At 45.9% G+C, this 72,089-nt stretch overlaps 3 protein-coding genes across 12 annotated transcripts in view; all 3 read right to left on the bottom strand.

Annotated features, from left to right (window-relative positions):
- LOC147012642 (peroxidasin homolog) overlaps positions 1-20,624 on the bottom strand; it is a 128,134-nt gene extending 107,510 nt beyond the window's left edge. For 2 of the 4 annotated variants that reach the window (XM_085853675.1, XM_085853677.1), the window contains exon 1: positions 20,387-20,621. In XM_085853675.1, coding sequence (XP_085709801.1) covers positions 20,387-20,553 — 167 coding nt within the window. In that variant the 5' untranslated portion in view covers positions 20,554-20,621. Of the gene's footprint in view, positions 1-20,386 lie in introns of all 4 variants that reach the window. The other 2 variants (XR_015051023.1, XM_085853676.1) reach the window with 2 other exon arrangements.
- Positions 20,625-28,878: 8,254 nt separating this feature from the next.
- On the bottom strand, positions 28,879-54,150 carry POFUT1 (protein O-fucosyltransferase 1). The gene is made up of 7 exons (XM_085853674.1): positions 53,950-54,150; positions 47,509-47,630; positions 45,403-45,585; positions 45,064-45,176; positions 32,198-32,390; positions 31,840-32,082; positions 28,879-31,683 (listed from the first exon to the last, which is right to left on the bottom strand). The coding sequence occupies exons 1-7, from the start codon at positions 54,065-54,067 to the stop codon at positions 31,495-31,497; spliced, it is 1,161 nt and encodes a 386-aa protein (XP_085709800.1). The 5' UTR covers positions 54,068-54,150; the 3' UTR covers positions 28,879-31,494.
- A 7,146-nt stretch (positions 54,151-61,296) lies between these two features.
- LOC147012640 (CYFIP-related Rac1 interactor B-like) overlaps positions 61,297-72,089 on the bottom strand; it is a 28,642-nt gene continuing 17,849 nt past the window's right edge. For 6 of the 7 annotated variants that reach the window (XM_085853670.1, XM_085853668.1, XM_085853671.1 and 3 more), the window contains exons 7-12: positions 69,839-69,916; positions 69,190-69,303; positions 68,744-68,823; positions 66,969-67,095; positions 64,285-64,355; positions 61,297-63,048 (exon numbers count right to left, since the gene is read on the bottom strand). In XM_085853670.1, the coding sequence (XP_085709796.1) occupies positions 62,979-63,048; positions 64,285-64,355; positions 66,969-67,095; positions 68,744-68,823; positions 69,190-69,303; positions 69,839-69,916 (540 nt within the window). In that variant the 3' untranslated portion in view covers positions 61,297-62,978. The remainder of the gene's footprint in view (positions 63,049-64,284; positions 64,356-66,968; positions 67,096-68,743; positions 68,824-69,189; positions 69,304-69,838; positions 69,917-72,089) is intronic. The other variant, XM_085853666.1, reaches the window with a different exon arrangement.

Below are 72,089 nucleotides of genomic sequence, written 5' to 3'. Positions count from 1 at the left end.
TTCATGATTAATCACCCAAAAATAACCAACAGCTTCAATAACACGAAAGACAAAGCCACCAAAACGTGCCGAACATAGAATCCATGTTTAAAGCCAGGTTACAGATTCAAGAAAAACGGTTGAATTGCAAGCAGGAGTGTCGCGAAGTGCTTAAACTCTCAGATGTCCTGGAATGACAACTACAATGACATTAAAAAAATATATTGATTGGGTGAATCTGTTTACCATTCCCATCTGAACCCCTGGCTCATAATGCTGGAAACGCAGGTTCTAACCCCATATATCCCGTACGCATTTGTCCTTCATCTCCCAAGCACACCGATGTCTCCTCGTGTCGTTATCCTCCTTCATTTGATGGATGTCGAAGCTCCTCCATGAGCCTTAGATAACTGTAAAAACATTAACGTTCCAAACTGATTATGCCATCCAAACTTAAAGCTTCAAGGATTGCAGAGCAATCGAGAAAACGTTTTGTAGAAAATTATTTGCAACACCAAACAGATGCCATATTGCCTTATGAGCCAACTTCCATGACAATCGGATAAACAAGCAGAAAACGAACATCCTTAAATAGTGTGATAAAGTTAACGTAATGAGAAAAACCATACTTACTTAATTACATTTCAAGATTTATTAAAAAAAAACAAGTTGTATTTTTTTTTTCTTTCTCCTCGCACACAAAATGGCAAAGAATTCCTGTGCAGAGCGATGGTTCAAGCAACTCGTTTCAAAATCGGATCGATTTTGAACGATAAAGACAATGTGAATTGGTGAACAAAGATGGAAGGAAAAACCATATTATTTGGCATCTGAATCATGCAATCACGGTGTGTAACATTGATAGAGCACAGTTGAAAATGCCAGAGCTCTATGTCCGCATCATCTACTACGACGCCATTAAATCCCACCTTCTTGTGGGGTCTGTGCAAGTTCACTCTCCACACCCATCAACCCCAAGCATCCTCTCTAAGTCCCCACACCTCCCTTGTTTCCCTAACCTCAATTTTGGTCTGCCCTAGCTCCTCCTCCCAACTGATTCCATAACAAAGGCCGACTTGAGTACATTCCCCACTTTCCTCTTGATCTCCAACCAATGCAGATGTGTCTCCCATGCCTTTTCAATAATGTCCCTTTGCTTCTGATATCCTCATTCCTCCTCCTTTCCTTCAGAGAGATCCCCATCTATCCCTATCACCATCCACATATGCATCTCCTGCACCAATCAATTCTCTTCCTTTTCTCATGGCCATACATGAGAACTGGTCTTACCATTTTGCAAATCTTCACCTTTAGCCAAAATGGAATCTTTCAATCACAGACCACCCCAGAAACTCTTACCTTTGTAGATCTACTCACTCACCCTCACATATATCTATCTATCTATCCATATAACACCGAGTGAGTTTAATTTTGACCCCGTGCGCATGAAGCGAAAAGCAGGGGTTAAACAACTGGTTCATTTTGTCTGTCTGTCTGCTGTCTGCTGTCTGCTGTCGGTGTGGCAAACTGTATGAAATCTCATCCCAATCACACATTCACAGAGAGGAGTAAAGCAATATTATGTCTGTCTGCCCATTTGAAAATAATTCCAAACAGGAAACACTTCGTGTTTTTTAGGGATGTCACAAAGGACACAAACAACAGGCATGAATGACTAATGTAAAGTGTTAAACAAGGCAACCGGTGTAAAAGACACTGCATCAATGGCAGTACACTTCTGAAAAGTTTTTTTAATGCTATTTATAAAACCTTAATTTTGTTTCAATTGAATGATATACTAGAACAATGTCAGACCACACAATAAAAATATAAATAAAATAACTGGAAGGGCACTCGGAAGAGCGCATACCTCCACCAGGCTGCTTAGTTTGTGTTTGGTATCCCACCGGATAGGCCGGATCTGGATTGGGACCTCAACTAAAATTTAACCAGCTTACTTTTGTCACCTAACCAACTCACCCACCAAGTTTCATGCGAATCCGTTCATAACCTTTTGACATATCGTGCTATATGCCATTTTAGCCCTCTGATCACATACACAGCTTTTATCCGCAGCCTGATGGAGTACTGCTCTCCCCTCTGGGCTGGTGCTCCCGCCTTTCACCTTTCTCGGCCTCACGCTATGGAAACCAAGGCATTTAGGATCATTGGCATCTCCCGCGATGAGGCCGAGTCTTTCGGCCTCTCACTCTCTTACCACAGGCAGGTTGGTTGGCTTTCTGTCTTCTACCATCTCCTCTCCGGCCTCTCCCCCCATTCTGCCTGGGATCCGCCCCCCCCCGTTCTGTCTGAGATCCGTCCCCCACCCCCACCCCCATATTTCCGCAGGGTGCTTAAGGTTCACCAGCAACCCTCTTCTGGTAAAACTACCATAATCAAGAATCACTGCTCACCTTCACTCTTCCATTCCTCTCTTTTCTCACCATTGGAACAAACCAGCTGTTCACCACCATCTCTTATCTTCCCCCATCCAAAACCACGATCTTTTCTACCCCCACTAATCCACCCCAAACCCACCTCCTTCAAATTCCCTGGTTTCTTTCCTGAAAGTCCCTGTAGTGTCCATTTTGGATACTCCGTGTTCCCCGCCCCATCCCTCTCCCTTCCACAGATCTCCTCATGTCTCTGTTCCTCACTGTTTTTTCCTTCCCTCTCACACCCCTTGTTTCCTGCTCCCCTTGTTGTACATTCTGTGTGTTAGCCCTCATACGAGCCTCGACAGTGTGTACAAAAATAAAAAATAAATACAAGATAATCATTGGAATCCTGTTTAGATGACGAAACCTGAAACTGCCAGAGACTGCACAGCACTGATAAAGTGTGAATGCAAATCTAAACGTGGCTGTCATAGTTTTAAATGCGCAAAACTTGGTCTCACTTGTCCAGATATGTGCAGCTGCACTTGTGAAAAAAAAATATAAAACAAAAAAGCCACACAGTAATAGTTATATGACATTCATGTTTCTATCTTTTGAGGTCAATAAAACATGATGGCTATGTAATGCTTTTTGGACTTGTATCCATAATCCATTGTGGCCATCTAGTTCAACATGCAGCTTTCTTTATTACTTGTACTTAAATAAATTAATACACAGATATAAACTGCATGGAGATCATCGCTCCTGAAAAAGACAATTAAACCACATTTAGATTTCCTTTCTATCTGCCCACAATATATTGTTACGAATTTACGCCCGCCCGGCGTGCGAGTGACCACGTTAACTAATAACGGCCGCTCACTCACTGAACGGACAATTCAGTCGTGACTCTCTGGAACAATGCCAGAAACTAGTCACGGGTGGGTTTTCAATCCCACCATGGCCCAGTCCGTATTCTACCCAAGCAAAATAGGGTCAATCGCTGAATATCGACATACCTAAGTACCCGCGTGGGTAACCTACCGAGGGACCGTACCTCGGCGAAGGCCTGCTTGGACACGAACCGCTTAAGCGGTCCGTTCCGTTCTGGGATAACCGAGCAGGTATTATCGCCAGACCTCGCCGGACCCGATTCTATTTATCGGTTATTTAAAAACCAACTCGTATTGCGAGAGCGAGATAGCGGTTCAATGGAGGTAAAATGACGTGACGAACGGGTAACATTCACACAAGCACATTTATTATTTTCCACATGTATACAGTCATGTAGGTATGGAATCAATAAAAGCAAGAGCAAAAAGCGCTACGACCGTCTATGAGCCATTATGTTCAGTCACTTCCACAGTTTTTACTTACAAGACACGACGCCGCAACATGCATTCGAAAGGAAAAACCCCAGGAGAAAGACCACCCCCATAGACAAGGGAGTCAGACTGTGCCCGTGGGCCTTTATAACATGGAGCCGTGTAGACCGCAGAGGCTCCGCGAGGCCGCGCAGGTTACCTTCCTTGCTGGGCGACCAATGACGCTCCTTCCCCACGGCAGCTAGCGTAACCGCGGTCCGGCCCAGGCCTGGTGGTACGGGCCCTGGCCGGCAACGCCTGAGAGGAACGAACGGGCCTTTGCTCTCTTAGAGTTGATGCTCTGTAAGAACCCGTCCGTTCCTCAGCGATGCTCGGACCGTCCCGAAGCCTGATCACCTCGGACCATCTGACGCTGGCGGGCGAGCTCTCTCTGGCTCGTACACGTTCCGCAGCTCTGCGCGGCACAGCAGGCTTAGCCGCGCTCCCCGTTCGCGCTTCCTCCGTTCTCCTCAGCTTCTCCAGCTACGGCAGGCTTCGGACTTCCACACGGCTCCTCGACCTCTCCAGACCCGACTCGACTCGTTGAACTGGCGCTCTGCGCGGCCTTTTATAGGGCTGGTGAGACAAGATCTGATCTCCGCCCTCTGACCTCTGCTCGGACAGCGGACGTTGTAGAAATCACCGGCCCTCTGGATCCGATTCTCCGAGAGCGAGCCGTCGTGTTTGAAATCATCACCCTTCGACCCCCACAGGCCCTGCCCCTTTCACTCCTGTGATCCGTTCTCCGAAGCGAAGCTTTGACAGAGCGGACGTGCGTGGAATCACCGTCGCTTGTGCTCACAACGAAACCCCCCGCGTCGGTTTGCAGCGACACTGTTCGCTGGGGACTCGCCGCGGCTGGTGCAAAGATGGCGTCGTTTCGGAGACGAAGGTGAGGCGATGTTTGTGGTGTGGAGATGTTGACGGTTGCTGGAGGAGTGGTGAGGATGGCGTGGTTGTTGAGAGGCAGGTGTGGCTGTGGTTGTTGTGAAGCGGTTGATGAGAGTGATGTTGGTGGTGGAGGTCCAAAATAACGATAGCAAAGAAAAACGGCTATCTCAAAGATCATAGCCCTGTGACACGAATAATTTCCATTAAACAACGGTAGGGAAATATAACTGAACACAGACTTATCGATCCAACTGAACTAAGGACCTTTATGGTGTTCTGCGAATTTCCACAGCCGTAACACTATAATAACTAGTCCGGGAGCCAACCGATCAAAATTAAAAAAAAATTGCCCGTCTGCTATAAAATTTTTGTGTTGATTTTCATAAAGAGACACCCTTTGAGTATATGAAAACCAATGTTGGCAATGGTGAAACTCTTGCGCAACAACACAGTCAACACTTTTGCGAGCCCCCTCTGATAACAAAATGTTGGCAAAAGCGAAGATGTAGGATGGGGGTAGGGGTAATTCATATTGTCCTAAAATCATAACCACTAAACCTATATACACAAATGACCCCTCATATTAAAGAGGAGTTCATTTCCTATATCACAATTGGTGTAGATTTAACCTACCTTCAATTGACAAGGTTATATGTCAAACAACAAAAGATTTATGTAACTCAGAAATGCTTGACTATCAATGGGGTCAGGAACAAGAACATACTTTTACATGCCATGGTTTTAAGGAAGATAAAATTAGAAATGGATTAACACAATATTGTGACATGAAACATCCTCTTCAGAGGAAGAGTCACTCTCTGAAACAACTCCACCACATGAACCTCTCTGACCAAGGCATATGCATGTCACTCAGCAAGGCACAGCAGCCTTTTTGCATGAACATCGTTTCAGACATTTGGATAATTTGCACATGCAAGACACCGTTTTGTCTATGTTTGGCTTGGCTGGCTTAGACATGAGAATTGGGACCAGTTTTCCATTGATAAGGGTTCTGCCAAATGTTGTGGCTGGGGAAGTGCTCGGTCACTGAGATGTGCACGTCTATACAGAAGCAATTGATACAATGCTCTTAAAACAAGGAAGTAAAACGCATCTTCTGTTGCTGGCAGTGACCTAAGGTCTAATTTTGAAGAGACAAACATATGCTGCCTGAGGGTATCCAAACAGCTGAACCCTTTTTGGCCATACAGAGCAGTCCAGTATACTCTGGCCTCATCAATGACACATTCTGTTGCTGCCATTTCACTATCTCTTCCAAAATCAACAAGGTGGGGAAGGTTTCCTATCAGTCCCAGAGAAACCTGTGCCGCTCTTCTTTTCACAGGAACACAGGCATCATCCCAACTGACTGGAAGAGGGGCCTTGTTGTCCCTCTCTGGAAAGGGAAGGGTGATCGCCAAGACTGCAACAACTACCGAGGGGTGACGCTGCTCTCAGTGCCGGGCAAGGTCTTTGCTCGGATAATTCTTGATAGGGTTCGCCACCATCTGCTTGAGCACCAGCGTCCAGAGCAGTCAGGCTTTACACCAAAGAGGTCAACGATTGACCGTATCCTTGCACTTCGTGTCCTCACCGAACACAGACGAGAGTTTCGGCAGGGGCTGCTTGCAGCCTATGTTGATCTCTGTAAAGCGTTCGATTCAGTGAATCGGGATGTCCTCTGGAGGATTCTTGGTCTTCGTGGGGTGCCACCGAAACTGATCGATCTGATGTCTGAACTCTACTCTGGTACTGAGAGTGCTGTGAAGTGTGGTGGTACCATCTCTGACTTATTTCCAGTTGTTACTGGAGTTCGTCAGGGATGTGTACTTGCCCCCACACTTTTCAGCACTTGTATGGACTGGATTTTAGGGAGGATGTCGGAGAGATCAAGTTGCGGTGCATCGTTTGGCAATGTCAAGATCTCAGACCTTGATTTTGCAGATGATGCAGTCATCTTTGCGGAGACTTTAGACATCCTCTTGGGGGCCCTCGAGGTGCTGAATGAGGAGTCGGAGCCATTGGGATTACGGATTTCTTGGGTCAAAACTAAGATCCAGGCTTTCGGTGACATCTTGGATGCTGCTGTCCTGTCTGTGTCTGTTTGTGGTGAGGATGTTGAGGTCGTGGAGAGATTCACTTACCTTGGCAGTGATATTCATGCTTCCGCAGGTTGTGAGCCGGAGGTCAATAGACGTCTGGGTCGGGCCTGGGGAGTCATGGATTCACTGGATCATGGGGTGTGGCGCTGCCGGTACCTGTGCGGGAGGACGAAAGTCCGAGTCTTCAGGTCCTTGGTACTTCCAGTCTTGCTCTATGGGTGCGAGACTTGGACTTTGACCAAGGATCTGAGACGGAGACTTAATTCCTTTGGTACCAGGTCTCTTCGGAGAATCCTTGGCTATCGCTGGTCGGATTTTGTGTCCAACGAGCGGTTGCTGAGAGAGACTCGGATGAGATTTGTTACCTGCATAGTCCGTGAGCGTCAGCTGCGGCTGTATGGACATGTGGCTCGTTTTCCTGACGCTGATCCTGCTCACCAGATTCTCTCAGCGAGGGAGTCTCATGAGTGGAGGAGGCCAGTGGGCCGACCACGTGCCTCATGGTTGCAGCAGGTTGACCATCATCTCAAGGAGATGGGGATGGGCCTGGCATCTGCCTGGGGGATGGCCAGACGGAGGCCCCTGGAGTACCGGCGGAAAGTGGACGCAGCGACGCGCTGTTCTGGCACATGCTCCCATACCTGACCTGACCTCTTCTTTTCCCCTTCTGAATGGGTAGCTCACTGTGTCACATCCACACAACACATATGTGCACAGAAGTGTAGCTGCGACATCAAGAGGATTTTCTGGTACTTCTTGCTCAACACTTCTACCAGCTCATGAATAGGTAGGTATTGATTCTGCCGTTGTATCCAGAGTTCTTGCAATGTGTTCAAGCAGCAGAAGTGATATATACACAGCATAATTATGTCTGTATCTGTTGCATGCACAACAGCTCGATGGTGATCAAGATATTCCACACAATACGCAAGATGAGCAATAATCCTTGTGTCTGCCTCTTCATGTTCTTCACAAGGTAAGTCCAGAACTGAACTTGATGCTGATGTGATGGAAAGAGTGTGACCTTTGTTTTCCATCATACCACCAAGAATGATGGTCACTCCATCCGGAATAGCTTCAGGACTCTCACAAAGGGAAGTGCCAATGAAGTTCTGAAGATTTCCTTTATTTCTTGGATTCTTCATGAGTAAATTCCAGTCCGGAATTTCTAGACTCTTGGATGGTGAGAATTGTCTTGCCTGGTCTGTCTGGTTTCTCCTCTGCTGCTCATCACCCTTCAAAGTATGGCTATCATCAAAATCATACTGATCACCAATGATGTTGACACAGTTGCACATTTCAGGTTTCAACTGCAGGATACACCTGCTTGCGAAGATACAGCTGGGGAAGTTCACCAAATGTTTTCACACCCATTTTTTGGTATTTATTTACAAATGCCATTGTGTCTACCAGATAAACTGTGTATAGGTCACTCTGTGGTAATGATGGCAGCTGTAAAACAACATCCTGCTCAGCTTCAGCAATTAGCACTGCCACGAAATCAGACTTGTTGCCTTTGCGCATTACAACCCCCTGTGCTAAGCGTGGATCAACCTCAAACAGGGATGATGGATAGTCTGTCCACTCATGGGAAAATGCAATCTGTCTTGTGACTGGGTCGGCATCTCGATAGAAACACAGCACACGTGTAGTTGCAGTCTCATCTTGATAGATCCTGATTAAACTCTGTTTCCTTGATGGTTTTGATTTCTTCTGTGAGGAGAAAGTTACCAGCTTCAGTGGTTCAATCTTAATAGAGACCACCTCTTCTGCTTTCATAATGGCTTCCATGCCCTTAGCTTGAGCATGGACCAAGTCTTTTGAAGCATCCTTCTCACCAGTTGCTCTATTGAGCAGAACCACTTGGTTGTTACACTGGAATGGGTTTATCATCTGCTGGCATATCACTTTATTGATCTCCTCAACATGCATATGTTCTTCTGTTGCCTGCTTATGTGTTTCTCCATGATGAGTAGATTCCTGTTGGCCTAGATTAGCCATAGACTTTATGTTCTCTGATACAGCTGTGAGAAATGGTGCTGTTTTCACATATTTATCTCGAGCAGCTGGTGCCTGAGATATGCCTTTGAACAGAGATGTCTTCCCTTCATTGTTGTATGTCTGCTCCAGGGCCATGTCACTCCAAACACCATTGAATTTTCCTTTGGAAGAGTGAACTGTGAAGTACCCAACCTGGATCCAGCAAACCTTAACCGAACTGTGTTCAATAGAGTAAGAGGATTTTGTGGGTAGGGGAACTTTGGTTGACAAAAATGTTAATTTTCTCTTTAAAAATTGATAGAACTCACTCAAATTTGCTGTTTTAATTAGCCATGGATACCATGTTCATATCACATGAAGAGAAATTAGTATTCTAATGCAGCATCTGCCTATGATGAGAAAAGTTCTAAAGGCCATCTTCAAAAAACGTTATTTTTAAGGCATTTTTCACAAAATTATGTACTTTTACGAGGTTTACTTTCACAAAGGCAATTTTTTTTGTCATTTTACAATGCACTGATTGAATTCTTACATTTAGTTCACATTTATTTTTCATGAATGTGATTTTTTAATTTTTTTAGAAATTTTATTGACAATTGCTGTTTTATCAAATTTTTCAAATCTTCCTCAAACAAAAACGGCCGCCAAAATTTTTCGCAAGAGCTTATGAATTGCCAACATTGGTTTTCATGAACTGCAAACATATATCTAAACATCCTGGGGGTGTAAAATTTTATAGCAGAGGCTGTAAGGTCCAACCCTAAAACAGCCTCGTACACAGGTTGGCTCCCGGACTAAACACGGATACAAGAAAAAGTATTTAAACAGCGGCCAGATTGAGCCATATTTTGTGAAATATGGTCACCATATTTTTTTCTTGAATTTTTTTTTTCAAACAAATAACAATTTCAATGGATTCCTTGTCTCTGAAAAAATAATAAACAAGACATTTTATTCATGTTTCTATCTGATCTACTCCCAAAAATATGACGATTTACAGATTTTGATGAGTCCGTGGTGGCCATCTTGGATTTTACACCCTCAAAGGGACTGATTTATTGGAGCGTGGGATTTTTTCATCGATGTAAACATAGCTACTCAAAATAAAATTTGGTGCTTTCGTCACTCTTGTAACGATTTTTTCACGAAGCCACCCAAACTTTAAGGTGTTTTATGAACTCTTTCGTCCCACCAGCTTTAACTCCTGATCTACACCAATCCAAATATCCACATATTCTTTCCTCTGTTATTTAATCACCATTACCTCTGTCTTTCCCACATCTGTATTCAGTTCCCCACTTTCCAAAGCAACCATTGCATCCTGAAGTCCCTCCTTGTAATTTGAAGTCACCACCAAATCATCTGCAAACAACATTTCCCAGTCATCTTCTTCTTCCTCCCTCACAAAACACAATCATCTCCATCACAAACACACAAACAGCCTTTATAACTGCCTTCACAATGGTACCAGCTCTCCTGATGTTATGGTATCAACCGTGAGGCCAAGTGGCCAAAATCATGCAAATATTCAACGTCAGTTTTAAATGGTAAATTTATCGGGTTTTTTTTTTGTACACAAAGTCAAGGCTCATGGAGGAAGTAGAACATACGGGTCAGGACACAACAGAACAAAAGGAACAGTCGAGAGGAGGGAAACACCAACAGCAGGGGTAAGGGACAAAATAAAGGGAGACGGAGAAATAAGGGATGTGGGGAAGAATGAGGGGTAGGGGAGGACACATGGAGATGAACATGATGGATACAGCCACAAACTCTCAATCACAGAAGTGGAAGGAAAAACAGGATACCAGGGAATAGGTGGGCTTGAGGGGGGATAATGGAGGGAGAAAAACAAAATCATGCTTTAGAATTGGTGATGATCTGAGATGGTGGTGAGCAATAATTGTCTTGAAGACCTGGACGTAAGGATGATTGAGCAGAATGTGATCCTCTCGTAATGACCATTGTCTCCCAAGTACACCGGAGCTAAAAATATTGATCATCTCATACTGTAGCTCCCACGATCTGGCAATCACTCATATGTTAAACGTGTGTGTGTGTGTGTGTGTGTGTGTGTGTGTGTGTGTGTGTGTGTGTGTGTGTGTGTGTGTGTTCTTCCCCTTCTTTGCAATCACTGTCAGGATTTATTGCTTCCATTCCTTATATATCGTGCAAGAGTCTTGAAAAGTTCACAGTAAGTATTAAAGTGTTTCCATTCACCCATCTTGTGTTTCTCCACCGAGGGAGGATTACAATTGCCATTTTTCCAATGTGACGTTTCTGTAATCGGTGCCATCTGGCAGTGCCAATCTAATCTCCGTACATGGTCAGGATTTTGAAAGTTGGCCAGCATACGACTCAACTGTCCACTTTTGTTTTTTAAAAAGGTCAGCGGGATCTTCATTACCCACAAGACAATGGTGGCAAATGAGACAGCAGGCTTAATGATCTCTTCGACGCAAGATGCTCTGCCTGTGGAATAACAATTTCTTAGTCTAGTCCTCATCTATCAAGAAGCAAATCCAAAGTACACAACTCGATGGATGCGAGTGTACAGGCTCTACTGTATTTATCCATCCCTGCCCCTCAAATGTACCTTTTAGTTGTTCTACTTTTAAAATGTCAGATTTCAGAATTTTAGCACATTCCAAATGTCAAACATGCTTTTCATTTTATATGCAAATTATTTCAAAACTGGATAATGTCAACAAGTTCTTCTTCTTCTTCTTCTTCCTTAACAGCCACCATTATCTCACCTTTCTTGTGAGGTTGGCTGATGGGAAGCTTGGTCCGAGGCTTCACAAACCGGCTGGCCAAGCCTGACGTTCGATTAGTTCGGGCAGGCATTTAGAACTTGTTCAGGGTGCCAAAGATAGCTCACCTACTCTTCGTGAAGGACACCATGGGATCTTTAACATCCATCAACGAATGCCGACAGACAGGACTCCCAGTTTAATGTCCATCCAAGGATGGCACACACATTGATGAATCAACCCACCAGTGAAACACAAGACTGATAGTTTATAGCTGGGTCAGGAATCTAACCCAGGCTAGACAGATTTGAGGCGAGTGTGCGTTCCTCTAGGCCATCCTGCCAGCCATGATAATGTCAACATATGTACTGAAATGCGTTGATGAATGATATTGATTGTTGGGTATCTTAAGGACAGTGAAACAGATGACAGAGAGACTGTGCAAACCTTTTTTTTGTAGTGCAATAACAATTACAATTAAATGTTTGTTAAACGAGTGAACATGTTTCTTATATTTTAGAACCAAGAAAACACAGAATACACAGAATAACATGAATACACAGAATAACATGAATACACAGCAAAAGGTGCAAAAACAGATCCCTGCAACTACAGACCAATCAGCCTTCTCCCAATCATCAGCAAGGTTATGGAATCCATCATCGCTTCAGACATTAAATCCTTCCTCTTCTCCAATGGCTTGATTTCCGAGAATCAATTTGGTTTCAGACCAGGTCACTCTACCCTGGATATGCTGCTTCTGCTCTCCCAACAATGGATGGAGGTCCTCAATGCCAGACAGGAAATCCGAGCCGTATCCCTGGACATATCACGTGCTTTGGACACAGTCTGGCACCCTGCCCTGCTCACCAAACTCTCTACCCATGGTATCCAAGGCCACCTCCACTCATGGCTCACAGACTTCCTCTCCTGTCGCAGTCAACGTGCGGCCCTAAATGGAGTTCTTTCATCCCCTCTTCCTGTCCAGGGTGGAGTTCCTCAAGGTAGCATTCTGGGCCCTGTTCTTTTTCTGGTTTTCATCAATTATCTCTCCAACTCTCGGGAAAATCCTCCATATCTCTTTGCTGATGACTCCACCCTCTGCCGTACCATCGGTCATCCCTCAGACCTGCAAGCAGCAGATTCTTCGCTCACTGTAGATCTGGATAAAATCACAAACTGGTCAAACACGTGGAACGTGTCTTTCAATCCGGACAAATCTCACACTCTCACTATGTCTCTTCAAAAGGACCGTTTTGAAAACCCCCCCCCCATCCACTTTCTAAACAATCCTCTGGAAGAAGTCGTTTCTTTCAAGCTTCTGGGTTTCACTATCTGCCATGACCTTTCCTGGGAAAGTCACATTTAAAACCACGCCTCCAACGCCAGTCGCCGACTGGGAATCCTCCGTCATGCAAAGTCCTTCCTCTGCCCTCCTGAGCTCTTGACCACTTACAAAGCTTTTGTCCATAACCTGATGGAGTACTGCTCTCCCCTCTGGGCAGGTGCACCTGCCTCCCACCTTTCCCGGCTTCACGCTGTAGAAACCAGGGCATTTCGGATCATCGGCATCTCCCGCAATCAGGCTGCGTCTTTGGGCCTCTCACTCAATCACCGCAGGTTGGTCGGTGGTCTTTCTGTCTTCTACCGTCTCCTCTCCAGCTTTGCCCCGCCCCCCCTGCTCTATCTGCGATAAGACCCCACCACATTTCCACAGGGCGCTCAAGGTCCGCCAATAACCCCCTTCTGGTAAAACTACCAAAATCACGAATCACGGCTGACCTTCACTCTTTCATTCCTCTTTTTCCCCGCCTTTGGAATAAACTCCCTCACTCTATTCTTTCCCATTCTTCCCTCCAGGCTTTCAAAACAGCTGTTCACCACCACCTCTTATCATCCCCCATCCAAAACCTCGATCTTTTCTACCCCCGATAATCCACCCAAGCCCACTTCCTTCAAATGCCCTGCCTTCCTTCTTGAAAGTCCTTGTAATGTCCATCTTGTATTCCGATGTTCCCTGTCCCATCCCTCTCCCTTCCACAGATCTCCTAATGTGTCTGTTCCCCACTGTTTTGTCCCTCCCACTCCCGCCCCTCTTGTCTCATGCTCCCTTGCTGTGCGTTGTGTGTTAGCTCGCACACGAGCCTCGACAAGGTATACAAAAAAAAAAAACCGGTTGGTTATTCCTGTTACCATTGCTAATTGTGACATTGACATTGTGCAATGATACAAGTACCTTGCGACCGTCACATATGGGCTGACGCTATGGCCTAGCGGTACACACACTCACCTGGAAGCTGGCTATGACTTTTGCATGTCCCTGCTGTATTATTTGTAAATAAACTGCTTGGATTCAGTGTGCCACATACCTTTCCTCATGCTTTCTTTATAAATAAAACACCATGTTCATTGAAATTCAACCTGCTCGTCGCGTCCTTTCCTCCACTGGTCCAGCATAGTCCGCATGTTTGTTAGCCGGGAAGTTTTACCCACCGATTGGCTCAACACGTTAGCCCGTACGTACTTAGCGGCCTCCGCTCAGCTGCACCTGATTAAATGAGGTAAGGCAAGTGCATATGAGGGTACGAGCCTCCCTTGATGCTGCCAATCCACTGGAAAGATAACGCATGGTGTAGCGAGAACCCTGCCAGGATTGGCGGTAACAATCGGCGTTCGTGGTTGACGAGCAATCCGCTTGACCACAGGGTTATCCTCGGCTAGTGGCCTCAAGGCCCAGCGTTCGAGAGGCACTCGAGTGCTTCCCCTCGTGGCGAACATTATATATATATATATATATATATATATATATATATATATATATATATATATATATTGTTACGGTTGTGGAAATTCACAGAACACCATTCAGGTATCCCAGAGATCAGTTATGTCGATAAGTGTGTGTTCAGATTAGATTTCCCCACTGAGGTCTAAAGGGGATTATTCGTGTAACCGGGCTGTGATCTTTGAATCGGCCATTATTCTTTTGCTATCTTTATTTTGGAACAACCACAACCACCTTCCTCCACAACCACCTTCTCCACAACCACGCCATCCCCACCACAGCGCCAGCTACAACAACCACAACCAACTTCTCCAAAACCGCCGACATCTCCACAGACAACGGCCTCCCCAACGAATAACATCTCTGCCACCGAACACGATGGTTACTCGTAAACAGGAATGATGATTGGAAAACAGCAACTCAACTCAACTCCCGCCCCCGGTAAATGGAAATGACGGTTGGAACTCAACTCCCGCCCCGAAAGGACGGTTGGGGGCGTGTCCCCCAGAGAAAAGTCGCCCCCCCTCGCCGCGTGCCGGGAAGGGCGGGGCAAGACGGGCGGGGGATAAAAAAAAACTGCGCGTTCGCTTGAGAAGAGAGAGAGGAAAACAGGGACATCAGGTTCAGGTTGAGTTGGCAGCTTGGAAAGCTGCAGGCTGACAGAGAACGGAGGCTGACTGAGACCGGGAACGGGTGGAGTCCCGCGGAGTGCGGGCAGAGCCACCGAGGGTCGCTGAACCAGGGCCCAGCGAGTCACCACGAGGGTGACAGGTAACCAGTGCGGCCTCCCGGAGCTTTTGCGGTCTCCATGGCTCCATGAACTATAAAGACCCACGAGGTCCAGTTCTGCCCTTGCCTTTCCTGGGGTTTCTTTGAATGAATGTTGTGGTGCCATGTCCATAAGTAGGACTGTTAAGTGCATGTACAGTAATAAATAATAGAACAGTAGTAGTTCTTTTGTCGTGCTTGTATTACCTGCATAATTCAATATGTGCATGCCTGCATACGTGCTTTGTGAATAAATGTCCTTGTGTGAATGTTGACCTGTTCGTTGCGTCCTTTCCCTTAATTGAGCTGCCGTATTGCATTCGGGATATTAGCGGGCTTTTAAATAGCCGATAAAGTAATCGGATCCGGCGGGGCTTGGCGATATACACCACTCGGCAAATCGCAAACGGAGCGAGCTGCTTCGCAGATCGTTTCCAAGCAGGTCCCGGCGAGGTGTAAATCCCCGGCATTTCTGTCTGCGCGCATACTTAGGTAAATCGACAATTCGGCGATCAGACCCTGTCGCGCGCAGACAGAATAGTTGGCTGATTTTTGGTGTGATTAAAAATACACCCATAGCTGGATTTCGGCGTTGATCCGAAAGCTGCGACTTGGTTTGCCCGTCCGGTGGGCACGCGGCCACGATTAGCTGAAAGCAGTCATCTGCACGCCGAGCGGGTGGAAACCACAACAACATATATATATATATATATATATATATATATATATATATATATATATATATATATATATATATATATATATATATATATAAATATATAATATATATAGAAATATTGTTACGACTGTGGAAATTCGCAATACACCATAAAGGGTCCTGAGATCAGTTATGACACTGTTTATGTGTAGATAGGTCCCCACCGTTGTTTAAAGGGTTTTCTTCATGTTCACCGGGCTGCGACTTTTTGAGATAGCCGTTTTTCTTTTTCTATTGTTATTTTGAACAAACTTCCACGCAAGCAACAAGCCGCGTTGAAAACCGTCGAACGCAAAAGGAAACCAGAGGAGTTCCAATGGGTGCGTGGATTTTTCACGCCTTTTTCTCCGAGGAGTGTGACAGAGGCGGGGTGGGGCGGCTCGCCCCCGATTGGTGGACGCGCGGGGTGACGCGGTCGGGGTGAGGGAACGCCCCTTTTCGGGAATCTTCTCGAAGGAAGGTGGAGCCGAAAACGGGGAGGAGCGAAGGGCGGAGCCCCGCGCTATACAAGGCAGACCGCGCGTGAGTCTCTGTCTCTGTCTCTGTCTCTGTCTCTGTCTCTGTCTCTGTCTCTGTCTCTGTCTCTGTCTCTGTCTCTGTCTGTCGGGGTCGTGTTGGATTCTACTCACTCTCTTGGTGGACTTCATCCTCTCGCTTCATCTTCGAGCTCTCTCTTGGTCTTGGCGTTCGGCGACCTGTCGGTGAAGGCGCGGGCCGGTGGCGAGTCCGGGCGACTCCTCGGAGACGCAGACGGGAGGCGCAGCCCTGCCGGCTGTGTGGTGCGAGTCTGCGCGTCTGGTGAGGGACACCGGAGAGAACTCACCAACCATATCATCGCAAAGGCCCGAGAGCAGGGGCGGCTACGCTAGCTGCCGTGGGAACAAGGCGTCGCGACCTGCCCACAGTCACACCTCGAGGGGGCAGGTAACCAGCACGGTCCAGCACTTCTCTCCCACACTCTCCGTAACTTTGGACAATTGATTCCAAGTATTTAAACCAATCCACCTTCCCCACCTCAACTTCTTGCAACCGCACCATACCACCACCTTCCCTCTCATTTACGCACATGTACTCCGTCTTACTCCGACTGACTATCATTCCCCTTCTCTCCAGTGCATACCTCCACCTCTCGAGGCTCGCCTCAGCCTGCTCCCTACTGTCCCTACAGATCATGATGTCATCCGCGAACATCATAGTCCATGGAGACTCCAGTCTGATCTCGTCCGTCAACCTGTCCATCACCATTGCAAACAGGAAAGGGCTCAGAGTGGATCCTTGGTGCAATCCCACTTTTACCTTAAACCGTTCTGTCATTCCTACCACACACCTCACCGCTGTCACACTGTCCTCATACATATCCTGCATGATCCTCACATACTTCTCCACCACTCCCGACTTCCTCATACTTCCTTCCACCACAACTCCTCTCTTGGCACCCCATCATAAGCTTTCCCTAAATCCACAAACACACAATGCAACTCCTTCTGGCCTTCCCTATACTTCTCCATCAACATTCTCAAAGCAAACATCGCATCAGTGGTGCTCTTTCCTGGCATAAACCCATATTGCTGCTCACAAATCATCACCTCTCCTCTCAACCGAGCTTCCACTACTCTTTCCCACAACTTCATGGTGTGGCTTAACAACTTTATCCCTCTGTAATTTCCACAGCTCTGCACATCACCCTTGTTCTTGAAAATCGGAACCAGTACACTTAATCTCCACTCCTCCGGCATCCTCTCACTTTTCAAGACTTTATTAAACAATCTGGTTGCCAACCCCACTGCCATCTCTCCTAAGTACGTCCATGCCTCCACTGGTATACCATCTGGGCCAACCGCCTTTCCACTCTTCATCCTCTTCTTAGCAGTCCTCACTTCATCCTTACTGATCCACCCCACTTCCAGATTCACTATCTCCATCTCTTCCAACCTTCTCTCTCATTTTCTTTGTTCATCAGCTCCTCAAAGTACTCCATCCACCTTCTCAACACACTCTCCTCGCTCGTCAGCACATTCCCATTTGCGTCCTTTATCACCCTAACCTGCAGCACATCCTTCCCAGCTCGGTCCCTCTGTCTTGCCAATCGGTATAAATCCTTTTTCCCTTCTTTTTTATCCAACTTCTCATACAGCTCGTCATATGCCTTTTCCTTGGCCTTTGCCACCTCTCTTTTTGCCTTTCACTGCCACTCCTTGTACTCCTGCCGACTTTCTTCATCTCTGAGACTATCCCATTTCCTTTTCGCCAACCCCTTCTTCCATATACTTTCCTGTACTTCCTCATTCCACCACCAAGTCTCCTTATCTTCCTTCCTCTTTCTAGATGTCACACCAAGTACCTTCCTAGCTATCTCCCTCACCACTTCTGCTGTAGTTGCCCAATCATCCCACCCATCTTTACCACCATCCAACGCCTGTCTCACCTCCTCGCTAAATTTCACGCAACAGTCTTCCTCCTTCAGCTTCCACCATCTGGTCCTTGGTTCAGCCCTCACTCTCTTCCTCAACCTCACCTCTAAAGTCATCCTACAGACCACCAATCGATGCTGTCGAGCTACACTCTCCCCTGCCACCACCTTCGTCTCTAATCTCTTTCAGGTTGCATCTCCTGCTTAAGATGTAATCCATCTGTGTGCACTTTCCTCCATTCTTGTATGTCACCGTGTTCCTCCTTCTTGAAATACGTATTTACCACTGCCATTTCCATTCTTTTTGCAAACTCTACCACCATTTGCCCTTCCACATTTCTCTTGTTGAGACCATACCTACCCATCACCTCCTCATCCTCTTTTTTCCCTTTCCCAACATGCCCATTGAAATCTGCTCCAATCATCACTCTTTCATCCTTGGATACACTCTCCACCACTTCATCTAACTCACTCCAGAAATATTCTTTATACTCCATCTCACACCCCATATGTGGGGCATATGCACTGATGACATTCATCATCACCCCTTCAATTTCCAACTTCACACTCATCACTCGGTCAGACACTCTCCTTACCTCCAATACCCTCTTAACATAATCTTCCTTCAGGATTACCCCGACACCATTTCTCCTCACATCCACACCATGGTAGAACACTTTGAAACTACCTCCAATGCTCCGAGCCTTGCTCCCCATCCACTTGGTCTCTTGTACACACAGTATGTCCACCTTTCTTCTCTCCATCATATCAGCCAACTCTCGCCCTTTGCCAGTCATCGTCCCAACATTCAGTTGCAACTCTCACCTGCACACTTTAACCCTTCCCCCTCTCCCACTGCCTCCGGACTCGCCTTCCCTGTCTCCTTCTCCTCATTCGCCCAGCAGTAGCACAATTTCCACTGGTACCCTGCTGACCACCGGTACTGGTGGCGGTCGTTGGTAACCCGGACCTCGACCGATCCGGTATGGAAATTCGTTTTGTTGTCCGCATAATGATTTGGCATAGGTTTTTACGCCGGATGCCCTTCCTGATGCAACCCTGGTCGCCTCTTACGACACACAGGGAATATATTTTATATATATCACAACCATGGTGGGCCAAATGGCCTCCTCCTCCGTCAAAGTATATTTGCACATAACGTGTCAAAGTTGATGACCCAAGAGCAACTACTGGTGTCCAAGATTTCCCATTTGATGAATCCAGCATAATGATGTTCTCACCCTAGGATTAAATCCAGTTCAGCGAGTTGCTGTTTAACATATATATATATATATATATATATATATATATATATATATATATATATATAATAAAACATGCATAATAAATAAATTATAAAGTACACATGTATAATAAAACTCAACTGCGATCTCTGAAAAATGGAATTTCTGAAAGCTTCCCAAGAACACACTTCCAGTTCCCTCCCTTCTGAGCTTAATCCCATCCAGTGGCAAATCCAGGGGGGTTTCCTGGTTGCCCGGAACCCCCCCCCTCCCCCTCACAACAAAAAAAATATTTACCATTAGTGGCAAATCCAGGGGTTCCCTGGTCACCCAGAACTCCTTCTCGTATATCATATAGGCACTAACATCACTCAGGTAGGTCTCACTCGTCATGATATTTAAGATTGAAATTTGAAGTTTATTGAAGTCAAGCTATATTATTTTTAGTTATGCATTAAAAAATTTAATCAATTAACTTTTATATCTTTTTGCATAATGCATGCATATCAAAGAATATGTGAATGTGCATTTATTTGAAAGCTGCAATAAAGTTTTCATAACGTTCATATGACTTACATTTTCTGTTATTTGGAAACCCCCCCTACCCAATTCCTGGATTTGCCCCTGTCATGTCCACTCAATCTTCGCACACTCCCCTGTACTTTCCCTCCTCCCTCTCCAATAATTCTCCATTTTCTTCCTCGTCTCAATTTAGCTCCCCCACCCAATTGCCCCCCTTCCCGTTGGGTACGTAATAAATGTATGGCTAATGAGAAAATAACAGGTATAAATCAATTCAACACACCTGAATTATCAACTAAGTTTGAAGTATAAATTAGTCCATTATTTTATTTAAACCATTGAGGAACGTCTGGATATTAAACGTCCACCCCAGAGGAGGACACGCTCTCTGGCCGACGGGAATATGTATAACACAACGCAGAAGGAAGAAGAAGAAGAAGAAGAAGAAGTTTCGGGGCGGAGCGGACTCACAGCACCGTGGAATGCGCGGACACGCGCGGGACGCGCAGCAGCTGCAGATGCATGCAGCGCACGGTCGCACTGAAGCACAGGCAGTGCGCGGGGCATGCGGTGACTGCGTGCCAGCGCAGGGCGAGCAGCAGAACGAGCGCAGGTAGCGAAGAGCGGCCGAGCAGCATCACGCAGGATTTAGCCGTGCCCTAAAAGTGCGAACGGCCGGACTTTGATGAGTGGGCGGAGCGAATCGACCCTCTTCCGCAGCCATGCCCATTATTAGTCACACCCTCCCGCTCTCTCCGATTGGTGGATCCGTCCGTGCGCGGACAGCAAAGTCGAGGGGTGTCCGGGGGTGTGGGCTTCAAATTCGGTTTGCTCTTCTGTGATAACTTGGCGAGATGAAGAAAACGAGAATAATGTAATCTAACGACAAACAAGGAAATCCAACACACGTGGAGGCCATTCGGCCCGTCGTGCCTGTGCGAACACCACACTAATCCATCCACAAAAGATCAAAGGAGGAAAATACAAAAAAAATGTTTTTTATTAATGAAGTTAATTCTTTTGTTTGTTTGTTTTTGTATATATATATATATATTTTTTTTCTTTTCTTTTCTTTCCCTCAGGGGAGGGGGCATGGGCTTGGTTAAAAACACATCAACCACACACCACCCCTTAACAAGACCCCCACCAACAGCACTCCGTACACATGCACACAATCACCCATCAATGCTCAAACTACCTAAAAGTCTTATAAACATCCCCATTCCCCTCTATCTCCATAACTTCCAGGTACCTATCTAATTCCAATTTAAACTTATCTCCTGTTTCTGCTGCCACTACCTTTCCAGGGAGACCATTCCATGCATTAACTCTCTCTGAGTAAAAGTCCCCTACCTTCCTGCCGTCTTAACTCTCCTCATCTTTACTCTCAGGCTATAGCCTCTGGTCATATCACTGTCTAATCTTTGAATAATCTACACTTATTTTATCTATACCTTTCATTATCTTAAACATCTCTATCATATCTCCTAATAACCACCTCCTTTCTAGTGTATAAAGCCCTGTCTCCTTCAACCGCTCCTCATAGCTGAGTCGAGCTCAGCCTGGAATCAATCTAGTACCCTGTGCTGAACCCTCTCAATGGCATCTCTGTCCTTCCTGAGTTGTGGTGACCAAAACTGCACACAATATTCTTGATCTGGCTCTCACTAAATTCCTGTACAATGTTAACACCACCTCTTCTGATTTATAAATGATCCCCCCCCCCTAATAAAACCTATAACCCTATTTGCTTTACCTATAGGTACCTGGTATTGTGCTACCTGCTTACCTCTGGTATCTATTACCACCCCCAGATCCTTCTCCTGTGCGACATACTCCGAAATTACTCCTTACATCCTGTAATCTCTATTTACATTGTTCTTTCCCATCCCCAACACCTTGCACTTGTTTCGGTTAAATTACATCTGCCAATCTTTTGCCCAATCTATACAAGTATCAATACTTTCCTGTGTGTGATCACCACCCCCTTCTGCTATCCACCTTACCTCCAAGTTTTGTGTCATCTGCACATTTGGAAAGCTAACTCTTGACCCCATTATCCAAATCGTTGATGTAAATAATGTATAGTCATGGTCCGAGTACTGATCCGTAAGGTACCCCACTACTTACATCCTCCCAGCAAGAAATCATCCCACTCAGTCACTTTTTACTTCCGACCACTAAACCAGTTTGCAATCCAATTAGCTACCTGACCAGCCACTCCACAAGCCTTCACTTTGGCTAACAACCTGCAATGTGGTACCTTATCAAATACCTTCTTAAAGTCTAGATATACTATGTTTACTGCCTTTCCCTCATCCACCCAATTAGACACTTCTTCATAGAACTTTAAAAGATTTGTTAAACAGGAACTACCTTTGGTAAACCCATGCTGACTACCTTTAATTAGTTTGTATATATTTAAGTGGTTCCTCATCTGATCCCGAAATAATGTCTCCAAAACCTTCCCCACAACTGAAGTCAAACTCACAGGTCTATCGTTTCCCAATTCTTCTCTGGATCCTTTCTTAAATAATGGTGTTACATTTGCTACTCTCCAATCCTCCGGTACCTGTCCTGACTCCAGGTAACGATTGAAAATATCCGTTAACATCTCACTTAAGGGGCTGTCACACCTTGACGTTTTAGCCAGCATATGGCAAGGTCTCAAAATGTATGTAAAACCCTGGCGTACGCTGAACTATTGATGTTTTTTTAAGTTTTGGGCGTATAATAACGTGTTAGACGTATGCACAACGTTTTAATCACATATAGATAATTTATACCAACGAATGCTAAGCGTGTTGTCGGCGTTCACAACCTATGCCCAACGATAGTCTAACTTATGCATAGCGCGGCAGCGTATCGCCGACGATCACGTGGCGTAGGCTATTCATAGGCTGCGGCTCGACGATTCAAATCAGAACCGCACGAGACATTGAAGTGTGAAGCCGCTGTCACACCTTGACGTTTTAGCCAGCGTATGAAAAATTTGCCGAACCAAGCTGGCACACGTCGAATAAGTTATGGGTAAGTTTTGTATACGTTAAGAGCACGCTGGCATACATCGTAGTTTTCTGGCATACGTCATCATACACCGAGAAATTTTCAGCATGTTGAAAATTTCTCGACGTATGACACACGTTCCACATACGCTGGCATAAGTTGTAGGCACGCTATGCGATCGTTGACACAAGTTACTTGTAAGTTAGTCATAAGTTGAAACACGTCGAGGTAATGGTTAGCGTCAGTGTTCCAGACTCCGTTTTTTGGGGGTTTTTTTTCTTGGGTATGACGGTGATGTTGACACTTCGATTTCTAGTGCGGTTATGATTTAAATCATTGAGCGCAGCCTATTAATTATATTATATTATAATGGCACTAGAAATCGAAGTGTCAACATCACCGTCATACCGAAGAAAAAAAAAACCAGGGAGTCTGGAACACTGACGCTAACCATTACCTTGACGTGTTTCGACTTATGAGTAACTTACAAGTAACGTGAAACGATGTGTGTCAACGATCGCGTAACATGCCTACAACACGTTACTCATAGGTTAGAAATAAGTTTCCGGTACGCTAAACATTACCTCGACGTGTTTCGACTTATGACGCACTTACAAGTAACGTGTGTCGACGTGTGTCAACGATCACGTAACGTGCCTACAACTTATGGCCAGCGTTATGCGGAATATGCGAGTCATACGCTGGCATACGTCGAAAAATTTCAAGCATGGAAAATTTGTCTAACACCTCGGTGTACTACGACGTATGCCAGCATACAAAGACGTATGCCAGCGTACTACTAAAAAAAAGCCAGCGTACTACGCCAGCGTGCTCTTAATGTATACAAACTTACCCATAACGTATTTGACATGTACCAGCGTTTTAGCCAAATTTTGCATACGTCAGGCATACGCTGGCTAAATCGTCAAGGTGTGACAGGGCCTTTACCTGTTCAGCCACCTCCCTCAATACTCTCGGTTACATATTATCTGGCCCCGGAGCCTAATCGACTCTTTTATTACCTCGCTGTTCCTTTACGTCCTCCACTCCAACCTGGATCTTCTGTAAAAGCCCTTCCTCACCTCCTCGATAGATACTCTCAGCTATTGGCAATTCTCCTGACTGTCCTTGTGTAAAAGTTGAAGAAGAATACTTGTTTAACAAGCCTGCCATCTCACTTTCATCACTAACCACTCTCCCGGTGCAATTCCTCAATGGTCCCACACTGGTCCCAACCTGTTCTTTTCCCCTGACATACTTAAAGAAAGCCTTGCTGTTATGTTTAATATTCTTAGGCATGTCCTTCTCATACTCTCTTTTGGACTATGAGGTCATCATTCTCACTCATCTATGAAGTCATTATTCTTACTCATCTCTGAGGTCATTATGCTTACTCATCTATGAGGTTATTATGCTTACTCATCTATGAGGTCATTATTCTTACTCATCTATGAGGTCATTATTCTTACTCATCTATGAGGTCATTATTCTTACTCATCTATGAGGTCATTATTCTTACTCATCTTCTTCTTCTTTCGGCTGCTCCCGTTAGGGGTCGCCACAGCGGATCATCCGTATGATCCGCATAGTGATTTGGCACAGGTTTTACGCCGGATGCCCTTCCTGACGCAACCCTGGTCGCCTCTTACGACACAGGGATATGGCACACCTATTTTAACCGGGGCATTCACCAGGCCCAGTACACTGGCACTCACTTCGCCGACCTCGGAAGGATGACAGGCTGAGTCAACCCCCTGGTGTGTATTAATTCAAGCAGCCAACAGGGCTTGAACTCAGGACCTTTTGGATCGCAAGCCACTACCCTAACCACTACACCAACACCAGGCTTTTTTTCTCATCTATGAGGCTTACTCATCTATGAGGTCATTATTCTTACTCATCTATGAGGTCATTATGCTTACTCATCTATAAGGTCATTATTCTTACTCATCTATAAGGTCATTATTCTTACTCATCTATGAGGTCATTATTCTTGCCTATACACTGCCTCATGCACTTTATAGGTGTTTTTGTAAAAAAAAATACATTTCAATATGTTGCATTCCAGATAATCACAGGAAAGATTTAAATGCATTGGTGTTTAATCTCATCCTGGAGATAAATTAATAACGGATTAAACTGAAATAAGCCCATTTACCATTACAGTGTTTTTTTTTCTTTTTTTACCTTAATTACCTTTATTACAAAGTTTGTGCGAAATAAAAAAAAAATTTAAAACATGGTAATGGTAAACTAAACTGATTTGCCGTGAAATCTGCCAACATTATGGGTTTACTCCAATTTATCTCCAGATTTACCCCACCACCAAACGTGTACCGTACTTAAACCTGCCTAAAATGGCAGATAAGATGGCTCAGATTGTGGAGATGTGCACACTCGCCTCCAGGCTGTCTCGTCTGGGTTCGAATCTCGACACAGCTATAAACCGGTGTTTCACAGGGGGGGGGGGTGATTCGTCAGTGTGTGTGTGTGTGTGTGCTGTCCTTGTGTGTGTGTGTGTGTGTGTGTGTGTGTGTGTGCTGTCCTTGTGTGTGTGTGTGTGTGTGTGTGTGTGCTGTCCTTCGGATAGACGGTAAACTGTGCGTCCCATCTGCCTGAATTAGTTGGTGGATGTTGAAGATCCTAACGGTGTCCTTCGTCACGAGTAGGCGAGCTATCTCGGGCACCCTGAATAAATTACAAATTCCTGCCCTAACCGACAGGGGGCACTGCATCAGCGCACAGTCACAATCACGCAGCCTTGTGCTGTAAAACGAAGACCTGTCGGGTCGACAAGTATGGTTATTAATTGATGAATCAATTAATTAATTACACTGGTTTACAAATAAATTTAGGCACACATGAAAATAGGTGTTCTAACCTAATTTTGGGGTGCTAATTTCAGATACGAAATCCATTTTCACTCATCACCTCTAGTTTTTGAGATATACATGTATACATGTACGTACATGTATACATATAGCCCTAGACCCAAAAATATCTAAATATTTCAGTAATACACTGCAGAAATAGGTGTTTTAGACTAATTTAGGGATGCTGAACTCAAATTCACAATTTGGCAAGCGGATGACGCTATTTGCGTCATCAAAAAAACTCCGTTGGTCAAACATGTGCATTGTGCGGCTGGGAACGCCAGTAGCTTACTGGTGGTGAGAGAGGGTGGTTCGTGCTGCTCTACAATTATCCCGTAGGATGATACTTTTATATAAAGTAGCTGGGTTTTTAATTTTTATTTTATACTATAGAAGAATCATTTCATGGGAATGCTGGAGCATTTATTCCCATTGGCCACTCAGTTCATTTGAAGGAGTCATATGACAATATGGAGGTCCTTCTGGAAGCTGTCAAGTACCAGCAGCACCAGTGGAGCCTCTGTGGGGACCTCAAGGTCATTGGGCTCCTTATGGGTATGCAGGCGGGCTTCACGAAGTACTGCTGCTTTCTCTGTTTCTGGGACAGTCGGGCTGTGTCCAAGCACTACATGCAGAAGGACTGGGGGTATAGGAGCACTTCCTTGCCTGGGGAACAGTGTCCAAGAAAAATCCTCTGGTGGACATGAACAAGGTGCTTCTTCCCCCTCTTAATATCAAGCTTGGCCTCATGAAGAATTTCGTGAAGGTCATGAACAAGGATGGCGCTGCCTTCCAACACCTGTGCACTCTGTTCCCAGGTCTCAGTTCTGCTAAGCTCAAGGAGGGCATCTTCGTCGGACCTCAGATCAGGGAGGTGCTGAAGGATGAGGTATTCGAGGAGAAGCTCACCTTGAAGGAACTGAGAGCATGGGAAGCATTTAAGTCGGTCTGCCATGGCTTCCTTGGTAACACACGGGCACTTGATTACCAAATGCGTGTCGAGAAGTTGTTGCAGACCTATCAGGATATGGGGTGCCGAATGTCTCTCAAGATACACTTTCTCCACTCTCACCTCAACTTCTTTCCCCCGAACCTCGGAGCAGTAAGTGACGAACATGGGGAAAGGTTCCACCAAGATATTACTAAGATGGAGAGCAACTACCAAGGCAAGTGGAACCCCAGCATGACGGGGGGGACTTCTGCTGGATGCTCCTGCGCGACATTCCAAAGGCAAAGTACACCAGATCCTCCAAAAAAACTCACTTCTGACTGTCTGTAGTAGTATGATGTGTATATATGCTTATATCTATGTAATAGTAATATTTAGTTTTGTCAGTGTTCTGTCTCTATGTTTTGTTTCGTTCTGTAATATGCTATTTGAATATATGAAAGAAACACATTATATTATAAATATATGTATTATAATAAAAAATGGGATATGTGAAAGCAAAAAAACTAGAGGTGATAGAGCAAAAGTGTTTAGAAATTGGAATTCAGCATATCAAAATTAGTCAGCAACACCTCTTCACATGCTTGCCTCAGAATTTTTTTTTTGTTTCCCTCCCCCCCCCCTCCCGTTGAATGTTCCCCCTCAACATCTTGCCCCGACTAGTTGTCACGTCGTCAGGTTCAAATGTAAAATAAAATGTGGATCACGCGTGGTTAGGTTGCAACCGCTCACTCAAGCTTCGAACACACACACCTGCCTTTTACCAGGACCGCACACCACCTGCCGCCCAACTATTGGACGTGTATGCTCCGGAATGTTCGTTTAAAACCACTCTTTGGAGTGAAGCAGAAAAATAAAACAACTATTTCCCATACTCGAGGACTTGGCAAACTTGCTCACAGTTGTTCATCAAAATTGCAATCCCAATCAAGCACTGAACACCTTTTTGTTCAGTTGGTTTTTGGCACTTTCACCACTTTATTCGTGTGCAGCTACTGGAAATCACTGCTGGTGGTTTAAAGTAAAAACGGAATTGTTTTTTTTACTTAGTAGCCTGTTTAGAGGACAGCTTGTCCTAAAAGCACAGGTACCACAGGACAAAGCTGTCAGGATAGCCTGCAGGTATGCACACTCACCTTTGAGCCGTCTTACTTGGGTTTGAATCTCGAATCTCGACAGCTATAAACTGTCACCCTGGTGCTTCACATGGAGGGGGATACACATCATCTCGTGCACCCTCCATCAGAAGGACATGAAGCTGGAGGAACCGTCTGCCAGCACGGGTTGTTGATCGGTTAAGGATGCCAAGGTGGTTTTTTTTCTTCAAAAAGGGAAGGCAAGTTATCACCAGCTCCCTGAACAAATTACAATTCCTGATCTGTCTGACTGTAAAACTATAAGAAAGTACCTTTTAAACCTTTAGACTGCTTAAACCCCTTTAAGAAGTTCCATATTTTGGACCCCTTGATACCCTGCAGACCCTTTAAACCAGTTTGTCCCTTGAGCCCCGAACTACAATTGGAACTTAACCTTTAGACCCCATTGATTTCTTTTTACCCCTTAGACCACAAAGACACTTTAGACCCCTCTGACCTTTACACCCTTTGAACTGCTTTGACCCCTTAAGACTCCATCGACATTTTAAACCCCTAACGGCTATTGAAACATATCACCCTTCAGACCTTTTAAGACCGCTTTAGACTCAAGAGACCCCCCAACTCCTGTTGCAACATAGTGTTTGAACCTTCATAAACTTTAATACCCTTATAGACCCTTTGAAACCCAAGACTCATAGGCCTTTTAGAACCATTTAGCCTGAAAGACTGCTTACTCTTTAAACCCTAATTACGATTGGAACATACCCTTTGGACCCCTCCGACCTCTCAAACCCTTTGCACTTTTACACCCTTTAAATACCTTCGACCCTTTAACAATAAATGTACACACCACTCAAATATCAAAATATTCTATTCTTCTTTTCAGCAAGTAATGCGCAACCTCTCCCCACCCAGAGGGTGTATGGGTACTCTGCTAGTATACATTGTGAGTTCATTCGTCCTGAATCTCGTGGCATCTAGATTAGCCTGTTTAACGTTTCAAGCTAAACAAATGGCTCAGACTGCTCAGAACCCAGATTCAAACACCACGTAATGTGCTTCTTTATTCCTGTCCTCATACACTCTATCTGCTCTCTTTGTCCTTCATGTGATTTATCTACAAGCTCCTCCACAAGCATGAGATCAAATCCGAGTTCCCTTTCAGGGCAGGATGCGGCCATTCGGCCCATTAAACCCGCACAATGGTTGCCAACCTAAGGTTGCTCGTCCATACTCCCTTATTAAATGCCGAGTGCGAAACAAGGAAGCAGTACGACGACCGGGGTTCGAATCAACGACCTCCCAGAGTGACAGCAGACACTTTAACCCTTTCCGAGTCCGGTCGAAATAAAATGGACAAATCAACACAGTCAATGGGATTTGAATCTTGGGTCGCAGCATGGTGAGTGAGCTACGTTCTCAGATGGGAACGTCAAACAAGCCAACCCGCATCAACAGTATGCTGTGGCAATGTAAAAACCAAAAAGAAAAAAAACAAATGCACACGGCTTATATCCACATGTTACTTCGGTAAATTTGTTCTCTCGTCAAGTTTGCGACTGTTGGCAGTAATCTTAAACTGGTGTGCACTCACATTGAGCACAGTAACCAACACAGATTTTATGCTCCCTAAGGAGAACACATTGAGGTTTCGGTCACCTTGTTCCTTCTTGAATCCTCATGCTTGTGTAAAAGTTTTGCTTTTATACAGCTGTCCTTTCCCCCCACTATGCGATCATAGTTGAGGGGAAGAATGAAGAGCACGGTGGGGGGTGGAGGGAGAGGATAGTTCTTATTCGTTCATATAAGGCTGTGGGGAAGCATCATTGGTTGAGAGCACGGAATTTGTAATTTGTTCATGGTACAGTGATAGCTCATCTGGTCTTCACGCTGGAAGTCGTGGGGTCGTTAACGTCCAGAAATTAATGCTGGCAGACGGGACGCCCATTTTAACATGTATCCGAGGGACAGCACACCAACGTTGGTGAATCACCATTCCTGTGAAGCAATGGGGTGACAGTTTAAATAGTTGGGTTGGGATTTGAACCCAGGTCGAAAGCTTAGACGTCTGTGTGCGCACCTCGAGGCCAGGGGTTCCCGAGGCCAGGGGTTCCCAAACCCAGGGTCATGACCTGAAGTTGAAAAAAAAAAACTCAAAATCTTGGTTTTAGAGGGTATGCATGTGGGGAGGTGGGGAGGTGGGGTCCACATCGAAAGCGTTTTCTCTGACAATTGTTATCGTAGGTACCAGAACCATTTGGGTCACAAAGCAAATGCAATTTCAAATTTTGGGAACCACTGCTCTCAATCATCTTGTCAGCCCAGAGGGGTCGTGAAGAAATAACACTAGAAAGCATCGCAAATGCAAAGCCCCTCTGCATGGTGAGTGAGCTTTACATTTGCGATGCTTTCTAGTGTTATTTCTTCATGACCCCTCTGGGCTGACAGGATGACTTAGAGCAGCAGTTCCCAAAATTTGAAATTGCATTTGCTTTGTGACCCAAATGGTACTGGTACCTTTGTACTCAGGGCATTCAAGGTCCGCCAGCAACCCCCTTCTGGTAAAACTACCAAAATCACGAATCACTGCTCACCTTCACTCTTTCATTCCTCTTTTTCCCCTGCCTTAGGAATAAACTCCCTCACTCTCTTCAATTCCATTCTTCCCTCCAGGCCTTCAAAACACCCGTTCACCACATCCTCTTATCGTCCCCCATCCAAATACTCGATCTTTTCTACCCCCGTTAATCCACCTCCTTCAAATTCCCTGCTTTCCTTCCTGATAGTCCCTGGTGTAATGTCCATCCCATCCCTCTCCCTTCCACAGATCTCCTAATGTCTCTGTTCCCCACTGTTTTGTCCTTCCCTCTCCTGCCCCTCTTGAACATTCTGTGTGTTCGCTCTCATAAGAGCCTCGTTAGTGCATTTACAAAAATTAAAATTTATTATCTTGTGTTCTTCGTATTCTCATCATAGAGATTTGTTGAAAATTTGACAACAAAAGCTCAAATGGTTAAAAACTAAAGAAACAGGGAAGTGATTACAAAAGCCAACCCAACAACAAAAAAGAAAAAACAGTTATGGCCGAGACAGATACAGTCTCGCTGCACAGGGCGGAGAAAAGGAACAGGCTAACAAAAGGAACCCAAACACAAACACTCTAGGAACCTGCCATAGTCATTTTAACCACAAGTTTCCCAACAAACCCATTAAAAATTATTCTACAAAAAGTCACAATTATTCATGTTTTGAAAAAAAAAAAACTAAAAAAAAATAACAACAAAAACCTCAAGCATCATCCACAATTCTCACCCTAAAAATTGTAACATTTGGTGTGGCGACCCTCCCACAACAGACATGATGAACAATGTAAATGTTTAAATCATAATTGGATCGAAAGACCCTGGGAGGGAGAACAAAAGGAAAGGGGAGGGGTTTTGTTTTGTTTTGTTTCTTCTCCAGGAAATGCATCAACCCAAGAAATTCAATGAAGCACCGGAATGAGGTACCAAGGGCTGCAGCTACATCGTGTTGCAACCGGTCGAGCATCGTAATCTCATTTACAAACGGTGGCAAAGCACCACTGTCTGCATTCCACATTTCCCTTTTTGCTCTGTGATGGGGACGAGGAACTACAAGAACGAGATAAGAGCGTCAAAGGTCTTCTCGCTCTCTGTGCAGATCGACCGTGCCGAAGAAAGACGTCGGCCACCCCGTTACATCACGATTGCGTTTCACAAAGGCCGAAAATGACGAGACGCAGTTCCCGATAAAGTGGTCGGCCTTTTCCAGGACGTAGAGGTCTGTCTGTGGAAGCTCAAGCTTCAGAGCTACCACCTTCACCTAAGAATTGAGACACCAATAGTGAGTGTGGTTAAGGTGAAGCTCACAAATGTTTGAGCATCATGAACATAAGCTTATGAGCAAAGAAAATGAATTTAAGGAGAAGAGGGTGCACAAAAGCAAGTCTTTATGTTGGAGGTAAGGTCAGAGATATACCTTTTCCCCAAGCGTTTCCTGCAACTTGCGTGCATGTGTATTGGAATCTGACGCAATATACAATGACTGAGCTGCCACTTGCTGTGCCCAGTACCGCGTGGCCCGGAGGATCTCATCCACACTCGGTAAACACATCTCAAGCGTAAGTGGAATCGCTGTGTCCAAATTCCAGCCCACACACTGTGGGGATGCCATCAGATGAGAACTCACTTTCCCCTCCTTCACCAAGTCACACGTGCGCTCCTATTGATGTGAAGGAGAAAAGAGTAAAAGTCGCTTTTGACGAAATATACGGCCCTTTTCAGACAGTGTTTCACTCTATGCAAGGTGTGCTGCGGACAAGCCCAAGGAGACTAACCCAGTCAGAACCGATTCGTAAATGGATGGCCAGGTAAGGCCTAATGAGGTGTGTTTCGATAACATCCTGCCCCAGCTGTTCCATGGTCTCGGACCATTCCACATAACGCTGGAGACCTCGATGCTCTGGAAGTACCGGGAATTGTGCCGGAGCACCTGGGAAGGCAAGTACAGGATGCTCTGTCGCAGGAAACCTGAAATGTGGTTCACAGGTGAGGAAGAGCAATTGTGAAGGCTGTGGTTAAAAGTGTGCAACTGAAACAAACACAATGTTGTACAGATACGGAAGACAGAACAGAAAGGTTTAACGATGAATAAAGAAACTGGTGCAAGACAGACCGATGTCATTCCGTCCCATCATCACTGCTGATCTGTTGTACAGACAGGAATAAAATAAGAATTAAAAAATAAGAAAAATAAAAAGGAGGATTTAATGTTAAACTTCAATGTTTATTCTCCATGAGCCTGACATCGAAGTGAAACAAATCAATAAATAACCTAAATAAAAGGCTTTGATCACAGTGCCCCCTATTGATACCTCATGATAAATGCAAGAGGCATCCAAGGTAGAGCTCAAAATATGTCACGACAGATGAGCTCAGCAAGATGAGAAATGATGGATGTGATGGAAACGTGATTGAGGCACTGGATATAGGTGTCCCAGAGCATGCGGGTTCAATTATTAATGATTTCAATTCCCAGTATCCAGACTGAGCTAATCCCAGGGGTATTACCATGTCCCTCTCGGATTATCGACAAAAACATGGCTGGCTCTTCAATGACCTTCAGGGAGAGGTCGTCTGCCTGCCTCGCCTGCTCTGTGTGTGGTTCCGGTCCAGACTTCGTGGCTGACTCTCACATACCCTCAAGGTACCTCAGGATGAGCATCAAAATGCTGCCGACAAAGACATTACAACCCACATTCCTTGAATATAAATATTGAACATAAAATAATAAAGATAATCTTCCTCACGAGTCAGGATACCAAAATCACATTCTATTTGTCTAAGGACATGAATACAGAGCGGTTGCTGACGAATTTCTTCAACTAATTTGAAATACAAGTATTGCAATCAACAGACCATCCCGGTTACCCACTGAGTCAGGTCAAAACGGCCGCGTCAGTCAACCATCTCAGACACCTCTGCTCGATCCGCACGTCCAGAGCAGCGTCACCGTGCAGACCGAGGTCCTGGAGATGAGCGAGTGCTGCGTTAATAGGTGATCACGTGGTCGATCTCATCAGGGCCGAGTAAACCCTGACCATGTGACAAGTTCTTCTGGACCAATTTACCTTTAACACGGTTTACAGAACGTCATAACGAACAGGACCCACCCAAGGACCAAGTCAGGTTTGTAAAATGAATTTGTAACAAAAGCACAAGGGTCGGGAATGAACAATAAGCAATAAACAATGAATCCAATTGTATTTAACCAGCCTAAAAAAAGTTAACCCTCTAACGGCATAGACTTCATGAACACACTTCATGAACAGACCAGGTGATGGACGGCAGATCCATTAAACTATGGCCTCATGACACACGATAGACGACAAGGGAGAGTCACAAGACAGTAGAGTTCTGGAGCCAAACCCAGTGAGTTGCAAGCAAACGCGTGGAGCAGCTGCAATGGTCCCTGCAGGCTGCGAAGGGGAGGGGGGGCGAGGGACACAGCCCCATGGAGTGGGAGTGACGCAGCTGGACAGGGCGTGGCTTCTCTCGCTTTTCAGCTCTCTTCAGAGCACAGCTTTTTGGCTTGGTGGTTCTGGAAATCGATCTTTCATGGCCCCCACTTTTATAGCTGAGCCCGCCAAGATGACAATTTGACGCCCTTCCTCTCACCTCCACCACTGGTTCAAGCCCTGACCAGTGAGCGTGGCTTGTACCTTCCTGTTTGCTGTTTTCTGTTATCCCGTGCTATGGTTGCCAATCTGTTATCCTGTACTATGGTTGCCCTGACCGGTTGCCTTTTTCTGGCTCGATCTAAGTAACCGAACGTTGCCAGGACGACCACTTTTGCCACCTTGACTTGTTGAAATGGCCTCGTGTGGTGCAAAAAGGGAACATTTAGACAAAAATGGAGGACTTAAATATCAATATTTAGGCTCACAGGAATGAGGGGTTTTAGACACACACACACAACAGGGTGGGTCTGACACTTCCAACCATACAAATTAGCGACATATATGATATTTAATATGCCTGGTGTTGGCTTAATGGTTATGTTGGTGGGCTTGGGATCCAAGGATCCTGAGTTCAAATCCCACTTGGCTGTTGAATTAATGTGGGGTTGACTCTGCATGTCATCCTTCTGAGGTCGGCAAAATGAGTGCCAGCTTGCTGGTATCCTGTGTCAGTGGCGACCATTCCAGGGTTGTGCCCAATCGCCAAGGAGACTGCTGAGGCAGCACCAACGCTCTGCACAGAGCATGGTCCCAATGGATGGATGGATGGATGGCATTTAATTACCTCACACTTATTCTAAGCACTCAATGTGGAAATAAGTACGCCAAATAAAGCATTTATTAACCCATAGAAATATTTTTCACAACACAAGTTAGAATTACCACAAAAAAAAATAAACAAATAACAATATGCTTGGCAGCAATGACAGAGGTCAGATGTCAGGTTATGCCACTCAAATATTGTTGTCACAGAAACTGATGTATTTTTGTAGCCACCGGATTTGTCTGGTTGCCCTTCGTACCGGATCAAAGCAGTCGGGGCAGCCGATTGATTCTGTTGTCCTGGGCTGGATTACGGGCCGAGCGGGACAACCAAGCTGATCGGTGCCATAGGCCCGTTCTCAAATATCAAGTGAGGGGAGTCCCAAGTCGTAGGCACACCCTTGTTCAGGGTGATAAATCACCGAATCCAATCTGTCCTTTAACGGACATGCACAATTGCAATTGCGGTCTTTCACCCAAATGGTGTTGATGTCACGGGACAAATCAGGGTAGTTGGGGTAGCTTTTCCCACCTAAACTTGTGCCTGATGGCGTGTCAGGACGCTTGAAACAGCGGTTCTGAACCAGAGATCCATGGACCCCCCCAGGGGGTACGTGATGCCTCATCAGGGAATAGATGAGATACATTTCAATTTGAGGCAGCGAAAGAAAAGCTGGTTGTACACAGAGTAGAGCAAAAAAATATTGACTGAGTCACCATTGAGAGGGGGTGACACCTCATGCTGAGACCAAGGGGTATGACGACTGGAAAAGGTTCAGAACAGGTCAGGTCAGGTCAGGTATGGGAGCATGCGCCGGAGCAGCGCGTCGCTGAATCCACTTTCCGCCAGTATTCCAGGGGCCTCCATCTGGTCATCCGCCTCCCCCAGGCAGATGCCTGGACCATCGCTATCTCCTTGAGATGTTGATCCACCTTCTGCAACCATGAGGCACGTGGTCAGCCCATTGGTCTCCACTACTCACGAGGCACCCTCGCTGAGAGAATCTGGTGAGCAGGATCAGTATCAGGAAAAGGAACCACATGTCCATACAGCCGAAGCTGATGCTCACGGACTGTGCAGGTAACAAATCTCATTTCAGTCTCTCTCTGAAATGGCTCGTTGGACACAAAGTCCGACCAGCAAAATCCAAAGATTCTCCGAAGAGAACTGGGACCAAAGGAATTAAGTCTCCATCTCAGATCCCTGGTCAGAGTCCAAGTCTCACATCCATAGAGCAAGACTGGAAGCACCAAGGACCTGAAGACTCAGACTTTCGTCCTCCTGCACAGGTACCGACAGCACCACACCCCATGATCCAGTGAATCCATGACCCCCAGACCCGACCCAGACATCTGTTGACCTCAAGCTCACAGCCAGCAGAGACATGAATATCACTGCCAAGGTAAGTGAATCTCTCTGTGACCTCAACATCCTCACCACAAACAGGTAGACAAGAGAGCAGCATCCAAGATGTCAATGAAAGCAAGGATCTTAGTTTTGACCCAGGAAACCTGTAATCCCAGTGGCTCCAACTCCTCAATCAGCACATCGAGGGCCCCCAAAAGGATATCCAGAGTCTCGGCAAAGATGACTGCGTCATCTGCAAAATCAAGGTCAGAGATATTGACATTCCCAAACGATGCACCACAGCTTCATCTCTCCGACATCCTCCCCAGAATCCAGTCCATACAAGTGCTGAAAAGTGTGGGGGCCAGTTCACACCCCTGATGAACTCCAGTAACAACTGGAAATAAGTCGGAGATGGTATCACCACATCTCACAGCACCACAGTATAGTTCAGACATCAGACTGATGAGTTTTGGTGGCACCCCACGAAGACCAATAATGCTCTCGAGGACATCCCGATTCACTGAATTGAAAGCTTTGCAGAGATCAACAACGACTGCAAGCAGCCCCTGCTGAAACTCTCATCTGCATTCGGTGAAGACTCGAAAGGCAAGGATACGGTCAATCGTTGACCTCTTTGGTGTAAAGCCTGACGGCTCTGGGTGCTGGTGCTCAAGCAGATGGTGGCAAACCCCATCAAGAATTATCCGAGCAAAGACCTTGCCCGGCACGGAAAGCAGCGTCACACCTTGGTGTTGCAGTCCTGGCGATCACCCTTCCCTTTCCAGAGAGGGAAAACAAAGCCCCTCTTCCAATCAGTTTGGATGATGCCTGTGTTCCAGGCAGAGCACAGAACTGCATGCAACATCATGAGTACAGCATTTCCACCAGCTTTGAGAAGTTCAGCATAGATCCCAAGCACTTTACACCATTGCAACCAGTTCACCGCAGCCTGTGTTTCCACAAACAAAGGCGGATCACAGTTGATTGGAGGGTCAGCAATAGCGATAGTAACACTCCCAACATCCAACTCAACAGCTGGTGAATCACTCTGGAACAGCCAAAGTCACCAGCCCAGTGGGCCTTCACTTCAGACTCCGCCGTCAAGAGCCCACCACCCTCTGCTCTCATTGCAGTGCAGCAAGGGATGGGCTTGGAGGAACGCAATGTGCAAATTTCCCTGAAAGTAGGACTAGAATCACTTGACCACAGGTGATGTTCCACCCCCTCACAGGTTCCTCGCACATCGACCTCCTTGTCCACCCTCAGCACACGTACAGTTTTACACCTCAGCTCCCTGAGCAGCTCAGCTCTGCCATTAAGCCTGGCCCTGCGACTGGTCAATGGTAAACAGTGTCCTTTGAGAGATAAAATTTTATTTTGCCCTGTGGTGAGTTTGAAGACATTTACTGGCAACGTCAAGGATGGGTCTTGAAGGCACTCCACAACTGTTCAGGATTCCCCAAAGCACTCAGACCTCCCAAAACCCCTGTCAGCCTTTTCACAAACTCCTCAGCTACGCTCTCATGCTTGAGCTTGCCAACATCCAGCCAAGGCTCTGATGGTACCATTCTCCTGGATTTAAGCTGCAACTTCAGAGTTTCTACAACAAGCGTGTGGTCAGTATTGAGGAAATGAGCACTCCGGTAGACCCTGCAATTCTGGATCATCCTCCAGTGACCATCATAGTGGGGCGGCTTAGCCCAAATATTCAAAAGAATTGTGCATTTTGCGAGACAAGCACCAAATTTGGCACAAATGTACATTAATGTTGCGAACATTTTCAGATTTTGGGCCACTTGAAATTCTCTCTTTATGTCCGCCATATTGGATTTCAAAATGGCCGCCACTTGAAATCTACATTTGCTCTTATCTCTGGACGTAATGCAGCTATTGACTTGATTCTGGTATCTAAATGTATGTTTTTGGGGGCAAGGAATCCAATGTTACCATTTTCAACTTCATATTGTGGTGTAGTCTGCGGGCCTACAGGGAGGGGCATGATGGTGATGCATGATGGGCGTGATGATTGGAGGAGTGGTCGTGGTGGTTATCGTATCTGCAAGGGATATAGGGTGTGCGCGCCATCTGAGGCGTCGTAGTAATGCTGGAGTCGGCCGGCTCGTGCGGGTGCATACGAATAAAGGAGAGCTGCCGGGCAGAGTACGCCCGCGCTCGTACAACACAGCCCGGCTCGACTGTCCTTCCGCTCGTGTCTGCCTGCTAAGCATCTTCCATTTCAGTACAGTACAGTTGGCGAACGAGGATCTGCGGATCGGCGTGTGCAGGGTCGGCAAGTAACCCGGGCGGTTCCAAGCTACGGAGCCAAGGGTCTCACGGAGCATGGCGGAAGGTCGAGGCACGGCACACGGACGTGTACCCGTGTTCGGGGGAGATGAATTGGAGTTGTTTTCTGAACAGTTAGGTTGCTACTTTCGGGCGAATGATGTAGGGGATGAAGAGAAACGCAAGGCGATCTTGCTCGCCTCGCTATCAACGGAACACTACCGCCTGCTGAGTGATTTGGTGGCTCCAAATAGACCCAGTGATGATATGCTATCCTTTCAGGACATCGTGGTGAAAATGAAGACCCACTTGGCGCCGGAGAAGTCGTTACATCTCGCGCGGTTCCAGTTCGATCATCTCGCTAAGGGTGGCGAGGAGCGCGTTGCGGACTTCGTAGCTCGAGTGAAGCATTCGGCTGTGCCGTGCAAATTCACGACAGAGGAGCGTCCGACAAGGCTCAGAGATCGTTTTATTTCTGGTCTGCGAGACGCAAAGATGGTAGCGGCCATCCTGCGATTAACCGACATCACATTCGACTCGGCGGTCGTGACTGCTTCGTCTGTCGAGCAGACACTCACGGATGTCCGCGCCATTGCCGGCCAGGACGTAGTGAGTAGCTCCAGCTGGAGCATGGCGGCTAATCCCGAAGTCCACGCGGTAACCGCACAAGTGCCGCGGGTCATGCAGCCTGGAGTCCGAGCGGTGGCTCAAGTGCCGCAGGTCGCACGCGCGCCTGGCGGTGCGGGGCGAGGGGCACCGCAGCACGGTCGCACCGGGAGCGAAGGGGCACCGCAGCACGGTCGCACCGGGAGCGAGGGGGCACCGCAGCACGGTCGCACCTGGAGCGAGGGGGCACCGCAGCACGGTCGCACCTGGAGCGAAGGGGGCACCGCAGCACGGTCGCACCTGGAGCGAAGGGACTTTCCGCGGCTGCTGGGGGTGTTGGGGTCCGCACCTGCGTCAAACGTGCCCGTATAAGAACACCGTGTGTTTGCATTGTCACAAGGTGGGACATTTGAAGCGTGTGTGTCGGATGGCGGGGGCCTCCGTTGGGGTCTTGGATGACGAGGTGCGAGAGGACCCCAGTGACCTGGAGATCGGCCTGCAACCGGGGCCTGACAATGCCGGCGAGCCAGAGCGGGAGATGCAACCACGGTTGAGTCTGTTTTCCGTTGGTTCGGAGATGACGACGCCTTTCACGGTTGAGGTCGAAGTGAATGGCCAACCGACTGTGTTTTGCGTGGATACCGGGGCGGCAGTGTCGGTCATGGATGAGCGGGCGGCTCGTGGTCTTCGCGGTATTCGCCTGGTCAAGACGGCCTTGTCGTTATACACGTACACCGGTGAAGCGATTGCACCGCTGGCGAGGGCCGACGTCTCAGTGCGCTACCGAGATCGACGCGCCCGGCTCTCGGTGTTCGTTGTACGAGGGGAGGGGCCCCCCCTGTTGGGTCGGGACTGGCTGGCGCACCTCGGACTGGGTCTCCGGTTCGTACCTCCAGATGTGCCAGTGCTCTCTTCGAGGCCTTCGTCGAGTACCGAGGGCGAGGCTCGGGCGGGCGGCGAGAGCCGTATCAGCTCTCGCGATGAGTTCCCGCGCTTCGCTCGCGATGAGTTCCCGTGCTTCGGCAGGGTTCGTGAGGCAATGCGCGTCGGTGTTGTGCAGGCAGCTTCGACAGGTGACGGTGAGCCCGTGGCGTTGAAGGGAGTCGCGAGTCACAACATCGAGTCGACAGCCAAGAAGCGGACTCGTGATGCGGGTTGTGGGTTGTTGTTCATGGCATATGTGTTTTTCCTTGCTCTAGTGATGCAGTTTAACGTTGTTGAAATAAATGCCAGCAGTTCTCATGTAAAAGTGGATGTGGCGGAGATCAGTCAATGGAGTTGGTGTTATGATCAATGTGATGTGGGGGCGAATAAAGAAGGTTTATTGGCCGCCAGTTGCCCCAGGCCGCAGGTAATTGCTTTGTCATGTGCTGGGATTTTATCAGAGAAGCGCGCTGTACGGACAAATGAGTTTGCAATGCTTCGTATAATGTTCGTAGTGATTTATAACGAGCCTATGATTGCAGTGTGGTTTAAATGGAGTTGCTCCCGTCTAGCTGCCGTGTGGGTCTCGGAGGTCGACTCGGAACCAAGACTGGTGCCCTGGTCGGCGTTACCCCCACCTCTGATTGCGGGCGCAGCTCTCTGTGTTCGCTCAAGGCCGTTGGGACGGGCGTTGGCGTCTCAACTGATTGTGGTGCGTGGGTTGTTTTGGAGCATTAAATGCGTACAGCCAGCGGCGCTGTTCAGCGCCCCCGGCCAAGGTCGATCAAGGCTGGCGCCACGGCTTCCAGACAGCGGGCTGCCGGCCTCGGGATGTTTATCTACGTCGGGTCTGCCTGGGGGGAGTGGGCCAGAAGCGTTTGATGGGGCCGGGGGAGGTTGGCTCGAAAGGTCGTTACGACCTTGGCGAGGGTCATGTCAGCATGGGCCGCCTGGGGGCGTTTTTGCTGCGTAGTTCTGCTGTGCTTCTCATTTTTGCTGCTTCATATCGGTAACGCGGTCAGACCTGGCCTTTGCTGCTCCACTCGCTCGCATCGACACATTATATGATGTGGTGTGCTATTATACTTCGCTATTGGTCATTTTATTTTCATGATTATTATACCGAAGTCCTTATAATGCTTCTTATATTGGTGGTCAATTAATATTCATACTTTTAGGAGGGAGGAGTGTGGTGTAGTCTGCGGGCCTACGGGGAGGGGCATGATGGTGATGCATGATGGGCGTGATGATTGGAGGAGTGGTCGTGGTGGTTATCGTATCTGCAAGGGATATAGGGTGTGCGCGCCGTCTGAGGCGTCGTAGTAATGCTGGAGTCGGCCGGCTCGTGCGGGTGCATACGAATAAAGGAGAGCTGCCGGGCAGAGTACGCCCGCGCTCGTACTTGTACAACACAGCCCGGCTCGACTGTCCTTCCGCTCGTGTCTGCCTGCTAAGCATCTTCCATTTCAGTACAGTACAAATATTATCTATCACAGTCTGTTCTATAATTTTATTTGGAAATTATCTCGGCAAATATTGGATTCAACACAATACTTTGAAAAGAATGTCTAAGTTCTGTAAATGTCTTAGGTATAATACTGACATGCTACATGGTCTAGTATTTGAGGCTAGGTGTACTGGTATCTGAGGCTAGGTATATACCGGTACTGAAGATACGTGTACATAAACAGTGTCATGTTAACAAGTTCAGCATTGCCACAAGTACATGTATGTTGTTGACTCATCGTCATGTGCAGTCCCCTTCACACACACAGAGGGCTGTGCACTGAAGGGCAGCCTTTTTGCACTTGCAGCGCCTCACACACCCTTTCTTGCACTTACAAGAAACCAGCTCAATGCAGCTGTGAGCTGCCTCAGTTAGCCTGGTCCAGTAAGGTGTGTACTGTCCTTCTCCAGTCCTTGACCCACCCCAGTTGGTTGGTGGAGGGAGCTCTGGTGCTGGCAGCAGTATCTGACCCCACACATGTCCACCTTGATACACTGCCCTCTTGACATGTTCCTCCAGAGCTGCCTTCATTGGAGGGATGAGCTGCACATTGTTCTTCCTTGCGAAGAGTTTCCTCCTGGCCTTGTCAATGTCTGTGCATTTGCTGGTTCGCTCATACAACAGGATCACGAACCTCTCGATGATGCGCATTGCATCGTCTGGTATGTCACGAGGTGCAGAGGACAGCAGCAGCAGTGCCTCAGTGAGTTCTGGCAGTACCGTCCAGATTGCCCACGCGGTCTTCTTGCCATGTCTATGAAAACTAGACACAGTGTCGCATCCAGTTAGAGCGTAGAACATTGGCAGTGCACGAGCCTTCTCTCGTCGCAATCCAGCTGCTATTTTGTGTGCTGCTAGGTATCGGAAACTCTGGCCTGTTCCGAATGACAGCCGCAGTTTGTCTTCTGGTTGCAACTCCTGTGCCAGGGACACTGCCAGCACCACAACATCGGTGTCTACAGTCCGGATGAGTATTGCATGGTGTCCATGCTGGACTGCGTGAGATGCATGCAGCAACATCCGACTGTCAGCTTCTTCATGGTTACATGGGGCGAGTGAGGTCAGATCTGGCAGTAGTGGCTTGCTGAGCACTGCCTCTCCATCAGTAATGACGAGTTGCTTGTCCTCCTGGTCAAACCATTCCATGAGAGCTGCTGAGAGGAACCTGAACAGCTCGATCTTGTTGCTGTCCACTCGTAGGAAGTTCTGCCAGTTTCCTGGTATGGCTGCGGCAGCCACCACACGTCTCCCCACACCTTGTCCCTGCTTTGCACGTGTACTACCTTTCAGTGAATCAGCAAGGTAAGTATCCCAGACCAGATCCAGGCGTGACACTGTTTGCAGCTTCGTGGACATATATGGGATGAAGATCTGTTGTGCATACTCTTCAAAGGTCTTTGATGCAGCCGGCTTCAGCATCTGGACGATGGCTGCTCCATCAAGCACAATACAGGTCGTGACAGGAGTCTCTGTCTTTGCGTCGGAGACCTCTTCCAAGCATGTGAGGAGATCACTCTTGGTACCAGTGCAGAGGCTTCCACCATCAGACAATGCAGGAGGACATGCCTGATTCTGGTGACAAAAGAACTCCTCAAGGTTTCCATCACTCGTCTGGCAGCCAATGTACAGGCGTGCGGAGTTCACGGTCATTGTTGATGGAGGCGAGCTGTTACTGACCTATGCTCTGGCTTCTTGGAGTGGAAGTGCTGAACACCTTCAGCTTGTTACGAGGATATTAAGTTGAAAATGGTACCATTGGATTCCTTGCCCCCAAAAACATACATTTAGATACCAGAATCAAGTTAATAGCTGCATTACGTCCAGAGATAATAGCAAATGTAGATTTCAAGTGGTGGCCATTTTGAAATCCAATATGGCGGACATAAAGAGAGAATTTCAAGTGGCCCAATATCTGAAAATGTTCACAACATATTAATGTACATTTTTGCCAAATTTGGTGCTTGTATCACAAAATGCAGAACAGGTTTGCTATGCTGCTACACTACAACGAGCACCTGCTCAATCTCCTTTGCCACACCACCAGCGTTGGAATGCCAAGTCCAGCGATGAGTCTGTGGGCACTGAAACCATGAACAAGCCACCCTTAGTCCATGACTTCTTGCAAAGTCAAGTAACTCGGTGCTATTCTGGTTCACAATTCCAGACCCATGGGGACCAATACATGCGTCATAACAATCCTTATCAGTTCCAATCAATACATTGAAATCCCCCAAGAAGAGAAGAGTATCTCGCCTGGGGCATTGTTCAACCACAGACTCGAGCATGGCATAGAATGAGTCCTTGACAGTGAGATTACTCACCTCAGTCGGACCATATGCAGAGGCAGGGAAACGATCAGAAAAGAGTGACGAATCCTTCGTCTCATAATACGCTCGGTGACCGGTGTTAGCTCAATTATCATTGGAGTCAGCTTATTCGACACAGCTACAGCAACTCCTTGGGCATGGTAACCATCAGAGCAACCAGACCAATAGTAGGTGTAACCACCCACCATGATCTTGGCACTATCCAGTCTCCAAACCTCAGAGTGCTGCAATACCGATGTTCAAACGCTTGAGCTCAGATGATAACAGTGACAGCTGATCATCCTCTCTTCGGGATAGGACATTCCAGGCACCCACTCGAAGGGACTGTTACCCCACGGCTTTCCTCCCATCAAAGAGTGAGGGGGAAGGATTTGCCCCAATCCCCTCATCCAGTGAGCTGCCCTGCAAAGGGCAGCTGCGCAGGAGATACTCCTGCAGAGTGGATTTTCAATTTTCTTTGCGTTTTTCTTGTGTTTTGCGAGTGAAGGTTTTCATCATAGCCGGAATGCAAATCCTGCCACCAACCTCCTAAAAAATAGTCACCCAACTGCAGGAGGACATCTGCAGACACAGTTGGCACTAGATATGGATGGCCGTTGGCTCAGAAGGAGCAACACCGCCCTTTGACAATGGGAGACCATTGTGTACTTTTCCACGTTCAGAACCACTGGCTTAAACGAACATAAAAGACACAGATTCCAAAGGTTAGAACATTTAAAAGGGGTTTCAAGGGATGGCAGTTTTAGACACATTAAGTAGGGGGGGGGGGGTGGGTATACGGCATCTTTCTCTATCTAAATTCTAAAACAATGGATATTCCATATCACAATTAAATTACCTCACGCTTTTGGTAATACATGCAATGAGATAACTACCCCACACTATGCAGGGTTAGCCCCGAGAAGCCATTCCCACAACAGTATTTAGCATCATCAAAACTAAGAAGAACGCTTGCAAACTTTTGTGACAAAAGAAGATCAAATATTATCCTATGGAGACTTTCAAGTAATTTCACATTTTATCACAATAACCAAAGGTTCAATGAGGAACTTGTACATGAATCAGTATTTAGGACAAGGACATTAGGAGACTATGGGATACTTTTCCATGATTTACAATGAACTTTGTACACTATGAATAAATCGGCACAGTATTGGGGATTTGAATCTGGGACTTCCGGCATCATGAGCCACGTGCTCTATTGGGGAATGCGAAATAGGCCAACACTATTGCCGAATTCTCTTTGGAACAACTCCAGGAACGCCAAGGTGTGTGCTGCCTCACAAAGGGGCCCATTATGAAGGGTAAGTGAGACTAGTTGCTAAGGTAGCCAAATGTTCATAAAACCGAGTATTCCTCTATTTCTTCAGCGGAATTCCCAAGTAAAGTTTGCTCTCCATGTCTGTTCAATCGTGGACCGTACCTTTCCAGCCAGCGGTGGACGCCCGATGGATGGAAAGAGAGGCTGCTGAAGAGTTCGGATCGATCAAAATAAACGCCAACATGATCCCAGAATGGGCCAAACGGGTTCCCGTCCTGGCTCCAAAAACGCCAAGAGGGAGATCAATCAGGGAAAGCACAATTTTAAAATTTCAGGTCATCTACATATAAAACTGGTCACAACCAAAAACTTGTGGAGGGATACAGAAAGTATTGTCATATTGTTAAACAACACAGCACATAACCCAAGCATCCAAAACACCACATCAAGTTACAGTCAACTCTATAATGAGAACAAGGGTACATCCAAATGGAGACTGACCTTCATGGGACATGACTTTTTGTCTGCGCTCCGTGCTGCCGCAATTTCATAGCAATAAGCAACGTGAAAGCCAGGCTTCCAGTGTTGGGGGGCCAACTCTGCCATGAAAGACTCAAGGCTGATGACACGGTGATACCTTTGGAGAGATTCCAACCGGAAGAACTTCGAGTAGGGTACGTGCATCTGGACACGCAGAAACACATGGGACGATGTTAGGCAGGTGGTCTTGCAACCCAACCGGTCGTTAAACCAGGGTTCTTGAGGAAACTTTAAGCATAGTGAATATACATTCAGCACAACTAGGCCGCAGAACATTTTTGGCCATTGCACTGAGATTACTGCATTTGTATTCGTGGAATATGACAGGCCCATTAAGATGAACACTTGACAGCCAAATCTCGATAAAGCTGGGCAGCACTTTCAGTGATCATTTGGTGTGCAGCACGTGTCTGCTGGTTTGCATCATTGCTGGGAGTGCAGCGGTGTTCAGGGTGCTGGTGATGACTCGCCTCCATTTCACAAAAAACCCCATGGGATTTTTAAACTTCCATCAATTCTAGTAGGTGGGTACTCAGGTGTAACGTCCATGATGGACGGCGCACACATCGATGCCTTGCCCTGCATGCGGAACACCAGGATGACAGTTTGTAGCTGGGTCAAGATTCAAACCCAGGCTAGACAGCTCAAAGGGGAGTGTGCATACCTGCTAGCCCTCATTTGAAACAACTTGGTGGAAAAGTTGTGGTTTATGGGAATATATGGAACGCTGGTTCTGTTTTCCAGTTGAAGAGGTGGTCACCGTGTGCTCGTGCATTCCCAATGCAGTCCTTTGTTCTTTAAGTCACGTTTGTAGTCGGGTCTTCAATTTTCCAAGAAAAATAAAATGGATCCAAATTTTACCGCAATATTGCTGCTAAAGACCAAGGTATTGTTTCAGGATTATCAGATTTTCTAGCTATCTACAAACAATAACAACAATAACTAGAGGAGCACTTGGTAGAGTGCAAAACCTCCGCCGCCAATACTGCGAGGTCACTCAAGTGAACCTGATATCCTATTCATTCAATTTGACGTCAACAGTGCTCAGAGTTATAGTTTGCAACTTTCCCCTTTACATACTCAATTCATTCGTACTCCACATACTCAATTCATTCTCTAAAAAAAAAATTGTTAGAGAAAAAAAAAAAAGACAAAATTTTCTCAGTTTCTTTTTCTCTAACAATTTTTTTTTGGAGGGGGGGGGGTTGGAAATCACTTAAAACATGTAGAAATGCAAAAACAAAAATTCAAATATTTTTTTCAAAATGGCCGCCATAGCGGCCATATTGGACTTTGGACCAAGTCCAAAATCTAATGGCATGATCCTTGGACCATACCTAATCCCCCCACCAAGTTTCGTCAAAATCCGTCGAGGAGTTTTTCCGTAATACTGTTCACAAACAAACAAACAAACAAACAAACAAACAGACGGGTGAAAACGGTAACCTCCGTCCATCTTCGATGGCGGAGGTTGACGAGAAGAGCACTCGGTGGAGCGCATACCTCCGCCCTGTAATGCCTGATCCACGAGAACATATCTGGCCCAATACATATCGTTTTTGTCGCTATCTCTCAATGGTGAAGAATCACTTTAAAAGTTCTAGTAATCGGATCCGGATCCGGATCTTCACCAAAATCGAATCAGTTTGTCCTTGTGACACATCAAGCCTGTCCACAAAATTTCATCCGGATCCGTGCACAACGTTTTGAGATATCCTGTGCACAAACAGACAGACAGAAAGGGGGTGAAACACAACCTTCGGTGGCAGAGGTAACAAGAATAATAAATATTTAATCAGGTGATGGAATGGCTGGAGAGACAACTCTGAGTCTGGAAGGTCGGTGATTCGAATCCCGGCTGAGCCATACCAAAGACTGTAAAACATGGTATGTGCTAATTCCTTACTCGACATTTAAAAAGGACAGAGCACGGACAAACAACCACGGGTTGGCAACCACAGTACAGGATAACAGGCCTAATCACCTCCTCTTAGTTTGAAGTTCCTTATATTATATATTAATATAAACAGCAATAACAGAACATGGTATGGAACGTCATGTACATACATTGGTGTATGGTGGCGAATGTTGCCGATACACAACCCAAGGAGGCACGGCAAGGGTCCGGTTCAGGGATTTTGCAAAGGCCAGAGCACCCAGCAGGTGGTCTGCCTGGTTCCCAAAGCGTCCTGAGGATGCAAATATACAGAATAAACAATGAGACTTTCAAAATGACGTTGTGTGTGTGTGGTGTGTGTTTACAGTAACAGTTCTGTTTGTCAGGCACATTTAACCTGTCGTTGGTATTGGGAAATCTGTGATTCAAATCATCTTTTCAAAATAATTTTTAGCATTTTGACAGAAGAGTGGCAATTTTAAAATGGTTCACCAAAATTGTAATTAAATCGAAATTGTACTCAGAAGTCATGCTAAAATATACAATTTGGTGCCTGTCTGACTGCGATACATTGGGTCGTTACTTTTCCAATCTCCACCAAGCTTGACAGGGCGGTTTAGGGGTCACACGATGGAGGTTCACAAGGATACACAAGGAAACCAGAAGCAGGTGGAGGCCATTCGACCCATCATGCCTGCACCACATCAACACCACACCAATTTATCAACACAAAATCGAAAGAAGAAAAATGCAACAAATATATATTTTTATTTAATCAAATCGTTTTTTTGTAGTTTTTTTTTCTTCTTTCCAGGCTTTGCAGAGCATGGGCAAAAACGGTCTTGGGTGAAAAAAAAGAAAAAAACCCACACAAAACACCCCCTGACGAGACCCCCCCATCAATAACTCCGTATACATGCACACGATCACCCATCAATGCTCAAACTACTTAAAAGTCTTATAAACATCCCTATACCCTCTCTCCATAACCACCAGGTACCTATTTTAATCTAATTTAAACTTATCTCCTGTTTCTGCTGCCACTACCTTTCCAGGGAGACCATTCCATGCATTAACTACTCTCTGAGTGAGAGTCCCCTACGTGACTACCGTCTTAACTCTCCTCTACTTTACTCTCATGTAATGCCCCCTGGTCCTATCACTGTCAACTCTGTTAAATAATTCATCTGCACTAATTTTATCTCGACCTTTCATTATCTTAAACATCTCCATCATATCTTCTCATAACCGCCTCCTTTCTAGTGTATAAAGCCCCGTCTCCTTCAGCCGCTTCTCGTAGCTGAGTCAAGGAACATATTGTTGTGAATTCGCGCCCGCCGGCATGCGAACGGCCACGTGACTCGAATCGCGGCACGTCGCCCACCGGACGGACAATTCTGTCGTGACCCTCTTGGACTAACGCCGGGAGCTAGTCACGGGTGGGCCTTTCGGCCTCACCACGATCGTGCCAATCGGCCACCCGCGTGGGATAGGGTTGTTCGCCAAACTCGACCTACCTAAGTACCCACGCGGAGGGTAGACCGGGCGATCGCACCTCGCCGCAGGTCGACTCCGGACACGGGCCGCTTAAGTGATCCGTTCCGTACTATTGGGATAACCGAGCGGTGTTATCGTCGGCCTCGACGGTTCCGATTAATTATCGGGCATATTAAGCCCACTACCAACCCTTTACGTGAAGCAAGATGGAGATTCAATTAAAGAAAAGACGAAGCGAAACGGGAAAACAGTTCAACATGATGCACATTTATTCCGCAGCACACGGAGAGCACACACATACAATGAAAACAATTATGCACAAAAAGCAAATGTAACAAAAGAAAAAATGACGCAGAGATACTACCGACTACGCGAGCACACGACAACACTTAAACAGTTTTACTTTACAGACGGCGCCAACAACACATTTACTCAAAAGCAAAAGAAAAGGCTACCCTCAGAGACAAGGGGGCAGACGGGGCCTGTGGGCCAATATTTGCGCGAAACCTGAAGGAGCGGTCAGGTCCGCGAGACCGGGTGGGTCCTACCCGCGTCTTCGTGATGAGCCGCAAATGTGGCAGCGCGGCAGTGCCCCGACTTCATGCTCCTTCGCGGGTTTCATTGGCACTGCTTGGAGTGGGGTGGGAACGGGGCCCCCCTTTTCGCACTATCTCAGCGCGGGGGAAAAAGGGGGGGTAAAATTGTTGATGCTCTGGGGAAAGAGTATAGCTGGCTTGCTTGGGTCCCGTGACGAGCGATTCCACCGCGACCTCGTCGCCGACCGCCGTCTTCCTTGCCTCGGACCCGAGCTCCTCGGACTCTTCCCCCAATTCTTCTCAGCCGACTGCCGAAAACCACCGGGACGCCCTCGCCTCCCGACTCCACGCCGCTCTTCCAAACTGACTCTCCCCAGATTCGCCTTGCGCTCGGCGCTTTATAGGCCAGCAGGAGAACCCATATGCAAATTTCCGGATCCGGATGAGCTCGGGGGCGGAGTCACGCTCGCCCATTGGACGGAGAAAAAGGGGCGTGAATCTCCCCTGATCCTAGAATTTGCATATCTCGATTCCACACAGACGCGTCTGGAGGCGGGGCCAAACCGCCCGCGCTTGCCGATTGGACGGATCAGAAGTGGGCGTGTTGCATTCCTGATCCGAATTCTCCTCGGAAAGGCTGCATTTTGCACTCGCGGCTCGGCGCGTGTCTTGTACGAGCCCAGGACAGCCCGACGCTCGGTGCTCACAGGTGGTGCAGGAATGGCCGCAGGAGAGAGGTGAAGGTGGTAGAGGGTTTATGGTGGTGGTTTATGGCCATGGTGCCGTTTGGAATGGCGGTGATGCGATGTTTGCGGGAGCGAGTTGTGAAGGTAAAGATCGTGGCTGTTGGCGTTGTTGTTGTGTGATGGTTGGAGCGTGGTTGGTTCAAAATAAAGATAGAACAGAAAAACGGCTATCTCAAAGCGTCGCAGCCCGAATGAATCACATTTATTCCCTCTAACCAACGGGTTTGGGGCTAACTACACATGTACTTACAGAGATATCTCACCTACGGGACCTGAATGGTGGTTTGCGAATTTCCACAACCGCAACAATATAATCAATGTCGGAGCCCTGTGCTGAACCCTCTCAATGGCATCCATGTCCTTCCTGAGTTGTGGTGACCAGATCAGCTCACATTATTCTAGATGTGTCCCTCACTGAATTCCTGTAAAATGTTAACACCACCTCTTTTGATTTATAAATGATCCTCCTAAAACATTTTGATAAATTGATATAAATAACCTATAACCCTGCTTGCTTTACCTATAGGGACCTGGAACTGTGCTGCCTGCTTACCTCCCATATCTATTACCACCCCCAGATCCTTCTCCTGTGTGACGCACTCCAAAATTACCCCTTGTATCATGTAATCTCTATTTTCATTGCTCTTTTCCATCCCCAACACCTTACACTTGCTCAGACTAAATTACATCTGCCAATCTTTTACCCAATCTATGAAAGTATCAATACTTTCCTGTATCTGATCATCACCCCCTCTGCTATCCACCTCACCTCCAAGCTTTGTGTCATCTACACATGTAAAAAGCCTACTCTTCACCCCACTATCCAAATCAGGAATGGTAATGGTCCGAGTACTGATCCCTGAGGTGCCCCACTACTTAAATCCTTCCAGCAAGACATCCTCCCACTCACAGTCACTCTTTGCTTCCAACCACGAAGCCAGTTTGCAATCCAATTAGTTACCTGACCAGCTACTCCACAAGCCCTCACTTTGGCCAACAACCTCCGATGTGGTACCTCATCAAATGCCTTCTTAAAGTCTAGATATACTTTGTACACTGCCTTTCCCACATCCACCCAATCAGACACTGCTTCATAGAACTGTCAAAGATTTGTTAAACAGGAACTACCTTTGGTAAACCCATACTGACCATCTTTAATTAGTCTGTATTTATTTAAGTGGTTCCTCATCTGATCCCTAAATAATGTCTCCAAGAGCTTCCCCACAACTGAAGTCAAACTAACAGGTCTATCGTTTCCCAATTTTTCTATGGATCCTTTATTAAATAATGGTGTTACATTTGCTGCTCTCCAATCCTCCGGAACCTGTCTTGACTCCAGGTAACTATTGAAAATAGCTATTACCTGCTCAGCCACCTCCCTCAATACTCCCGGGTGCATATTATCTGGACACGGAGCCTAATCTACTCTTCGATTACCGAGCTTTTCCTTTACTTACTCCACTCCAACCTGGATCTTCTATAAAAGCCCTTTCTCACCTCCTTGATAAATAATCTTAGCCATTGCCATTTCTCCTGACTGTTCTTGTGCCAAAGTTGAAGCAAAATACACGACATGGCCAAAAGTATGCGGACACCCGTTCTAATTGGTGGATTGGGCCATTTCAGCCTCACCCATTGCTGACAGGTGTATAAAATCAAGCACACAGCCATGCAATCTCCATAGACAAACACTGGCAGTGGAATGGGCCGTACTGAAGACCTCAGTGACTTTCAACGTGGCATCATGATAGGATTCCACCTTTCCAACAAGTCAGTTCATCACATTTCTGCCCTGCTCGAGCTGCCCCAGTCAACTGTACGTGCTGTTATCATGAAGTGGAAACATCTTGGAGCAACAACAGCTCAGTCATGAAGTGGTAGACCACACAAGATCAAAGAATGGGACCGAGTGCTGAAGCAGGGAGCGCATAAAAATTATCTGTCGTCGGTTGCAACACTCACTACCGAGTTCAAAACTGCCTCTGGAAGCAACGTCAGCACAGGCACTGTTTGTCGAGAGCTTCATGAAATGGGTTTCCATGGCCGAGCAGCCGCACACAAGCCTAAGATCACCATGCACAATGTCAAGCGTCGGCTGGAGTGGTGTAAAGATTACCGCCATTGGACTCTGGAGCAGTGGAAACACGTTCTCTGGAGTGATGAATCACGCTTCACCATATGGCAGTCCAAAGGATGGATCTGGGTTTGGCAGATGCCAGGAGAACGCTCCCTGCCCGAATGCATCGTGCCAACTGTAAAGTTTGGTGGAGGTGGAATAATGGTCTGGGGCTGTTTTCCATAGTTTGGGCTCAGCCCCTTAGTTCCAGTGAAGGGAAATCTTAATGCCACATCATACAATGACTTTCTAGACGATTCTGTGCTTCCAACTTTGTGGCAACAGTTTGGGGAAGGCCCTTTCCTGTTTCAGCTTGACAATGTCCCCATGCACAAAGTGAGGTCCATACAGAAATTGTTTGTCAACATTGGTGTGGAAGAACTTAACTGTCTTACAGAGAGCCCTGACATCAACCCCATAAAACACCTTTGGGATGAATTTGAACGCCAACTGCGAGCCAGACCGAATTGCCTAACATCAGTGTCCGACCTCACTCATGCTCTTGTGGCTGGATGGAAGCAAATCCCCGCAGTAATGTTCCAACATCGAGCAGAAAACCTTCCCAGAAGAGTGGAGGATGTTATAGCAGCAAAGGGGGGACCAACTCCATATTAATGCCCATGATTTTGGAATGAGATGTTGGACGAGCAGGTGTCCATATACATTTGGTGATGTAGTGCACCTGTTTAATAAGCCTGCCATCTATGCCTGGTGTTGGCTTAATGGTTAGGGCGGCAGGCTTGGGATCCTAGGATCCTGAGTTCAAATCCCGCTCAGCTGTTGAATTAATACCAGGTGGGGTTAACTCTGCCTGTCATCCTTCCGAGGTCGGCAAAATGAGTGCCAGCTTGCTGGTATCTTGTGTCGGAGTGGCGACCCCTCCAGGCCAGCTTGCTGGTATCTTGTGTCGGAGTAGCGACCCCTCCAGGCCAGCTTGCTGGTATCTTGTGTCGGAGTGGCGACCCCTCCAGGCCAGCTTGCTGGTATCTTGTGTCGGAGTGGCGACCCCTCCAGGCCAGTTTGCTGGTATCTTGTGTCGGAGTGGTGACCCCTCCAGGCCAGCTTGCTGGTATCTTGTGTCGGAGTGGTGACCCCTCCAGCCCAGCTTCCTGGCATCCTGTGTCGGAGTGGTGACCCCTCCAGACCAGCTTCCTGGTATCCTGTGTCGGAGTGGTGACCCCTCCAGGATTGTGTCCAATAGCCAAGGAGAATGCTTAGGCGGCACCAATGCTCTGCACAGAGTACGGTCTCCATCTCAATCTCCTCCATCTCCTCCTCCTCCTCCACCATCTCCTCCTCCTTCTCCTCCTCCATCATCTCCTCCTCCTCCTCCTGCCATCTGACTTTCCTCACGAACCACTCTCCTTGTGCTATTCCTCTATGGGGCCACACTGGTCCGAACCTATTCTTTACTCCCGATACAAACAGGCACACAATCACGTGATATATATCTCGTTCACATATTACGTACGGATTTCATAGTTTACTTCACAAAATCTTCCTCAGATTCCTCATGACTCTCTCTCTCTTCTTGTCCAAGTACGTTCAACTTATGAAGCAATTCATGATATTTATCGACTTTAACAACCTTTAGTGTGCAAGTTTTGGTTGTGAGGGGAAATTTTGTAAGCGATCCTTCCCCCTTTGAATGTTTCCTGAGGGAAATTATTCGCCCTTTTCCCAACTCTCGATCAGTGTTGGCGGAGCACGACTCACCCATGCACGGACAGTACAGGACGTATCCATTGCGATCCCAGACGTCCAAGGATGCCGACACCGTGACCCGAACGAGCAGGACAAGCAGAAGCCGAGCCAGTGAGCGATGCCGCCGCATGAGGAACAAATGCAAACGATATTTAAACCCACAACTTGGGATTTGATTTGCTACCGAGTCTGTGAATAAATATTTAAATTATAACAATTACTGCTTTAAAAAATTTTTTTCACTTAATTTACAAGATTATACATACATCCTTCAAATCGCATATAATACACCGGTTATATGAAAGCAATCGGGAAATATATAAATCACTTACCTCAAAAAACCAGTTCCGCAAATTGCGAAGCTATACACCGCCCAACCCGACGAACTACTTTTGTTGCATTCTTCTTGTTTATTTTTTTTGTGTGCAGAACATCGCTGCGGGAAGCATCACTTTCCGGGGGTGCCCCTCTGTCGGTTAGTACTAGTGCAGCAATTTGGCTGCAAGAGCATTAATGCCTACTCTTCGTGAAGGACGCCGTGTGACTTTCAATTCGTCCAACAACTGATGCTCGCAGATGGATGGACTCCAAGTTTGACGTTCATTCGAGAGACGGCGGCACACACACACACACACACACACACACACACACACACACACACACACACACACACACACACACACACACACACACACACACATCGATGAATCAACCTGAGACAGAGTTTCTAGCTGGGTCAGGATTCGAACCCAGGACCAGGTTAACAGCTACGAAACCAGCGTACGGTCCTCAAGACCGTACAACCAGACCTCTCACTTCGATGACTGCAAAACATAAGGCCGCACGTTGCACCAGAGAGAAACATTCAACTAGAGGGGGAGCACTCGGGAGAGTGCAAAACCTCCACCGCCAATACTGCTGGGTCACTCAAGTGAACCTTATATCTTATTCATTAAATATGATGTCAACAGTGCTGAGAGTTATAGATCGTTTCTCCAACATTTCTTTTTTTGGGGGGTTGGAAATCACTTAAAACATGTAGAAATGCAAAAAAAAAATTCTCTAAATGTTTTTTTGGGGGGTAACAATTTTTTTTGGGGGGGTAACAATTTTTTGGAGGGTTGTTGGAAATCACTTTAAAAATGTAGAAATGCAAAAAAAAAAAAATTCCCCTTAACAATTTCTTTTTTGGGGGGGGGGGGACCAAGTCCAAAATCTAATGGCATGATCCTTGGACCATACCTAACCCCCCCCCCCCACCAAGTTTCATCGAAATCCGTCGAGGAGTTTTTCCGTAATACTGTTCACAAACAAACAAACAAAAAAATAAATAAACCAATGTCACCCGCAGGGTGACCCGTATCTTGCCAAAAGGTGACCACGTGTGACTTCTTTAAGGTCACACTGAGATGAACAGAGCTGCAATCCACCAGGAGCGACTCCTTGAGGAAAATCTGCCTACGAGAGATTCTGATGAGAATCGTTCTACAGAGTAACCATGAAAAATATGTGTTTGCCTCATAACGTCACCAAATGACGTCATAATGTCTCAAGCTTGACATATCTAGAAAGCACTCATCGAGGTGTTCAATTTGAGGTACTACACGATATGGTTCCTAAAACTTGAAAATTTGACCTTGGGATCAAATATGTTTGACCTCAGGCGCTAACCATGAAGGTCAAGGCCAATCGCCACCAAAAACTAATCAGCTGAGCGCCAGACCATATACTACATTCCCATAAAGTTTGGAGACGATTAGATTAAAATTACTCAAAAAAATAAGGGTTTCGTCGACTCCCCTGATTTGCGACAAAGTGACCTTGACCTTTGACCTTGACCTTCAAAATTTTATGCGCTGAAAGGGACCTCTATAGGCCTCTGATATGCGAAGTTACAAAAATTTCCAATGATAACTGTGCCATGCCGAATTTATTATACCTGATTAGACAAACAAAAAAAAAAAAAATAAATAAAAACCATACAAGCTGACTAACATATCTTGCAAAAACTTCGTTTTGGCAAGATAACAAACAGAAAGGGGTGAAAACAGTAACCTCCGATCTTCGATGGCGTAGGTTAATGAGTTGAAACTAGTTGGTTCTGTCCACCCTAAACTACATATGAAACTGTCCAAAAGTGTCCAGAAGAGATGTCTGGACACTTTGAAGAAGGAAGTGAAGAATTTTTATCCATGAAGTGGGATTGAATGTCCTTTGGAACAGCGAATAAGACATATGTCGTCTACACGAGAACAAAATAATGTTGTGGGCCGGGTATCGGCTGCGAGCACGACTGCTAGATGGAGGAGTAGAGTCGGCTCCACCAAACACCCGGAATTCAGATCGTTACCCTCAGATAACTCCGAAGGTACGGGTCCCTTACAGGACCGTGAATCATCAATGAATCAACCGCGTGGCACAGGGTTATTTGCCAAACTTCAAAATACCTAGAGGCCCATGTGGCGAGCTACCGAGGAATTCACACCCTCGACAGAGCTCGAACGGGACCAGCCGTTACCGTGCTCGACACGTGCGTAACCCGAGCGGATGGTTCCCTAGGTCCCGTCGGTCCAAATGCACAACTACGGCAGCAACGGCCTTTTGAATCACCCAACAGGCACCGTGCTAAACCAATAAAAGAAACACAGAAACGAGCTGAAACATTTAACAGGGGATTTATTTATAATGGGGGGGGGGGGAGGGAATACACAAGGAGCAGAGTAATCTGACTATAAGAAATGCAGTCAATGTACAAGCAAAATCACTTATCCAGTTGCTACTTAAAGACAGGCCCACACACAGACACACACACACAGAAATGGACCCCAATGGTCTTTATTGAAGTCTTCCAGCTCGAGGAAAGGGAGCTAGAGGCCAGAGCCTGCGCTTGGACCTGTCCACCTCGTGTGGTCTTCGATGATCCGGCTCGACGGGACTCGAACCCGCAACACGACGCCGCTCCAAGCACCAGGCACCGCGCTCTCCAACCGGCCACGCACCAATCGACCACGGCCAAGTGGTCTTCGATGATCCAGCTCGGCAGGACTTGAACCCGCAACACGATGATGATGACCACCACGATCCCAAGATGACAACCAGGTGACAACGAAGACGACCAACCAACAACGCTCCCAGCCTGGCGTTCCTTTATATTTCCTTCTTGTCTGGGGTCAGAAAATCGCTCTCTGGGGCGGCCTCCACCCCCATTGGCCGGCGTGTCGTGGGAAAGCCGCCTTCTGTGGCCATCTCTCCCCTCATTGGCCGGCGTGTCATGGGAAAGCCGCCCTCTGTGGCCATCTCAACCCCCATTGGCAGGCATGTCGTGGGAAAGTCGAACTCTGTCGCCTGATTGGACAAGGGGTACGCCGGTACGCCCCTGCCATCCTGGGCGGACTCTCGATCTGAGGCGATGGAAATCTCCGCCCATGTACGTGGTCGAACGCACGTAGACAATGGCGGCGGTGTGTGAAGTGAAGTGAAGGAGATTTGTTGTAAACGAATCTCCGCAGCACACACATGTAATTCCCATTAGACGCAGATAGGGGGCCCTAACTATAAACACACACTTACTGAAATAACTGTTCGAAAAGGACTCTGGCTGTTGTGTTCCAGATTCGCAACAATACATCCGTCCCCATGAGCATGAGGTGGTGGACAGATGTCTGACTGGATATGGGACAAACCCAGACATGTCCTGAATTGTAAAATATCTTGAGAACATTTATCTCATGCGAAAGCTGATGTTTCCATTTTTAAAGCACTTCCCTGTGACTCTTTAACCTCAGGCCTTCAAAGGACGACACCATTTTTGTGACGTCGGTAAGTACGTGGTGGCACGAATTGGCACAATTAAAGTTAAATCAGCTCCAACTACGTATTCAAAGATGAGTGCACCACCACCACCTGTAGCTGCCCGGCAAGCAAAGCTCAGATTCGAGTTTCGACCACAGAGCAGTGTTCATTGGGGACTGGACTGCAAATATTCCTATATAAGGTGAGAAATACATTCCCAGAGGTAAGTAGGGATCATGTGATTGCAAAATGCAGGACGTGCACCTGGACAGTTGTCCGAGTTAGTGCGTTTTGAAATACAGATCTTGTCACCAGGTGGTTTTTTTTCTGCCAATCATGTGGCCCCAAAGATGCTGTTTTTAGCCGCGTCGCGTTGCGAACGCTGGCTCTAAGAGAGCTCCGCGTTGTTCTTCTTCTTCTTGTTCTTCTTCTGGTGAAGACAAAACCTTTATGACGCGGCTCTTGGACACATTTGTCCTTGTTCACCAAAGATCAGTCTTAAAGGAGCAATCTCACCAAGGCTATTGTCTCTGATGCCCTGTTGCGATTTTGAAATCTTATCTTTGAGATTTTGAAATGATGCCCTGGTGCCACCATCTGAGATCTTCAAATCAGGTCAGGTATGGGAGCAAGCACGGTAGTTGTTGCAGACCCGGCGATCACCCTTCCCTTTTCAGAGAGGGATAACAAGGCCCCTCTTCCAGTCAGTTTGGATGACGCCTGTGTTCCAGGCAGAGCACAAAACTAACTGCATGCAATGACATGAGTGCAGCATTTCCACCAACCTTGAGAAGTTCAGCATGGATGCCACAGATCCCAGGAGCTTTTCCCCCATTTCAACCGGTTCACCGCAGCATGTGTTTCCACAAACAAAGGTGGACCACAGTTGGTTGGAGGGTTGGCAATTGGGATAGTCACACCCCTGACATCCAACTCAACAGCTGGTGGATCAGTCTGGTACAGCCACTCAAAGTAACCAGCCCACAACCCTCCGCTCGAACTGCAGTACACCGAGGGACGGACTTGGAGGAACGCAATGCGTGAACTCCCATCAGCAGGATGACAATCACTTGATCACAGGTGATGCTCTACCCCCCTCACAGATTTCTCGCACATAGGCCTCCTTGTCCACCCTCAGTGCGCGTAGTTTTACGCCTCAACTCTCTGAACAGCTCAGCTCTGCCATCAAGCCTGGCCCTGCGACTATGGTCAATGGTATCCAGTGCTCCTTGAGACAAAAATGTTCTTCACCCTTTGGTGACTTCCAATACATCCACCGGCAACTTCAAGGATGATGGTCTTGAAGGCACGACACAACTCAGGATTCCCCAAAGCACCCAGACCCCCCAAATTCCCACTCAGCCTGTTCACAAATTCCTCAGCTTCCCTCTCATTATTGAGCTTGCCAACATCCAGCCTAGGCTAGGATGGTACCATTCTCCTGGATTTAAGCTGAAACTTCAGAGTTGCTACCACAAGCCTGTGGTCAGTATTGAGGAGCTGAGCACTCCGGTCAATCCTGCAGTTCTGGATCATCCTCCAGCGACAATCAACGAGGGCATGGTAAATCTCCTTTGCCACACCACCAGCGTTGGAATACCAAGTCCAGTGATGAGCCTGTGGGCGCTGAAACCATGAACCAGTCACCCTAAGTCCATGACTTCTTGCAAAGTCAAGGAACTTAGTGCTATTCATGTTCACACTTCCAGACCCATGGGGACAAACAATGTCTCATAACCATCCGTCAGTGTCAGTAGATGCATTGAAATCCCCCAAGACTAGAAGTGTATTTCGCCTGGGGCACTGATCAACCACAGACTCGAGCGTGGCGCAGAATGCGTCCTTCAGTGAGATCACTCACCTCAGTTGGAGCTTATACAGAGACCAGGGAAACGACACAAAAGGAGTGACGAATCCTTCGTCTCATTGACCGGTGTTACCTCAATTATCATGAGTCCATTTATTGGACACAGCTGCAGAAACTCTTAGTGCATGGTACCCATCATACCGACCAGACCAATAGTAGGTGCAACCACCCATCATGATCTCGCCGCAATCCAATCTCCGAACCTAAGAGAGTTCTGCAATACCGATGTTCAAACGCTTGACCTCAGATAGCATTGACAGTTGATCATCCTCTCTTCGGGATAGGACATTCCAGGCACCTACCCAAAGGGTAGGGTTAAGGCACCTACCTACCTCAGATTAACCCGACACCACCGTTTGGTGGACGACACCTCAGCACCACCCTGAGACACACTACCGCAATCTGACCTGGGAAGTTTACCCCATGGTTTTCCTCCTAACATCAAAGATTGGGGGTCCCGAAGACTTTGCCCCAATCCCGTCATCCGGTGAGCTGCCCTACGGAGGGCAGCTGCACAGGGGGTACTCCCACGGAGTGGGTTTTCAGATTTCTTTGCATTTTTAGTGTTTTGCGGAATGGTTTTATGGTGGCTGGAGTGCAAATCCTGCCACCAATTTCCGAAAAAAAATAATAAAAGCAACCCAACTGCAGAACATCCACAGACACAGTTGGGCACTAGATATGGATGGCCTTTGGCTCACAAGGAGCTCCTCCGCCCTTTGACACGTTTTGTTTTTAATCCTGCTGGGTGTCCATATCCATACACCCTCCTCACCAGTATCTTCCCCAATCCAAAACCATGATCTTTTCTTCCCTCATTAACTCCACCTAAATCCCTCCTCCTTCCAATTTACCCTCCTTGGAGTTTCCTTCTGTATCCATCTTGTCCACCCTATGCATGCACGTTTTGCATCCTGTTTTTGTCTGTCACATCCTGATCTGTTAACTGCAGAAGCTCTTCCACAAGCCTCGACTATTTATATAAAATAATAAATAGATCAACAAGTTATCTTTCACGGATGTTTTTAATACTTTTAGCCCCCTGAATCAATACCAGCTCTACCACTCCAACCGCTTTGATACGAGGCTTCAGAACCACTTCACATCCAGGCTTCATTCCGATGCAGCACAAGGATGCAGGGTAGCACCACTGGCTGAAGGCACGGGTGTGCCGCTGAGGCAGTGCCCTCTTCTGGTTAAAGCTGGAATTTGTAATTTGTTCAGGGTGCCGGCGAGAGCTCACCTACTCTTCGCGAAAGACACCATGGGATCTTTAACATCCACCAACTAATACCGGCAGACGGGACACCCAGTTCAACGCCCATCCGAGGGACGACACAGCCATTCATGAATCACCCTGCCTGTGAAACTCCAGGATGACAGTTTATATGAGTAGCTGAGTCGAGATTCAAACCCAGGTGAGACACCTTAAGAGGAGAGCATGCATACTTATAGGCCATCCTGTCAGGCCCACATCCAGGTACAGATTTACGACTGGAGTCCCCACCTTGATTTGCATGATCGAATATCAACCAAAACATTTTTACTTCTTCAAAAGAAAAACCATTGACAGAACTGAAAAGGCGGCATCAGTATTCGATAGATCACAAAGAACAAGTAGAAAATATATTTTTTAAAACAAGATCTCACATTGCAAAACCCAGTCACAAATCAAAAGGATTGAACACACACCTTTGGTCTGCACTTAAGCCAAGATTATTTTTTATTTTGGTTTTAGAAAAAAGAAAGAAAAAAAAAAACAACACGACAGGAAACATCAATATTCTTTGGAACATTTCAATGGGATGAAATGTTTTTGGCAAAAAAGGCACAAATTCCTGGGACAATCAAACGGACATTATACAGATTTGTAATACAAAGATAATTGTACACATTCTAACAAATCGATACCAGCACGTGCCTCCGGCACGCACGACAAAGGCGAAGCGAATGCTCCTACTCAAAATATTCAAGTCGTATTTCGTACAAACAAGGCAAACAGCATTGTAAAGCTTGCGGTCTGAGGCACAACAGAACACCAGAAAAGACAAACATTTAGATAAACCATTTGTTGAGAATTATGGGTAACAATAACAACAAACCCATATATACCAAATCAGGCTACTGCTGTGATGAAACTGGTGCCACTTCCTGAATCAAAATGTTTATCAAAACCTGATACAGTATCCAGTTTATAAAAAAAACAAAAAAATTCTTATCAAAATAATCCCACATTCCACTTTGACAATCAAAGCTGCACATCAATGAACTAACAAAATGATGTTCTCACTTTAGTGGGGACATCACACCCTTGATGTGAAGGGTGTCCGATGGTCTTGGGTCTGGGTTTCCTTGAGCTCTGTTAATCCCACATACACTTTGCAAGCTCAATATCTCTCTCCCTTACTTTCTCTCCCCCAAGCTTATGTAATGTCTTCCTTTCCGCAACACCACATTTATTGAGAAAGGATACAATTATGTACAGCTTGTTATGGACACCAAAACACATGGCACGTTGTATGAATGATATTATTTAACTGTTCAACAGGCACCTTTCTTTGTACCATCAGAGCGAGAACAGCCCAGGAGTGCTTGCAATTGATCAAAAAAACAAAACACATTACTACTAAAATAAAATAAAAACTAAATCAAATGTGAGAGAGGGAGAGATCGGTGGGCATGGCCGATTACTGGAAATCAAACTCAAGGACTTAAACCACACCTGTCAGGATCAATCCCCAAAATCATTGAAAATGGTTTACAAATGTTTCTTTACATTTCTGCAGTGGTCTGCACTGGTCTACACTTGACAGGATGTTCCTTGTACCTGGATAAATAAGTAGAAGTAGAAGCAAAGGTCACTCCCAGAGCAGCAACAGTCACACCAAACAACCTGGTTTTGCAGTTCACCAACAGGTATAGTGCATCAGCTTGTAATCTTTATGCATAAATGCACAACTTTGGAAAATTTCTTCCAAAGAAATGACACCATTGATCACAAAAAGATAAAACTAACCAACGCAAAACCACAATGATTCCATCGTTTCCCAAACAGATCATGTATTTAATACTAGCTTCTACTTTTATATTTTCATCTTCAATACCAACAATTGAACATCACTTCCAGCATGTAGAAATCAAAACAACACAGTAATCGAGGCAGTTAAAACAATATGCATAGGCTTTAAAATAAATTGACTTTCTCCAAGGCAAAATTCCCATCAAAATGATAGAAAAAATATAATAATTAAAAAAAACAAAAAAAAAAACAAAAACGTAGTTTGCAGGAAGGGCATGGCTTGCCCGACGGATGGGCGTGGCTCCAATATACTCTGGACGGTAGAGACAAAACAACAAGAAGTGGTGGGGCTCGCCTTTAGCTTCAATTGGCTTGTAGCATGGCCCGCAGGTGCTTCGGTGTGGCTTCATCGTTCAAGTGTTTGGTTGTGTACCTGGATTAGAAAAACAACAACACTTAATCAACATGGTTATGGTTTTATTACCTCCTTTCTAGTCAATGAACGACCCATTTTATCGTTGCAAAAACCACCTTAAAAAACCACAGCTTTAATGGGAGAAGGTTTGGGGGGGGGGGGGGTGACACTAGGATGATCTTGGGTGTAATGTCCTATTATTGTTCATTTAAGTGTAATTGTCATTAATGCATATGTCATTTCCCCCAAATATTACATTATTGAGATCATGGTAATTTATTTGATGAGTCACATTCCCATGCTGAAACAAGTTTTCATTGCTTCAGTGGTAAAAACCATACAAGTGAGCAAATCTGCCTGCCCCATGAAGAGTTGAGATGGTCAAATAATGTTGTGTCATCAGGGGGCTGAAACAATTCGTATGATCAAAGAGTATGGTGATTGGTTGTGCTCTGTTGACCCTTGCTCTAAGGTGGCACATCAAGACATTCCAGGTTGTTTTATATGAAGTTGGGGCTCCGAGATGCACACTGCAGATATCTAATACCTATCTCCAAAATAGGTGCTGGCAGGGTGGCCTAGAAGTATCTGAGCTTTCTCGGCTGGGTTCAAATCCCAACACAGCTATAAACTGTCATCCCGTTGTTCCACAGGCAGGGCGATTCAACAATGTGTGTGCCGTTCCTCGGATAGATGTTAAACTTTGCGTACCATCTGCCAGCATTAGTCGGTGGACATTAAAGATCCCACGGTGTCTTTCGTGAAGAGGAGGCGAGCTATCGCCAGCACTCTGAACACATTACAAATTCCTGCCCCAACTACTGCTGGGAAGACAATGGCAAACCACCCAGTATAACCCTTTCCACGAAAATGCTTTGGCAACACCGACATTCCAGAACAGAGTAAGGTACATCAGAATCCAACAGACAGCACACTGTCCTTGAACTTACGTCTAACACACAACATGGTATAACGTGTGCCGTCAAACTTTTAGACTTTGGCGAACTCACGACAGTATTTATTTAAAAACCTATAGTGGGAGTGTTGTTCAACATGTCACACCAAGAGAGTTTGATAGAGGCATACGCTTTTTTGCAGGATGAAAATAAGTCAAATAAGCATCCTGGGAGGAGTTGTGTCACAAACCTATAAGGGATTATTACAAAGTACACACCATATTCATCGAGCATCCTTTGGCAGTCAATTCGGTCAATTTATTGCAAGTGCTTCACCCACGTGCTGGTGAGTACATACCGGAGTGCATTCAGCAAGCATTCCACACTGGGGGCAGGTTGCTCTTTGATCACTTTGATACAGCCTTTTACCTGGACACAGGAACAGATATATTTACATCATAATGATATTTTGAAGTCATAACGGCAATGTTTGGGATCACCTTCAAAAATAAAATTGGTGCCATTATAAACTCTCGTCGTTTTGCTGCATAGGCAGTAGCTACTAAAAACATAACGGTGATGTGGCCCCACAAATAACTTTATTATTAACTAGAGTAATTTGACTGCGCGCAGTCGACAGGTATGCCTCCGCTTTCCCGCACAAACACTTGAGTTTTGACATATTTGACCCTTGACCTTTATCATATCTGGCCCAAAATCTAATCACTTAATTACTCTGTCTAACTTTACCTTTGTACCAAGTTTGATGAAATTCTGTCCAATATTTGAGTTCGGGCGTAAACAGTAAAATTTCAGAGTTTGACCTTGACCTTCATCACATCTGGCCCAAAATCTAATCACCTAATTGCCTGTCTTACTTTACCTTTTTACCAAGTTTGATGAAATTCTACAATTTGCTTCTTGAGTCATCGCGTAAACGAAAATCCGGACGGACGGACGGACGGACAGACGAACGAACGGACGGACAACCCGGAAACATAATTCCTCCAGCACCCTTGGTGGGGAGGCATAAAAACAAACAAACAATAGAACTGCCTTTCCTGAAGCTCACCTGGATCAGGAGAAGAAACAATCACTCAAACCCCACGCAGACTCCCTTCGACCCTGAATTTTTTTAATGCCGTGAACAAACTTTGGTACATCAGGGTGATGAAGGTTGTGGTCAAATTTCAATGAAATTTTTTTGTGTGATTTAGGGAAGAGCAAATACTTTTTGGGGAGGGGGGACGTCAACCCTCCCCCCCCCTCCCCGTAGACTCCCTTAATGAGTGCAGATTTTGATGCAGTCATTACTCTTTGGTACATGACAGGTGATAAAGGTTGTGGTCAAGTTTCATCCAAGTTGTCTGTGTACTTTTGGAGAAGAGAACAAATACCAATTTTGGAGGGAGTCAAAAAAGCCCCAGTAGACTCCCTTAATGAGGGAAGATTCTGATGCGGTCAATAAACCTTTGTTAAGCATCACATATGAAGCTTGTGGCCAAGTTTCATCAAAATCGTGTGTTTGGTTCAACTGATAATGACTGAAGTGTTTACGGACTGACTGACTCGCTCAACTACGGATACTGCTCGATCGCATAAGCTCAGCTGACTAGAGTCCAGGTGAGCTAAAAATGATTTGTATAATCCAATGTCTTGAGGGCTTGATATCAAGTTGATGTCCATGGTAAAGAAACTAAATAGGTCAAAAGAAACAAATAAACAAGAAGAAGACGTCATGCAGAACACGACACTTGCAAAATACAGAAAACAAATTTGACCTCAAACATAATTGCTAGTTGAATTCAATGACCAAATATGCAACTCCTCTTCAAATTTCAAGTAAATCGGATGAAAATTAAGGATTTTAGAGATACCACCTTGGTACCTTAGAGATACCATACTTTAGAGATACCTTGTTGACCTTGAATCCCAACCCAGCTATAAACTGCCATCCCAGTGTTTCAGTCACGGTGATTCAACAATGCATCGTCGTTCTTCGGATGGATGTTAAATAAAGCATTTCGTCTGCCGGCATTAGTTGGTGGACGTCAAAAATCTCACGGTGTCCTTTTTGCGAGCCATCACTGGCACCATGGCCAAATTCAAAATTGCTGCCTTAACTTCCTGAGCCGGAGTGGCGACACAACTAGGACTGCAGCCTAGTAACTGCTTCAGCAGCACCAATGCCCTGCATGGAATATGGTACATGATGGTGATGAAACCTTCCTTCATATATGATAATGCAATTCACATAACCATAAATCTCTCAGTAGAGATGACCTAAAAAGGGGAGGATATTTGATGGTTTTCTTGCACCCAAGAAACTGAAAAAGGCATTTAGAGGCTTTCCCTGGCTGAGTGTGAACCCTGTACAACCCAACGAGCAATGAGAGAGTAGATATTTTGATTTAGCAAAAACGGCTTCTTCACGGCATTCTCTATCGATGACCTCTTATATAGTAGCCTGGTGTTGGCTTAGCGGTAAGGGTGGTGGCTTGAGATCCTCGGGTCCTGAATTTGAGCTCAGTTTTCCACTGAATTAACACCAGGGGGTTGACTCAGTCTGTCATCCTTCCGAGGTCGGCAAAATGAGCACCAGTATACTGGTAATAGGGGCACTGCATCAGCAGCATAGCTGCGCCCTGAATCAATGATGCAACAAGCAGCCAAAAAGGCAGCACACAATGGGAACCCCTTCAAAGTTTCTCCTTTGCCGACACTCCAAAAAGGCAGATTTCCTTCATTCTCTCATTTATAATTCTCCACTTCCGGTCACATGCTGTTTACAGTCTCCTTTGAAAAGCTAAATCATGGGAGATTAGAGCATGTACAAACAAACAGTACAGATACAAAACTAAAAATAAAAAAATAGTTGCTTCTTTAGCAAGGGTAAAAATCAGCAAAGCAGTCAGCAAGTGGAGTCCTCAAAATTCCAATTCAAAACAATTGAGGTCCCCAAAAAAGACTTGTAACAATGTTATCCTTGACCACCATAAAGTGGTTCTGGTTTTGAAGAACACGAAGGATGGATGTACTCACATCGATCTTGGAGGACTTGGCGAATGCACCGACAGGATGGACATGGTCGTAAAGGATAATAACCCCCACCATGACGCGCAGGCAGAAGAATGCCGTATCCTCGTTCATGAACCGGTTTTTGTACTCCCTAACACAGAGCGTTGTACAACCGAGCAACGGTAAATGGAGAGGGAGGGGGGAAAGAGCAGGGAAGTGACATCATGAGAGAGAAGGAATCATTTACCAAAGTCAAATGGACTCATTGAGAAAAACCTAAAGGGACTTTGTCATCCGCTTTCCAAGATTTCAATGTTCATTATGATGCAGACAAAAACGCTCCAATCAGAGCACGTTGCACGACGCTCCGAAAATGCAATTATAACCGCAATGAGGTTGAGGGAGATGCTGACTCGTGCCGTTGTGCCGCTCTTCGAACAAATCATGATTGTTTGGTGATTTGATGTAATGTCAAAAAAAAAAATTCCGAAGTGAAATAACTCTCTGCATGCACGTTTCCCAATACGTAGAGATCGCACATTTCTCCCATTCTGTTCGTTGTGTTCATTCTCTTATTACGACTTGCAGTTTTCGTTTCTAATGCTGTCATGTAATCTGTTGTTGTGAGTATCAATGTTTGATTTTACTATGAACGGCCTTTGACTTCAAGATCAAAAACTACTTGGCCAACTTCCCTTGAATTTTGCACAACTGCTTGGGATACATATTGGCAGGTGCAAACTAAATTTGGCCACCTACCCCTCTCCACCTGCCGAGGAGGATGGAGAGATGATTCTAAGTTAGGGTGTATATTAATATTTGTGTAGCTTTGTTGGTACCTTTAAAAAAACTAAAAATAACCTATCACATTGCTTTATTGTCTCATTTACTCTGGCTTGACTGACTGACTTTCTATCCCAGGTAAGTATCAGCTGTTTCTGCTCTTTGGTCACGGCTGCAGTTGATCTGAATAGAGATCACCTCTCCCTCTCAACTGGAGTCTCTTGACTCACATTTTGGGACAAAGTTTGGGACAGAGTTTCACATTGTACACACAGACGCGATTGTCCAATAGTCACACTCCGACCTATACGGCCATGGCGTGAGTAAACATAGTTCTGTACGACAATTTTTTTTTTCTTGTAGCTCAAAGTTGAACTCGTCAGATATTCATTATAGGAAGCTCTGTGCCAAATTTGGCAATTCCAGCCATTCTGGTTGTCAAGTTGTTCTGCCAACACACATACAAGCCCACAGACACAGAACTGTCGTGCCCGGCTAACAGCCATGGCATAGGTAATAATGTGTAACATTTTCATCAAAAGAAAAGAGATCCTACTTTTAACTATTAAAGAAAGTAACTGTTATATTTAAATTTAGTTGACCGTTTTGTTTTCTACCATTCAACGTTCAAAATTCTGCAGAATCAGAAGAAACCCAATTCCCACCCATTCCTGACATCCTCAACCACCACCCCCCCCACCCTCCTCATCCTCCACCACAAAAACATCAACAATCATGTCATTGAAAACTAGCAAATAAAAAAAAGGAAGCATGATAAAAGATAAGCAATGAAAATTGCGATGGGCAAGTGTTTAACAGCTTCATCTTGACATCCAACGGTAACGATAAAAAAATGGGAAACCCCTTCGATTCTGACGGATTGGTACAAACAATGGGATTATTGCGGTGGTGCAGTTGTTGAAATGAATCTCAATTCAAAAGGTCAGAGCTTGGTTTACTGAACTAAACAAGCGCAGCGTACAAAAGATAAGGCAGGCAAGACAAGGCTCACTCACGGTCTCTCCAGCATGACTTTGCAGACACTCGACATCGTGCTAAGACAATCGGTTGTGTTGTCAATGGACAGCGACCTCGTCTAGGGAGAAAACAAGTACGACTGCAAATTATACAAATGCCAAAAGAAACGTCAGGGTAAGCTTGCAAAATTTACCAAAGCACTGAACTATTTTTATTCTTTCCTCTGCGGAAGTCAAGGCTCAAGGAAGAGTTGACATTGGTTGGTAGGTTGACGGTGTGACATATTGTGGAGAAAAAAACAATTTGCACAGGCATGCAACAGCACACCAAGCAGGCAGGAAAAGGGGTATGTGGTGAGGGAGAGTAGAAGAATCACAGGAATGGGTATGGGGCACACTACGAGGTGGCGATGGGCAGCGATCCGTAAACTGGACAACAAATCCAGGGACAAGAAGAAGCACATGAGAGAGCCAAAGACCTGTACCTCTGTGACAAACTTCATCATGACATCCGTTAGCTTTTTCAGCATGGGTGTGGCGTTAGCGTAGAAGAGAGACATTTTGTTGGCCATCTCGCTATTTACCTCCACTTCCTCCATCTGCAGAAAAACAAAAAAAACAAATTAGAATCACAGTCAGGAGCGAATACGATTGTTCGTGGAAATAAACCGAATTGCCCGTTTGTTTTTTTTCCTCCCCCATCGGAGCACGAGTCGCATGAATCTGTGAACCGAGGTTCAAATCCCATATTGCCTTGCTGACTTTCACATTCACATGAAAGTACACTGTGTTACGAAAGGGACGGGGCCAGTCAACAAAGCGCAACACACCACTGAACGAGCACTCGCACTGGAGGAATGGTCCCAATACTTTTAGTAACATAGTGCACATTACGATCTCATTCGGATCTTAATTATACCTCACCATGTCCTTGCTGACAATTATTTGCACACTTGAAACTCTTCTGTGAGCTTTGTTATGGAACCGTTTCACCACAGTGGCATTATACCAAGTTATAAATGTCTCAGCTATAAATATTTGTTGGCCTCTGAGCAATTGTGTTTTTCAAAATGAACAAAATAGCCATTTGTACATGGATACGTTTCACAGACACCACGCACAACACGCTCTCACATCAACACTGCCAATCCTCCTGCGTTGAAGCACTCTTCGGTAGAAGCTGAAGTCATTCTGGATTGAGGGATTTGCCATCTGCAAGATATGTCATCAAAACATCCATTCATCCAAAGAAAACAAACTACAAGTTGACAGCATTACCATTAGTAGTTGTGAAATGAAGAAGCAATTAAAGGGTACAATACAATCAAATAGTAGTACATGGTGACAATAGCTGGGGTTGGGGGTGGAGGTGGAGGGGGGGGGGGAAATCGAGAGGGCCATAAAAATATTCATTCACTCCACCTAACCAACTTCAATAAAGTAATAATAGAACAACCAGCTTGACTACTTAAGAGGGAAACTCGTGGAACACAGCAACCACATGCCAAAGATACAAATTAAACGGAAGACCAATAAGGAACCTGAAGAAGTAAAGAGCAAAGATGGAGTCATCAGGAGGAACCTAGATCGGATTCGGGTTTCAGCCGCTACCACTCAACCTTCAAACCCATCCAGGTGCAGCCAAGTGAACCTTACAGAAAATTTCTGTAAATTCACTTCTCCTTAGAGAGATAGATAGATAGATAATTTACTTCTCCCGAGAGAGAGAGAGAGAGAGAGAGAGAGAGAGAGAGAGAGAGAGAGAGAGAGAGAGAGAGAGAGAGAGAGAGAGAGAGAGAGAGAGAGAGAGAGAGAGAGAGAGAATGAAAGAGGAAAAAGCAAGAATTAGAATGAATAAAGAGAATAACAACTAAATAAATTAAAACTGGTAAAAAACCAGTAATCCCAGGCTTCAAGGCGTGCATCCGACGTCAAAGGACTTTAATTTGCACTGAGTCTGCAATGGGGTCTCGCTACGGTGTCCCTAATGTTATATCAATGAAGGATTGTAAAGCCAATAGCAATAAATGATAAAGAAAAATCGAGGCTGGACAAATTTTGAAGTCCCCAAAAAAGTCCAATAACTACATATTTGCTTTTTAATGTAAATGGTGAACTTGTAGAACGTTAAAATATCTTCCAGAATGTGAGGTCACTATAGCTCTATCTTCTTCACTTTTTATTTTACGACATGTCAAAAATGGGTGGTTTTAAACTTTGGGGGGCTCTGGGGCCTCACTGATGTAAAATACAGACATAGTATAAACATATTTGGAGTCCACTGTTTATGTCCTATCTAAATCTGTCATTAAATTTTTTCAACTCTCATTTGCATATTTGGCATATTTAATGAGGCAAATCGGCATCATTTTAATCATATAAATTATGTAACAATTTCGACCAAATTAACAACTTAACATTCCCATGGAATAGCGCAAATGTGTGCAAAATATTGAGGCTGTCGGGTTATCCCTTCTGGAGAAGAAGATGTTTTTATGTTTTGGATAAAATCCAATATGGCCACCATATCACGTGACCAATGTCATCAAAATTTTCAAAGTATAAACTTCAAGTGGAGAGTTATTATGGTGTTAAGTTTCATTGAATTTCATCTTACGACATTTCAAAAATGGGTGGTTTTAAACTTTGGGGGGCTCTGGGGCCTCACTGCAGTCAAATACAGACATGGTATAAACATATTTGGAGTCCGCTGTTTATGTCCTATCTAAATCTGTCATTAAATTTTTTCAACTCTCAGTTGCATATTTAATGAGGCGAATCGGCATCATTTTAAATCATATAAATTAAATAACGATTTTGACCAAATTAACAAATTAACATTCCCATGGAATATCGGACAGGTTTCCAAAAGCTTGAGGCTGTTGGGTTATCTGTTCTGGAGAAGAAGATGTTTTTAGGTTTTAGAGATAATCCAACATGGCCACCATACCACGTGACCTACGTTATGAAAATTTTCAAAGTATAAACTTCGGGTGGAGAGTTATTACGTTGTTAAGTTTCATTGAATTTCATCCAACCATTGTTTTCATTTTATGACATTACAAAAATGTGTGATTTTAAACTTTTGGGGGCTCTGGGGGTTCACTGGGGTCAAATACAGACATAGTATAAACATATTTGGAGTCCCCTGTTTATGCCCAATCTAAATGTGTAAATTAAATTTTTTCAACTCTCATTTGCATATTTAATGAGGTGAATCAGCATCATTTTAATCATATAAATTACGTAACGATTTCGACCAAATGAACAACTTAACATTCCCATGGAACATCGAAAATGTGTGCAAAAGTTTGATGCTGTCGGATTATCCGTTCTGGAGAAGATGTTTTTAGGTTTTGGAGAAAATCCAATATGACCGCCATAC

Source organism: Eptatretus burgeri, chromosome 14 (assembly GCF_056783735.1).
Source record: "Eptatretus burgeri isolate ZD-2024b chromosome 14, Ebu_testis_v1, whole genome shotgun sequence".
NCBI lineage: Eukaryota > Metazoa > Chordata > Myxini > Myxiniformes > Myxinidae > Eptatretus > Eptatretus burgeri.
This window is presented reverse-complemented; position numbering and strand designations above follow the sequence as displayed.

What these genes read in the sequence shown, in the direction of transcription:
- POFUT1 (XM_085853674.1), bottom strand. Translation starts at nt 54,067, where the DNA reads ATGCGGCGGCATCGCTCACTGGCTCGGCTTCTGCTTGTCCTGCTCGTT. An exon ending in AAAAGTCATGTCCCATGAAG is followed by an intron (nt 45,177 to 45,402) that starts GTCAGTCTCCAT and finishes TTTTGGAGCCAG; the next exon opens with GACGGGAACCCGTTTGGCCC. An exon ending in AGGAAACGCTTGGGGAAAAG is followed by an intron (nt 31,684 to 31,839) that starts GTATATCTCTGA and finishes CTCAATTCTTAG; the next exon opens with GTGAAGGTGGTAGCTCTGAA.